General features: G+C 35.6%; 6 protein-coding genes across 6 annotated transcripts; 1 reads left to right on the top strand and 5 right to left on the bottom strand.

The window, feature by feature from the left end:
* Nucleotides 1–3,283: 3,283 nt before the first annotated feature.
* Nucleotides 3,284–7,564, bottom strand: LOC113736856 (endochitinase EP3-like). The gene is made up of 2 exons (XM_027264030.2): nucleotides 7,088–7,564; nucleotides 3,284–3,768 (listed from the first exon to the last, which is right to left on the bottom strand). Exons 1-2 carry the CDS (start codon nucleotides 7,494–7,496, stop codon nucleotides 3,356–3,358), a joined length of 822 nt encoding a protein of 273 aa, XP_027119831.1. The 5' UTR covers nucleotides 7,497–7,564; the 3' UTR covers nucleotides 3,284–3,355.
* A 5,966-nt stretch (nucleotides 7,565–13,530) lies between these two features.
* On the bottom strand, nucleotides 13,531–15,493 carry LOC113736852 (endochitinase EP3-like). The gene is made up of 2 exons (XM_027264027.2): nucleotides 15,041–15,493; nucleotides 13,531–14,110 (listed from the first exon to the last, which is right to left on the bottom strand). The coding sequence occupies exons 1-2, from the start codon at nucleotides 15,447–15,449 to the stop codon at nucleotides 13,698–13,700; spliced, it is 822 nt and encodes a 273-aa protein (XP_027119828.2). The 5' UTR covers nucleotides 15,450–15,493; the 3' UTR covers nucleotides 13,531–13,697.
* Nucleotides 15,494–20,563: 5,070 nt separating this feature from the next.
* On the bottom strand, nucleotides 20,564–24,960 carry LOC113737661 (endochitinase EP3-like; the record flags this gene model as incomplete). The annotated part of the gene is made up of 3 exons (XM_072083909.1): nucleotides 20,564–20,864; nucleotides 23,920–23,974; nucleotides 24,567–24,960. Coding segments are annotated over 3 exons (750 nt in total), but the record flags the coding sequence as incomplete, so codon positions are not given.
* A 2,387-nt stretch (nucleotides 24,961–27,347) lies between these two features.
* LOC113736851 (endochitinase EP3-like) lies at nucleotides 27,348–29,393 on the bottom strand. The gene is made up of 2 exons (XM_027264026.2): nucleotides 28,905–29,393; nucleotides 27,348–27,871 (listed from the first exon to the last, which is right to left on the bottom strand). Exons 1-2 carry the CDS (start codon nucleotides 29,311–29,313, stop codon nucleotides 27,459–27,461), a joined length of 822 nt encoding a protein of 273 aa, XP_027119827.1. The 5' UTR covers nucleotides 29,314–29,393; the 3' UTR covers nucleotides 27,348–27,458.
* A 7,233-nt stretch (nucleotides 29,394–36,626) lies between these two features.
* On the bottom strand, nucleotides 36,627–38,575 carry LOC113736853 (endochitinase EP3). The gene is made up of 2 exons (XM_027264028.2): nucleotides 38,124–38,575; nucleotides 36,627–37,191 (listed from the first exon to the last, which is right to left on the bottom strand). Exons 1-2 carry the CDS (start codon nucleotides 38,530–38,532, stop codon nucleotides 36,779–36,781), a joined length of 822 nt encoding a protein of 273 aa, XP_027119829.2. The 5' UTR covers nucleotides 38,533–38,575; the 3' UTR covers nucleotides 36,627–36,778.
* Nucleotides 38,576–51,686: 13,111 nt separating this feature from the next.
* On the top strand, nucleotides 51,687–53,663 carry LOC140038528 (uncharacterized). Its single transcript, XM_072083910.1, has 6 exons — nucleotides 51,687–51,753; nucleotides 51,840–52,492; nucleotides 52,535–52,709; nucleotides 52,896–53,097; nucleotides 53,184–53,275; nucleotides 53,401–53,663. Exons 1-6 carry the CDS (start codon nucleotides 51,687–51,689, stop codon nucleotides 53,661–53,663), a joined length of 1,452 nt encoding a protein of 483 aa, XP_071940011.1.
* The last annotated feature ends 18,426 nt before the right edge of the window (nucleotides 53,664–72,089 follow it).

Here is a 72,089-nt window from a genome sequence, read left to right on the forward strand (position 1 = left end):
TGTGTATGATGGGTGCAAATGCACGTAACCGTGGCTAGCCCAATGCTAGTCATGGTTGTCCCCTCGAGCTCTTGCAAGTTCAATGCTTGTGAGAGAGCGTAGATGTTGGCTAGTCCTACGCTAGCCCTTAGGAGCCCTTCGTGCGCTAGATCATGATTGTGTGATCACTTCATCTCATGCATATTTTTTATATTTAGGGCCTCTTTCACCATGTTGCATGACATCCCTCCTTATACGTATAACCCTTATCCCTAAATTCCCTATATATATACCCCTATGTATGATACATAACATTAGAATTGCATTTCATGCTAGAATTAGGTTTGGGATAGGGCATTTGCTTGATTAGATTAGGGAATGCCCCTTGGATGTGGAATACTGATGAGTTTGGCTTTCTAACCTTAGCACGCTCGTATTCCCTCTATTTAAAGGAAAAATTGAGTCACGAGCATTAGTCCCCCGTACCCGTCATGATGCATTCCTTTAAGACATGTATATTTCTATAATTATTTTATCCTTTTCCTCTCTTTAGAGTCTCATATTTCTGTATTATTCGTGACCTCTCCAAAGAGTCATTATTGGGCGTCACAATTAATGTGATTGGTACCATTCGAGCTTTGAAGAGAAATTTCGCCCCCCCCCGGTTGTCCCCCTAAGTCTAGGGTTTGCATTCATATAGCACATCCAAATGTGATAAATTCTTTGGTTAAAACAAGAAAATCTTTTGACTAAATCGCGCAACTAGCCTTGGTTAGGTCGAAGGGGTGTCTTGGATTTTTATCCTTGCCTTCCCCTTCGTCAAATGTGACTCCCGAACCTTTTTCATTGGTTTATGTAGATTTGGAGTCGTTTAAAAGGGATTTTTCCATTTTTCCTTTAAAATTTCATTTTAGATGACTTGATACACCTTAACTCTATGCCAAGTGGCGACTCCATTTTTCATTCAATAAACCCTTTTTAAACTATATTTTGGGTCAAATCGTCGCATTTTCATGTCCCATTTAGACCCATGTTTTCTTCATTTTCTTTGTAAATCAAAATTCATTTTTTGCAAATAAAAATTCACTTTTTAACCCATTTATTTTATTTATTTTTATTTTCAAAAAATGGGGCGCGACACCCCCGACTTGCTGACCGAGCAGCAAGACCCCCGTACAACTCAGCGAAGGGCGAAGATCTAATTCAAGGCATCTCAACAATAATCTTAGTATAGTTATGATCCTCAAATATCATACCTTGAGAAACATCACGGCTAAAATTGCCAATAGCATATTGAAACATAAAAGGGTAAATTCTGTAGTGTATTCAACTAATACAAGATAGGTATGGAAAGGTAAAGAATATGGCAAAAAAGCAGGCACGTTACAAAGCTGACATGTACGGAGGATGAAGGGAATATTTGTAAAAAAGCAAGTGTTACCTATAACAGGTGCGGGCGGTTTGGAAATGTTAATGGGCCCATCGACTGTGAGGCGTACTGCGAAAGCTGAAAATGTATTGAGGTGTCACGAAATTCACATAAGTATAATAGGCGTAGGAATAAAACACCGAAGAGGAAGCGTAAGCAGTGCTAAACACGGCCATGCAGGTGGTATTTAACATAAACTGATTTTTGTGAAAGTAAAAAACATATTTCCTATAACATACCTGTTCTTTATGATTTTTTGACATTACATCAACAAAATACTAGCTATTTATGGGCATTTTATTCTGAATCATTACATTTATGTAAAATACATAAATGTTTGTAACTAAAATTGAAAAAGTGTTACACTAATATTTTTATGAAAGGGAAACTAGTAGATTTGGTATTTAACAAATTTTACATATGTGAAAGTAAAAAAGATATTACCCATAACATACCAACTCTTTATGGGTTTTTTACATTACATCAACAAAATACCAGCTATTTATCGGTATTTTACTTTGAATCATTACATTTATGTAAAATACATAAATGTTTGTAACTAAAATTGAAAAAGTGTTACACTTATATTTTTACGAAAGAAAAACTGGTAGATTTTGTATTTAACAAATTTTAAATATGTGAAAGTAAAAAAGATTGTGCCCATAACATACCAGCTGTTTATGAGGTTTTTGCATTACATCAACAAAATACTAGCTATTTATGGGCATTTTACTCTGAATCATTACATTTATGTAAAAAACATAAATGTTTGTAACTAAAATTGAAAAATTGTTACACTTATATTTTTATGAAAGGAAAACTAGTAGATTTTGTATTTAACATAAATTAAATATGTTAAAGCAACATTACAGGTGGTTTTATTAGTTACTTAATTTGTTGACAAGAAACAATGTTTCTTTTGCAAAATTTGTTCATTAGATTTTTTCAAATAATTAGGGTATAAAGGTAAATTTTCATAATCTTTTGTTAGCAATAGGCCCCAATTTCCTCCTAAACAGTGACGAAGCCAAGATTTTTTCCTTGGGGGTGCCAAAATTATTTTAATATGTTATGTTCAAAATAATTTTATTCTATTTAAATATATGGCATCCTAAAATATCAAATATTAACTTTAATTATAATAGTATGTCTATTTAATAAATATGTAGCATAGTCATAACTAAAATTAAGACAAGAAATAACATTTGATTGAATATCTTATAACATCACAAACCACCTAAATTGCACATTATGAGAAGATGCTTCAATCTGTCACTTGTGCAAAAACAAATATATAACTATGCAATATAAATATAACTATTTTCAATTAAAAAGAAATAAAAATTATGTTAACATACATTGAATTTCATCCTCTTTTATTAAACGTAAATTGAGCTCTACGTTCTTTCATAAAACTAAATTCACATTTACACTTTGAAATCCCCTCAACTTTTCCTATCCTCATTCCGCTTAACTTCAACGCCCAACAGGTTTTCAAGTTCCAAGTCATAAAAGAACTTTACACGTGTCCATCCAACGCACTTTCCTTACCATTTGTGGCCACAATCACTTACTTCTCCTGTTCCCCCAACTTTCCACACATCTTCTTTGACTAGTAAACATATTGCAGCAACATCCACATAAAAAGTAAATGAAAGACGTGAGGAAACTTCAATGGAGAGGCATGTTGAGAGTGAAACACCAAAGTCGAAAGCTCGACAAATATGATCAAGGGATCAAAACTGGAACATGCCTATTTGTGAATACTCCAAGAAATCGAAACAAGACCAACAAAATCAATTATATGATTTCAAAACTTAACAACTTTCGCTTATAAAGAGCAAGGTAAACACCTTTTGGTAATTTTATTAATATCCAATCAGTTTTAAGCCTTTATATCTCAACATATTAATCCCTTCCGAGCACTTTCGGCTCTCCAGAAGTACCCTAGCATCTGAGATTCTGACCAGGATCAACACCCAGTTGCTGACAATATTGAATATAATACCCAACACGAGCACTAACAGTGTTTGGATTTGCACCGTCACATTCAAGCCGACCATTAATGGCACGAATTGTAGCCCCGAAACCCTGGCCGGAAATGATACGAGAATGACAATTGTTCATCCAAAACCACAAGGCAGTTTTGAATGAAATAACATTATCCCTGGCTACAAGTTCAGGTTGACTTAGTCCATTGAACCCAATACTTTGTCCTGCTGGTCCATAGTTGAAGTTCCATGATATTTGTAGTGGACCGCGGCCGTAATACCCCTTGCCTAGCACACATGGACACTGAGTGTTGTTCTTGTCACAGTAGTTTTTAGACGGGCCGTTTATCTCTTCTATATAGCACATATCTGCATGATATAGAGAAGTCGTATTAGTTATCATTCCGTCGAATTGCCAAAAAAGAAAAAATGGACGTTAGGTAAGACAAGGATTGTCGGATGATATGATAACGAAAAATGTAGAAAACAAATTTTATGAGTTCTAATAACAATTAATTGCAAAATTATAGAATTGAAAGGATTTAAGAATCACAAACAAAAATATTTATGTGGGAGAAAAGAGAATAAATAACTTAACTCAAAATGTCATTAATATTTCAAACAAAGAAGAAAATCTCACCACAATAAAAATCTAATCAATTTTCTATAGACTATTTTAGGCTCTCTTAAATTTTTAGAAAATACTCCACCTAATACTCTATTGATAATTTATCAAAATCGTTGAATAAGAAACAACATGATTAATTATGAAATAAAACTCCAATTACTAAATAATAAAATTACTAGAAATTGGCTTCAATAAAACTAATGATAATTAAATAGAAAAGTTTTGAAGCTTGGTTTATTTTGCCAAAAAAAGAAAAAGAAAAGAAGAGCCATCAATATTTTTGAATGGACCACAAGTGATTTAAAATTTACAAAGTTGTAAGTAATGATTTAAAATTTACAAAGTTGTAAGTAATCACATGCTTACTAAATTATAAAGTTGACTGCTACAACAAGGTAAAAAGAACGGAAAGTAATAATTTCTCGGGTTAATCGTACTTTATCCCCTTTAAGTATAGACCCTTTCTCACTTTACCCCCCAACGTTTGTTTTTCCTCAGTCTACCCCAAAAACTAACAGTCAACTCTAATGGACATAAATGGAATATTGAAAAGACAATAATATCCTTATGAAAATACTGAACAACCCAAAATACCCATAGATGCTAGTTTATGAAATGCAAGTTTCCAAAATTACCCTGGAATAATAGAGGGAAATTTCCCTCCATCTGGCACGGGACAAAAAAAAAAAAGACCAGCTCTTTATATACCCATTGTTGAATAAAAGACTAGCTCTTTATGGCTTTCGTCTATTATACTTACAAAGTACCCATTTTTCTTAAATACTAATTTATTTGTCGGATAACATAAAAATAAACCCGTTGTTGAATAAAAGAGTTCCACTTTTCAATGCTTTCGTTCATTATAAGAACAGAGTACCCATTTTTCTTAAACAAAAATTTAATTATCGGATATAATAAAAATTAACTCGTTGTTGAATAAAAAATCAACTCTTTATGGCTTTCCTCCATTACAACAACATAGTACCCAAGGTGCCTTAAATAGAAATTTATTTATTTGATAAAATAAAAATAAATCCATTATTGAATACAAGATCAGGTCTTTATGCCTTTCGTCCATTATACTCACAGAATACCCAAGGTACCTTAAATAGAAATTTATTTATCGGATAAAATAAATTAAAACCCATTATTGAATAAAAGACCAGCTCTTTATGACTTTCGTCCATTATACTCACAGAGTACCCATTTTCCTTAAATACTAATTTATTTGTCGAATAACATAAAAATAAACCCATTGTTGAATAAAAGAGCCCCACTTTTCAAAGCTTTTATCCATTATAAGAATAGAGTACCCATTTTTCTTAAACAAAAATTTAGTTATTAGATATAATAAAAATTAAGTCGTTGTTGAATAAAAAACAAGTTCTTTATGGCTTTCCTCCATTACAACAACATAGTACCCAAGGTGCCTTAAATAGAAATTTATTTATCGGATAAAATAAAAATAAAAAAAGACCAGTTCTTTATGCCTTTCGTCCATTATGCTCACACAGTACCCAAGGTGCCTTAAGTAGAAATTTACTTGTCGGTTAAAAATAAATTTAAACCCGTTATTGAATAAAATATCAGTTCTTTATGACTTTCATTCATTATACTCACACAGTGCTCATTTTCCTTAAATTCTAATTTATTTATCGGATAACATAAAAATAAACCCGTTGTTGAATAAAAGAGCCCCACATTTCACATTTACAGTTAGAATCCCCTCAACTTTTCCTATCCCCTTTCTGCTTAACTGCAACGCCCAACAAGTCTTCAGATTCCAGGTCACAAAAGACCTTTACACGTGCCCATCCAACACATTTTCCCTTTCGTTTGTGGCCACAATCACTTACACCTCCTGTTCCCCCACCTTTCCACACCTCTTCTTTGACTAATAAACATATCGCAGCAACATCCCTGTTTCTAAGGCTTCATAACTGCTTTTCAATTTTTTCATGCTCATTTGCCAATTTTTCATGCTCCCTTTGCAAGTACATTAGTTTCTCCTTTTGCTCCACCAGTCTAGATTGCAGCACTGCACTTACTTCTTTTGTTTTGCTACAAACTTCAGGATCTACCCATGAAAAGTGCCCACATGCATGTCGGTTCTAAATAAAAGAAAAAAAGTTGTTTAAACTCTTTCTAACTTATTCAGGTATAGAGCCAAATTAAAGACAATATTAACAAATTATTAATGAAAAATTCTTACATTGTAATTTGAGCAGCCGTAAAATCTTCTTCCCGGATTTTCAAGTGTCCAAAAGGTGCACAATGGTGCCTCTTTACCATATCCACACATTTTTTGGGGTGATCTTTCAACATTATTTGAAGCACTTTGTGACATTTTATGATGCTTTTGGTTGACAAAGAGAAATTTTAGGAACTTTGGAGAGAAATTTTAGGAACTTTGGAATATGCTAAAATGTATGAGAAAAATTGGCTGCAAAATACCACCTTTTGTAGAACCCAACCAACGGCTAAAACCAACTAACGGCTCTTTGAGGGAAAAAGTAGGCTAAAAGCATCAGACACCATTGAGGGGCATTTTTTTCAGCTAAAACCAACGGCCCTTTTCGTATGGCAATTAATGGTGCAATTGCTGACCGGGGGAGGGGGGTAAACTAAGGAAAAACAAACGTTGGGGGGTAAAATGAGAAACGGCTTATACTTAAAGGGGATAAAGTGCAATTAACCCTAATTTCTCTATCCAATTATAAGTGGCACCCATATTCATGATAAATTATTACAATAATAAGTATTTCTTGTTAAAGTTTTAGTTTTTGTAGAAAGTTCTTGGATAATATTGCAAAGAAAAATAGTCAAAACTTGGGTAGATCCGGTTTTCAAAAATCCAATAGACCAAAGTGTGCTCTACTATCTCACCAAATGGTGTGACACAATTTGGACTATTGAATTTTTGAACATGGAACTTACCCAAGTGTGAGTCCAGAAAAATAATCTATATGTTATTGTACCAACATTTAGAAAAGTTACTAAAAATATTTTATAGAAAGTTCCAAAGTAATTCTCTTTGGTAGAGTTGTGGAAAACACTTACGTCCAGTCTCATGAGTGACATGAGCAAAGAAAGCAGCAACCTCCCTTTTAGAATCATCAGCAGAACCAGCAGTTCCAAACTTAGAATACGACTTCTGAGCTTCAAGAAATGCCGATCGAGTATAGAACCCTTTTCCAGCACAACCCGAAGCAGCTTGGTTAGCAATCCCATTAAAGAAAGCGTCCGTGACAATACCAGCAACTGAAGCACCATTATTACCACCGCTGGGTGCAGCAGTGCAAGGGCCGGATTGGCAGCCGGGGCCACAGTAGTCGTTGCTGGTGCCGCAATAGCCGAATTTGCTGCAGCATAAGTTTGGTGCACAGCCACAGTTTTGACTTGAAATCAGCTGTGGGAAGGCTCCGATAAGAACCTTAATGGAGAAAATGATGGTTGGAAAATTCTTCATTTTTGTGCTTGAAGGAAGAGAAATGGATGTGGGCAGAAGCTGTTTGAGAAAAAAGGGTATATATAGGGAGGAGAACTGGAAAATGGATCAGCTTGTGTGAAGAAGGGAGAGCTGTTATTCTTGAAAAAATTTAAGTTGACTAATGAATGAAAACAGAAATCACGTTTGACTTTAATTCGTGCATTGACTTTGACAGTGTCAATAAGTGGGAATTTTTGTTCTTGGTTTCTAGAATGGTATTTGTGAAAGATTGATTTTGATCAATTGATATCAATAATTTTGGAATTGAATAATGTAGACTCACAAGTCACAACTATTGTGTGTATTTTATGACTTGAAGTTGTCTACAGCATTTAATTTAGTGCTCATTAATACATTAACTTGCCTGACTATGTTTTAGTCATACTTCACACTTGCATTAGAGTTCAAGCACTCAAAAGTATGAGACATCTCAATTTGTCAGTTACAATTCATGAAATAAAATAGTGTAGAACCTGTGTTAGAATAATTTTAGGTTAAATGGTAAAGAAAAGAAACACTTTTACATAGCAATATAAGTGGCAGTCAGTTTTGGAAAAGCTAAGAAAGGATTAAAGCCCTGTTTGATAACCTAATTTAATACATAAATTTAATGAATTCAAATCTTAATATATTCAGACCGTTTGATAACCAAAGATTAAAGGGTAAATTCCACTTTACCCCCCTGTGGTTTAGCATTTTTTCACATAACCCTCCTATGGTTTTAAAAGCTATACATAACCCCCTTATGGTTTGGATTAAAGTGTCAAAGTGACGGGAATGATCATTCATAACGGGGTCACCTAAAATGTCAAAAATACCCTTATGTAAAGTTGAAATTTATGTATTAACCAAGGGGGGTTATGTGTATATTTTGAAAATCATAAGGGGGTTATATGGTAAAGTATTAAACCATAAGGGGGTTATATGGTAAAATATAAAAATCATACGGGGTTAATGTGTCATATATTTATAAGGGTAATTTTGACATTTTTAGAAGTTCCGTTACGAGTGATTATTTCCGTTACTTTGATACTTTAATCCAAACCATGAGGGGGTTATGTATAGGTTTGGAAACCATAAAGGGGTTATGTAAAACAAGGGAAAACCACAGGGGGGTAAAATGTAATTTACCCAAGATTAAACATCTGAATTAATTAATTGTTATTGAATTTTCTAGGCAAAACTTATTCTCAAAATTAAATGATAAGTTATTCACTTATCATTGAATATGATATGCATTCAAATATATTAGATTTAATACTTAACAACTCAATAATTTAACGAATTCAAATTTCAAATTTCAAATTTTAGACTTCAATTTTCACACTTAACTTTTATCAAACGCATCCTAATTAGGCCACTTGCATATCATGAATGACAAAACTATGTGGCTTCTGCTAGTACACGTTACGATAGCATTCCACTTCACGTGTTTGTTGGGGATACTGGCATGTCCATTTGCATCATGTCCCATTTCATAACAAAATATTATATTTTAAATATATATGAAATATTTAATTTACATATGTTAATTTTTTAATACAATAATATAATGTACTTGTAAATCAAATAGTATCAAGTAAAATAACTACATAGAATGCTTTGAACTGCAGTGCCCCTGCTAGATTGAATCTTTAACAAATTGAATGCTTTTAACATTTTCATTCAGGATTTCAGTGCTATAATTTATAAACAGTATTTCCAAAAAAGAATTGTTAGTGAAGATATCAAATTGGTGCCCCTAGTAAGTAATTGTGTTCAGAAAACAACTAGAGTCAAAAGTCAAATTTTCGTTTCTTTGCTGTTCTTGTCTAAAGACAATTCTGCTGACAAAGAAGTTCGAAAGAAAATATGCTCACAATTTGGCAGGGCAAACCTCCTTGCTAAAAATTAAGATAAGAAAAAAAGTCAATTCATTTTCTCCTCATGTTTACTATTATCTTATTAAATTAAAGGAAACCACGCTTATAAATTATAATCACTTATATAAAAAATGCAACGGCAATTTTCTCCATTATTTGGGAAAAAGAGGAAGGGGGAAAAAGGAAGAAGCTTATTATGTTCTGTAGAAAAAGGAAAGAATTGAGAAATATAATAGGTTTCGGTGATATTACAACTTGTAGTAGCAACTTGGTTCTCTCTCTCCCCGTGCAAGTGTGGCTTAAGTCAATCACAGCTCACAGATGCCCATTGATGTCCATTGCTCTGTTTTTAAACTCAGACCGAACCGATCGAAGAACCGACCAGTTGGCCGGTTCGAGTTAATCCTAAAACTGGAAAATAAAAAACTCAGTCAAACCAAGTCAAAACTCGGATTTGACCGGGTTTTGAAGCGATTTGACCGGAAAAATGAACCCGATCTTTTTTTTTCTTTTTTTGAAAGGTCAGAATATTTTTAATATGATGTTTTGATCCTTAAGTTGTTAAAAATTATTAACATATATCAAATATTTCATACTTTATAAATGTTGTCTTAAAGTTTGGTGTTATTTTTCAATTAATTCCATAATTTTAATTCTAAACTTGTTAATGCTTATTAAATAATATAAATTGCTACTTGATTGCTCTAATTTATTTGTATTTTCTTATTAAATATATTTGAAACATCAAATATATATGAATATACCTTTATTAATATTAACATGTTATTAAGTATTTTACATATAATATTTTAATTTTAAATAAATTTTATTTATGACGTCATCCGGTTTAACCCCATTCGAGCTCAGTTGAACCCATTGACCCCTGACTCCTGACCCCTGAGCTCGACTGGGTCGATATCCGGTCCGGTTCTGAAAACATAGGTCCATTGTTGAATTAGTCTCCCTGAAAATTTCTAGCCATAAGAATTTTAACATTTTTTTTTAGTTTAAGTGAATTGTCTCAAAATGGGATCGCTCACTTCCATTTCCTCTCTTCATATCATCCAACTTATTCCTCCTCCAAATTTCAACTTGCTACTCCATTACATACTTCATGGATCTATATATATGTTCTCAGCAATGTGATGTCATACTTCTAGTTCTAGATACATTCAAAAGCCATGGATAGTCGATCATTTGGACAATTGTAGTTTAAACAACTAAGAATTAGTGCACTCAAGGATAAAATTCATTTTGAAATATCTAGTTCATTGAAAACATATGGTCCTTAATTTTTGTTTGGATTTTGACGATATACAAGTCTGAAATTCTAGAAAACAAAGAAAACTGCCATCCTTGAACAATTCTTTAGAGATTTTTTTTTCTTTTTATTTTTTGAGCAAATGAAACATCTTCCCGTTTATCATTGGAACATAAGCTTTACAAAGGAGCAAAATCTCTTACTACAACAAAAAATCTGTAGCGAGCTATTTTCCTTACTATGAGGAGCTTTAGGCCATAAGAGACAAGTCAGGTTGAACAATTTTAACCACTGCTGATTTAATAAAATTTGGAGTGAAGCCCTCCAACGTGTACAGGGTTTGTCTTTCCAAAAAAACAAAAACAAAAAACAAAACCGCTGCTGCAACTACTTCCATTATCAGCATTCTGTATACGAAAATCAACATTTAGTCTTTCCCAAATTTAGTATATTTTAGTGCAAAATTGAAAAAATTCTCTTGGCGCAAGTGGAAAATTGTAGATTTGCAATCAATTACAAGTTTTCCTAGAAAATAGATGCCCAGTGATCAACTATGGCGCTTCATAGTTCAGCTTTTCCATTCTCATACGTAGGAGTTAATCAGAATTTTCTATGACAAAAAAAAAAGGAAGAAGATTCATGAAGAAAAATAATCTATTGGCTGTACTTTATTTCGATTTAGACATCAATAGTGCAATGGCAAAAGGACTTTGTAGATGAACCTAGTTGATGTAATGAATTTATGATGATTTAATTAACTAACAACGCAATCAATTCGGTCTACTAAATGTCATACTCAAGAGGTCATCATCTTTGTCAAAGGGTCTATACATTCCATACATTAATAGTAAATGTTAGTGGATTTGTTACTATTGCTGACCATGTTAGCCACTGATTTCTATTAAATCATGTCTTTAGCTTCTTATAAGCTTCTCTATACCCTACCTAATCTCATACCATTTTACTTTCTTTTGGATTATGTGGAATGCCTACTTGACTGCCGGATGCAATGCCTATATTTTAATGATTCCGGTACATTTTCAAAATCTCCAATTTATTTTGTAAAGTATCGAAGTTCAGTTCACTAATTGGCCATAAAAACAGATCAATAGCAAAGTTGAAATATGCCACTTATCCTGAGACTTTGCAGAAAGTTTGGAATGTTAATGTTGTCCCTTGTAATCCGAATTATCCGATTATGTGAAACTGAAGTTGTTGAAGGGTGAGATGAGTTGTTCACTTGTATACAAGCTGTTTAATGGGGTTTTCAATAAAAACTTTATCATTTGCTCCAAAAAAAAAAAAAAAAGAAGAAGAAGGGTGAATTGAGGAAGCTGAATGCTAAGCAATATAGTTCTATTAGTGATAGAATAAACAGGTGTGTATGGCCAGTTATGTGAAGTGCAATCCTTTTCCTTCATTCACCTTTTGATATCTCTTTGCAATTTCAAGAACAATCTCCGAGTAGTTGTCTCAACTAGGAGGCGACCAGCTAGGATTTTTGTTTACTTTACGGGCCAAAGATAAGAATGAGATCTTCTGGCCTAGCCACGTCTTCTTCTTCTTGGTTTTTTTTTTGAATTCTTCTTATAGATCTTTCAGGTGAGTAAGCAACCTTTTGGGGAAATAATGTGGTATATTTGGACATTGGGATAATTTAACAAATCTCCTCTGAGTTTTATAACAAATTCATCATAGTTCCCCTCAAATTATGACATGACGCTGGTAAATACTGAATTTTACCTCTATGTTTACCATTGACACTTTCTATACAAAGCGATACAAATTATATATAAGAGATTTGTGAAAATGTTATACTTCCGAGCTATAACTCATAAACAAAGGCATTCGTAAAACCCTTTTGATTCAAATATATAGATATACTCAACTATACACTTAACAATTTAATGTGTGCTAAAGTAAGTAGAATAGGCTTTTGAAAAAGTACTCAAAAGTATGCCACTTCCATCATTACCTTCTAGCACGCATTGTGCAAACTCTTTTCAAATAGAAAAAAGGGAATGGAAAGGAGATACAAAAAAGGGTTCCAAATTCTTTAAAATATGGCAAGGGTAAGCATGGAAGTAACATATATATAACATGAAACAAACATGTTAAGGAAACCTTAAATCAAGAGAGGTAACAGTAAGTTTGAAAACTTTGGTGCAGCTAAATGAAGTAAAAAACCTAAAACAAGGTTGATGGAATTATCCTTTGTAAACTTTATGTGTCCGTGGCCAAGTGAAAAAATACTGTTCAAAATTCTTATTTCTATCGGAACCATTTCGAGGAACTCCAATTTGGATGTCAATACTAAAAGAAATTTTCCCTATGGTACAACTGATTTTGAAATTCACTAATTATTTATATTTTTTTTTCGGAGATGACAACTGTTATATAACCTAATTTATCCTACACTAAGGGAGAGGGGCCAAACCTAAAGAGGCCCAGGGTATATCGGAAGCAAATGCATTGAATATAGGAAGCTGAAAACCAAACAAGACTTTATTATTGGTCGTATCCAAGTGTCATCATGTTTTGTTTATTCAAGTGTCATAATGTTATTGATAGTATAATTGGGTTGCATGATTATGGTTGAAAGTGTGGAATATGCGATTAAACTCCGTGTTAGGAGTACTGGTTTTGCTGTGGGTTTTTTCGTTTTCTTTGTCAGCTGCATGGGGGCTTTAGAGCATAAGCCTTTGTTTTGTTTCGAAACATCACTACCAAAATTGCCAATAGCATATCGAAACATGAACACAAAATGAAAGATGTGAGGAATCTTTAATGAAGATATGCCTTGAGATTTAAACACCAAAGACAAAAGCTCGAAAAATATTATCAACGGATCAAAATAAGAACATGCGTGTTGGTAAAACACTCCAACAAGTTAAGTCGAACCAAGATCAACATAATCAATTATTTGATTTCAAGAGTCATAACTTTTGCTTGTAAAGAACAAATAAAGTTAAACAATTTATTGCTTTTCCCCCCAATCAGCTGTGTACCTCAACATTATTTCACGTCAAAAACTTGTTTTTCCTCGGATTAAATACCCTAGCATCTGAGGTTATCACCAGTCTCGACACCCAATTGCCTACAATATTCAGTATAATACTCAACTCGAGCACTAACTGTGTTTGGATTTGCACCATCACATTCAAGCTGACCATTAATGGCACGAATTGTAGCCCCAAAACCCTGGCCAGAAGTGATAAGATCATGACAATGGTTCATCCAATACCACAAGCCAGTTTTGAATGAAATAACATTATTTGTAGCTACAGTTTCAGGTTGGCTGAGTCCATTGAATCCAATGCTTTCACCTGCTGGTCCATAGTTAAAGTTCCATGATAACTGTATTGGACCCCTGCCGTAATATCCCTTGCCTGGCACACATGGATACTGAGTGTTGCTCTCATCACAGTAATCTCTGGAGGGGCCGTCTATCTCTTCTATGTAGCACAAATCTGCGCAATATAAAGAAATTTTGTCACTCAATTGCAATGATTGATAAAGGGTTAATATCAAAGAAAATCAGCAGGTCTGGAATTTTTTGTAAATTTTTAGATTTGATTGTTTTACTGATGAATTCAATTGGTGAGAAAAGACTTTATCCCATTTTGTAAAAATTGGATTGGACAGACTTAAAGTAAACACTCTTTTTATGAGGTAAAATTTTAGAATGATTTGACATTATAGGGTTATACGATAGATAAATAAAAATTGGCAATAGCAAGATTAAGAAGGGACCAACAGTGATATAAAAATTACAAAGGTATCATGGACGTCTAAAATATATTTCGCTAATAAATTTGAACTAATTTACGGCCAAATTTAGGTGAAATAGTTAATTCTACTTGGTAAATTGGAAGTTCGGAAATGTGTATCTGTCAGTTGTCATACTCATGAGCGAGCCAATCTTAACTTAAAAAAAAAAAAAGAAAAAAAAAGGAAAAGAAAAAAGGAATCCAAAAGATAAAAGTAGAAAAGGCATGAATTTTAAAACGTAACCGTAATACCTTGTACCCGAAACAAATATGTGCAATACTTATTAAGCTAAGCAAAGCCACATGATCAACTCTTAGATGCAGCAAAATATACAACCACCTTAAGCTTGGAATGTAAAGGCAGAAAAACTTGCTTATGTAGATATAAAAGTGACCACTACAAGAAAAGTAAAAAGAATATGGAGATAATAATCCTTCTGTTGATCATGATAAATTATTTAACAGTAATAAATCTTTCATATCCAAGTTTTATTTTTTGAAGAAAAAATTCTTGGATAATAGTGCACAGGAGATTCCAAGATATACTATCTAGAAATTCACAGGAGCTACTAAAAAAGTAGAAAATATCTTCAAAATTTAATTTCCAAGCTAGTGTTATTCAAAACTTACGTCCAGTCTCGTGAGTGACATGAGCAAAGAAAGCAGCAATCTCTCTTTTAGAATCATCAACAGAACCAACGGTTCCAAACTGGGGATACGAATTCAGAGCTTCAAGAAAAGCTGATCGAGTATAGAACCCTTTTCCAGCACAGCTTGAAGCAGCTTGATCAGCAATCCCATTAAAGAAAGCGTCCGTCACAATATCAGCAACTGAAACGCCACTATTACCACTGCTCGGAGCAGCAGTGCAAGGGCCGGATTGACAGCCAGAGCCACAGTAGTCGTTGCCGGTACCGCAATAGCCGAATTTGCTGCAGCACAAGTCTGGTGCACAGCCGCAGTTTTGGCTTGAAATCAGCTGTGGAAAGGCTCCTGCAAGAACTACAATGGAGAAAATGATGGTTGGAAAACTCTTCATTTTTGGATTTGATAAAGGAGAGAAGCTTGTGGGCAGAAGTTGTATCAGAAAAAAGGGTATATATAGGGAAGAGAACTGAAAACTGATCAGCTTGTGTGAAGCATGCACAGCTGTTATTGTTGAAAATATTAAATTTGAGCAATTAAAGAAAACAGAACAGAAGACGAAAGCGTGAATGGTTGACATCTATCGAGTGTATTGACTTTGACATTGTCAATGAAGCGGAAACTTTCTTTCTTGGTTTCTAGAATGGGAAAGGTCAAAAAGAAAGATTTTGGCCAATTCGTATGAACAATTGTGAGAATAAGGCATGTAGACTCACAAGTCCCCACTATAATGTGTGCAAAAATATAATTTGAAGTTGCCTAAATCATTTAATTTCATGCTTGTTATTGAGTTTATTTGCCTAACTGTGTTTTAGTAATACTTCAAAATTGTGTTTGAGTTAGAACGGAAAAAAATATGAGACATACTTATTTTTTTAATTGCAATTCCAGAAATAAAATCTTATAAAACATGTATTAGAAAAATTTTGAGGGTAAATGATATGAAAAAAAAAAAAAAGAAATAGTTCTATAAATTGACATAAGTGTTCATCGGCTTTTGGAAAAATTAAGAAAGAATAAAGCAGCCGACATATATATCATGCATAACAACATTATGTGGCTTTTGTTAGTACACGCTATGACCATATATGTTTCATTTGAGATGCTTGTCGGACGTGTTGAATTGTTGGCAATGAAATGCTCCAAAATGTCAGCACTATAGTTTATAAATAGTATTAGGTCATACTGAATTATCGACATATCGTTACATGCAGAGTCGTGAAAATATACAAGTCTTTCCCTATCATTAATTAGTTGGTCAAATGACAATTTTAGAGTGGCTGCTGACTATGTCAAGAAACATCTTGCAGTAAATTGGGCGAGTTAATGTACTTTTCTTTTTCTAAATATTTGCACTTAAACTCTCAAATCGACCATAGTTTTAACTAATTTTGCTCTGGCTTTATTCTTGATTCGCAAAATTCAGAAAAACCAAAACAAACCCTTGTTACTGAAGATATCAAAATGGTAACCCAACTAAGTAATTGATTTTGAAAAACATTCTGAACCAAATTTCAAGTTTTGGTTTCTTTGCTCTTTTTCTACTGAAAGGCAACTTCCCCGGGCCAAGAAATTTATGATGCTTAAGTTTTCTATCCTCTTATGATCAAGTCAAACCATGCTTATAATCAATTACATAAAAAATTACGGGCAATTTCGTCATTATTTGGGAGGAGGAGGAATATTAAGCAAAAAAAAGTTCTATTAAGAAAACGATGAAGCATATTATTTTCCAGGAATAAAAAAGAACGAGCAGAGAAATACATTAGTTTGGATGACATTACAACATTTAGCAACATGATTAGGGATGCAATGGGATGGGTGCCAATTGGGAATCAATGGGATGGGAGAAAATGCAGGAGGGGATGGAGGCATTGGAGAATATTTCTCCTCCAACATTAAATGGATACCTCCATCCCATCCCCTAAAACCACTTGTTGCTATTCCTAAACAGGATGCTACTTATATCCTCTCTCTATGAGCATGTGTGGCTAGTGAGGAATGCAGGATTTTGATTTTGGCGGGGGGAGGGTGGGGCAAATTGACAATCAAGAAACAACAGAAAAAAAAAAACCTTAGCAAGTAAAGCACACAAACTTAAAATGAAAGTTTAATATACGATAAATAAAATATAAATATTTTTAATAATAAAATACACTGTATAAATAAAATGATAGAGCAATAATTGGGCACCATAAGTGCTGTTATTTGGTCATAATGTTGGCTACTTATCATGCAAAGTAGTGCAGCTTTGCTCATATTTGATATTTGTGTAAATTATAGGCGGTTGGTGTTGAAGGTGATCTCTCAAGGCAAATTTTCAGAAGACTTTTTATTTCAGCGCGTACCCACGCTAGAAACCACAAAGAGACTCCTCAAAGGTGGACGCTGCTGGAAGTGCGTTAAAACAAAAAGGCAATAATTTCCAGCGAATTGGGTAACAACCAATAAGGAGGAAAATTAGGGGCACTAGTCTACAAAGCCGGACCCCGCGAGACTAGTAGACAAAGTGGGGAATTAGGAAGTCTTCAAAGCGGCTATTTTCTCGTGGGCTGCAGAGGTGAAAAGGACAAGTAGTTTGAGTCTTGCAGAGAGCCTTTGAGTTCTCTTACGTTTTGTCTTGCAGCGGCCACTCGGGGGAGGATTGAAAAAGCCAGATTCACGTGGGATTAGGAGATTAGCTTTAGTTTCTTGTATCCCTGGGTAGACGATCTGCTCTCTGTTTTGCTTTTGACGACTTTCTTTAGACCTTTTTCTTTACTTTTCTCCAGCACGAACACGAAACCAAAAAAGAAGCAAGACTTTTCGTTTGTCTCGTCGTTATTTCATCTTTCCCAACTTTTTGGTAATTAAGTGGATGGAATCAATCAAATCACGCGAGATTGATGTGATGAGGAGCGGTTAGGTTTCTCTGCTACCCAAAGGTCAACGCGATGGCGCAGTCCATAACATCTGTGAGATCTAATCGAACTTTCACTATTTCTCCCAATCCATTACTATTCGTGTGTTTCCTAGATTAACTGTGTATGGTTATTTTATTAATTGAGTATCAACAGCCGGATATTTAATTTAATCTAATAGCCTACTGTCGCGTTAACTAAATTGAATCCGTAATTGTTCGTTTAGTTGATAATTAGTGACAACCATCATAATTGGCTTTATGTTTGGGAAACGTAAGATCTAATTTAAATAAACCCTCTTAGCGTATTTATTGGTTAGGGTTGGATTTTTCTAGCGTTAATGCAACTCAATAATTAAATTCCTACGGTCGTAACTAGGGTTATTTTCTGATTAGAGAAGCAGTCAACGGTCGTACCTTGGTTATCGAAAAAGTAAGAAAAAACTGGCAGTCAGAATTTGTTGATAGCTATAACCAACCTAGTGACGAATGAGTGAAATATTTTTGCATCGATGATCATTTAATTGGACCGTGCCTGAAAAGTTGATCCTTTGGGTAGAATTTTGTTAATTACTTTTTTTAGTGAATTGTACTTGGCGAGTTAGCTTTTGAATTTTGTTTATTTTATTTTAATTTTCATTCCATTAAATATCCCCCAATTTTGTTTTATTGACTTGGAAAGAAACAACTTCTTACCCGTTACTTGTGGAATCGACCCTACTTGCCATTTTCAGAAACAACTTCTTAAATTTTAATCCTTATGAAACCCAGCTTCTCTCTCAATTTTCAGAGGTTTCTTTTCCTTCATTATGTCAAAGTTGCTATTATAATAACTGTAATTAGACAGCTAAACCTATCATTCCAATTATACCCTTGGTCCGTCGTGGGAAATACATAAAATGTGGTGGCGCTACCCAATAAATCCCACATTGAACCAGATAAAATTGTTTAAGGACTAAATTGGTAAAAAAAATCGTAAATGATGAAATTGATTTAAGTGAAAAAGTTCAAGGACCAAATTGATGATTTTTCCGTATTATTATTATTATTATTAGTCTGAGATGCCGAACAAGTTGTGGAGACTTATTTCACCTTTACAAGGTCATTGGAGGGCTTGACGAGGTGCGATGTGGTAAGGAAAGGCACAAAAAACTCTTTTTTCTTTATTAAAAAACATACAAATTGCACTAATAATGGCTGAAAATGCATCCAACATGCAATAGTGAAAAATCATTAGATGCAAGATATATAAAAGTTAGCAAAAATTATCTTATTACCTCTGATATATTCCAAATTCAGATAAATCATCTGCCCCCAATGAATATATGTGCATATCATCATTGTCAATAAATATTTATGCATATCATTGCCGTTAGATTTTATATTGAAGTGGTTCAAGCTCCAAATCTAGTTTTAGACTTGAGAAAATAAGTTAAGAAATTCAAGATTTGACATACAAATCTGAAAAGCTCTCAAATCTAACAAAACAAGATATAAAATTATCTAAATAAAACTCTCACTAGGATATCTTAGTAGAGAAGAAAATTCTCACTAGAAAGTCTCACTATAATTTATTCGACATAAAAAAAAAGAGAAGTCAAACAGAGGGAGGAAGGCATTCCTCCATGGAGGACAAAATAATTGTCTTGAAGGTTTTGTAGAGAGATGGTGGAGAAACTTCTTTTGTTTTATCCGTTGGATATCTTTCTAATTGTTAGTTAACGAACAATAAACTCTAAATGAAACTACTAAATTTGCAACCGAAGACATTTTTGTTCTTGTATTTTAGTATCGTAATCGTCACCCAATCAGAGCCGCCCATGACGGCTTCATTAAATATATAATTTGGGAGAACCAAGATTTGAGGCCAAATTTCGGCAATCTTCAAGGCACTTTATTGTTTTCTCACAAATTTTGTTTATTTATTGTAAAAGATTAACTTCAAAGTGTCCTCAAATTTCTTCCCTATTTTCTCTCAAACTTTACCCGTGAAAATTGTTTGTCTTCATCTCATTGATTGTCTCCCCCAGTGCATACAAATGTATTATGGGCATTTTGGTGAAAGAAAGGCATAAACCACAACTAAATTTTGCCAATAGCATATGAAAATATGAAGAAGAATAATAATAAATGAAAGATCTGTCTAACAGGTGTCCATAGAGCGTCATTAAAATATATCTCAGGCGTCATGCTTTTGGAAATGTAAAATTAATTAGAAAAAATAAATAAATACAAGAGACAGTAGATAAAATTAAATAAGAAAAATATATAAATGCAAGAAAGGTTAATAATTGTTAATAGATGTATATACATGATAGATTAGATGAACGTTAAATATGTTAACGAGTGCCTTATTAGCAACCGTTAAAAAAAATCCATAAATGAAAGATGTGATCACCAAATCATTGACAAAGAAATGTGTTGAAAATGAAACAAGAAAGTCAAACATGATAAGGGATCAAAAATAGAATTTAATAATTGCAGATACTCCAAGAAGTTGAGTTGAAATCAGTTATCCGATTTCCAATTCACAACTTATGCTGTCAAAGAACTACAAAGGTACTCAACTTCTGCAAATTTTTATTAGTTTCGAAGCTCTTACAAGTACCCTAGCACCTGAGATCAACACCCAACTGGTCACAATATTCAGTATAATACTCAACACGAGCACTAACAGCGTCCGGATTTGCACCATCACATTCAAGCTGTCCGTTAACGGCACGAATTGTAGCCCCAAAACCCTGACCAGAAATGATAAGATCATGACAATTGTTCATCCAGAACCACAAGGCAGTTTTGAATGAAATAACATTAACTGTGGCCACAGTTTCAGGTTCATTTAGTCCATTGAACCCTATGCTTCCCCCTGCTGGTCCATAGTTAAAGTTCCATGATATTTGTAATGGACCCCTGCCGTAATATCCCTTGCCATGCACACATGGGTACTGAGTGTTGCTCTCATGTGACAGCCCCACCTCCACCTGAGGCGAACCAAAGGGTTCGGCGGACTGCCTGCCCAGCTCTCGCCGGAACTCAGTCGTTCCTCAAGCAAATCCGGAATGCAACAAAAGGAATAACATACAACAATCCAAAACTTAAGCGAAACTTATATACATTGCTATCTCAAAAGGAAGTACAACCATCAAATGTACAAAGGTTCTCACTTCACCATACAACCAGCCCGTGCCAAGCACTAGGGCGAGAACCATTACAAAACCAAGAGCTAGACCAAGCTAGTCTATTCCAAGCTCTCATCCTTGCGTGCCTTCCCCTGTTAAGGAAAACAAAACTAAAGGGATGAGCTAAAAGCTCAGTGAGGTTCTGAACATATGATCAAGCCATAAATCAAACAATAAGTCAAGAAACATTTACAATAGAAAGTGATAATGACACATACAATAAAAGGATACGTTCGTTCGTTCGTTCGTTCGTTCGTTTGTTCTCCGGTCATTTCCCTTCTTCCTTCAATCTTTTGAAATGCATTTTTCTTTTGTAAATAAAACCCTCATTCGTTCTTTTGTTTCATTCACCCCCCTCCTGGACGTTGGCCAGGCTCCACCAACCTCCACCAACCTACAAGGTAATACTCGAGTATACCAACGCTCACACCCAGGGTCACCATATCGCCCGACCGAATCCGCTTCTGGACCGAGTCCGCTTCTGGCTCGAGTCGATCGGTAACGAAGGGCAGGGCCCAATTCAGCCAAAAGGCTTACATCATGCACAACTAATGTATCAATCATTAGATCGTTGAAAATTTCACATTTCTTTAGGACGAGTGCGATAAAGTACACACTCGCTTAGAAAACTCGTTTTGGAAATCATTGAAAGCACTTAACACGTTATCAAACAATAATACAAGTCATGAAGGCAAGAAAATACAACAAACAAGGAACACTCACCTAGTTATGCAAAATAACGTGCAAAATATCCTTCCGGATATGACCCTTAGTCACCGAGAAAACCTAAAATTAAACGAGAGAGAATATTACAGTTCATCGAGCAAACAAGTAAGTGAAATCAAAGAAAAACCGGCAAATGATAAGTAAAACATATAAAGACGCCTTTATAGTGAAAAGGGGATATTTGGATCGGAGGACAGAAATAACTAGGGTTTCATAAACCAAACGCAAAATGAACTCAAACGGGTTATAAAATGTCCTGCGGAAAACACTTGGACCAAAGACAACTCGGACTCCAATGAGATAGGCTAAAATATTGTTTTTGGAATCGTTTAGATAGTTCAAAATCAACTCATACCCAAGCAGCTAGTATAGACTAAACGTCATGATATAAAATGGAAAACCGGTCATGGTATTGGCCAAACAAAAGTATACAAGTTCAAATAGAAACTTAGCCCTCAAGCGAAAATTTGGGCAGCACGCCCTTTGTATTTACCTATTTCCCAGCCATTTATGGCTTCATTATTTCCTCAATCAATCCCAAAGTCATGCACAATATAAACTCATTATAATCAAGCTAATGACATGTGCGGAAATGAAGTTTAGTTTGGAAAACAAAAGACAGTTTTAACGTTACTGAGCGGAACAGACGTAACAGGAGCTACACTTATCGGATTGAGGTGTAATGTACACCGTTTCGAAGCTAGGAGAAAGGGGTACAATGTTGAAGAAGGCCACTCAGTCCAGTTTGCAATGTATCTAGGTCAAATTTACCAAAATATCCCCAGGTTTTCCAATTCGAAGTTTACTGTGGCAGTCCTGATTCATTCAGTCATCTCTCAGCATATACAACTCCAATTCAAGTGATTCCAAAGCCATTTAAAAGCTAAGATACAAGGATATAAGTCTTAAGAAGACATTGACAACCAAATCAGTAGTATTCCTGGTCAAAACAACCAATTACAGAAGCTGATTAGCATGTTCGGGTAGAAACAGGGCAGCAGGGGTATTTCAGTCTTTTCATAGGCAACATTGCTCCGATTGGCCTGAAATTTTTCAGACAACTATAAAACATCATTATCTACAACTTTCATGTTTTAACCTAAGGCTAATTCGGCCTCTAACTAGGTCCAACAGTGCCGGGAAGAATAGTGAGAAATTGGAACCCTAACCTGGAAATTTCGGTTCAAAGCAGAAATTTTCCGCAAATAGCTACAATTTACACACTAAGGCTTCATTCTAAACCATTCCCAACCATCATACATGGCCACACAATATTCATCATATTAAAACAGAAAAATCATGAATAAATGTAAAACTTCACCAATTTCTATCAAAAATCATGAAACAACACCTAAAGTTATCTCTTTAACTCACATAAGGTACCAATTGAGCATTAATAGGATCAAAGGGAAGGTTCCTTGGTCACATACCTTGCAAACCCAAGAAAAGATCCAATTTAACACCTTGGCCTTCCAAACCACTTCACAACCAACCTTAACACCACTAAACTAAGAGGTTTTATGGAGTAATTTGAATATTAAACGGTTGGAATGAAAGATTGAGCAAGTTTAGAAGTAAGAAAGTGGAGAGATTTTTCTTCTTTTCTCAAGAAAGAGGGCCGGCCAAGAAGCTTTCAATTTTGGATGAATTTTGGGCAATTTTTTGATTTATTTGGTAAAGTAATGAATAGTGGTCAAAATGTAAGAATAAATCTCCAAGTGACACTTGTCACTTCAATTAATACATGGTTATCCTTTTGTCCTCTCACACCAATCCATTTAGTAGCCTCTAGTTATCTCTTAGCACCTAGTAAATTAATCTCAGTATCCCAAACTTAACCTAATTGGTCGAATTTCACCGAACTTTCCGCACTAGCGGGTCCCACGTCAATACTACACTTCAAATTTAACGTACACTAACTTATATCAAGAAAATAATTTGAAAACTATATTCACTTATAAAAATGTATAGAAAATTAATATATTGAAGAAAAGTATAAATTTATAGACAGGAAATAAAATAATGTCTAGAAAACATATAAAATTTTTCCGGGTTCTCACATCTCATCACAGTAATCTTTGGAGGGGCCGTCTATCTCTTCTATGTAGCACAAATCTGCGCAATGTAGAGAAGTCTGTATCAATTATCACTGTATTCAATTGCATATATGAAAGCCATTGATACATCATGGATTTTAGATGTTTTTACTATTAAAAAAAATATAATCTAAATACAAAAATAAATGAGAAAATAAAAAAATTGATTATTTAAAATCAGAATCTATAGTCAGTTATAATAATCAATCAAGAACAACCCCAAAACAATGTCATCAATAATTAAGAAGGGACCATATGTTATAAAGATATTGTAAAGTTACATGTAATCACAGACTAAATAAATAACCAATACAACAAAGTAGAAAAGAAAAAGGAAAACAATAACCCCTCTGCCCAGTTATAAGAGACACACCCTCATGATAAATTTCTTTTTTTTTTTAGGTGGGTCATTTTAAGTTATTTGACTTTAGTAAGTATTTCATATTAATGTCGTTATCTTTGAAGAAAGCTCATGGACAACAGTGCACAGGACAACATCCTATGTAGAACTGTACAAAGATTTAGTAAATAGGATCTCAGACTTAGAAAAGTTACTAAAAATTTCAAAAAAAAAAAACTAAATCTCCTTGGTGGAGTTGTTCAAAGCTTACGTCCAGTCTCATGAGTCACATGAGCAATGAAGGCAGCAATCTCCCTTTTAGAATCATCAACTGAACCAACTGTTCCAAACTCAGAATACGAATTCAGAGCTTCAAGAAATGCCGATGCAGTATAGAACCCTTTTCCAGCACAGCTTGAAGCAGCTTGATCAGAAGTCCCGCTCAAGAAAGCGTCTGTCACAACATCAGCAACTGAAACACCATTATTACCACCATCTGATGCAGCGGTGCAAGGGCCGAACTGGCAGCCTTTGCCACAATAGTCGTCGCTGGTGCCACAATAGCCCCACTGGCTGCAGCATAAATCTGGTTCAGAGTCACAGTTTTGGCTTGAAATCAGCGGGGAAAAGGACCCTACAAGAACCAATGTTTTCAGGACCGACCGCGGCACCAATCCGGTCCAGTATCAAACCCGGAAGCTAGTGGAAAACTGCTGGAAACCGTGTGAATCGCTAAAAACTTGAAACAATAACCTCACATTCAAAACAATAACAAGAATGGAGGCTATTGGGATTCGAACTCTAGTCTTGATGACCATAATAAGGTATGCTTACCACTAAACCACAACTGAAGGACAAGCTTTTGTTATGTAGAATTTTACTTAACTTAACAAAAAAACTAAAATCAGATTAAATAAAAAAAACCCTAAAAGACCAAGCTTCACCAATTAGATTAAATTAAAAAAATCCCTAAAATTTTTGGCTTTTTTCTTAGTTTCACCAATTAGATTTATATTTTTTGTAATAAACTTTTAAATTTTTTCAGGTTCAATTGATGAAATTGTGAAGGGGATGCTGTTGCCTTGTTATGCCAATGATGGAAGTTTGTTATTCGAATTGTTTGCCTTGAATATGAGTTGAACTTTTTATGGACTTTTTTAGAATTGTGAAAGAATGTTAACATTTATTTTATTTATTTTTGTGTTTTTGTTTGTGATAATTGATGAACATTTGGACTATATCTATTTATGTTTGTAATGAATTTATGACAACTTGGAGTGAATTATGATATTTTAGTTATATTTATCATTCCAGGTTTCATGTATAACTTTTAAAAAATTTATTATTATCTCAACTTAAATTTAGATTTAACTTTTAAGTTATATTGGTGAATGTATTTTAGGGACTTAAGTTATTAATAACCATGTTAGATTGTACATTAGCCGTCAAGTTCCAGTGTAGACTATAAAGTGAAGACCTGTGAAGTACAAAAAAAAAAAAAACTGTTGAACCGTTGAACCTGTCGGTCGGACCGTGAACCGGCCCCCTCTCCGATTCGCTGGCCGGTCCGAGATTAAAAACATTGACAAGAACTGCAATGGAGAAAACCATGATCAGAAAATTCTTCATTTTTGTACTTGAAAAGGGAGGAAAGGATGTGGACAGAAATTGTTTGAGTAAGAAGGATATTTATGACATAGAGAACTGGAAAAGTGATCAGCTTGTGTGAAGTATGGAGAACTGCTATTGTTGGAAATCTTGAAGTTGAGCACTGAATGGAATGGATATAAAAAGCAATATTAGTGCTTGACTTTCAATTAACCGATTGACTTTGGCACTGTCAAAAAGTAGCAACCTTCTTCTTGGCATTCGGAATGGGAATTGTGGAAAAGAAAAATTTTGGCCAATTGATATCAACAATTGTGACTACAAGTCACAAGTCACAAATATAATGCGTGCAAAAAAGATAACTTGATGTTGTCTGTATCATCTGATGTTAATGACGCCAAACTCTGTTGTAGTCCTATTTCAGTCTCGTGTTTGAGTTAGAACACAGATGATATTTGTACCATTCTAGATCCACGGGCTGCCCTGCTACACATACTTTTCATTTGGCTTAAAAAAAAACATTTTAAAGGGTGTAAGCTTTACAATTAAAGCACGATCTTTACCGTATCATGCAAAGTATTGGACATATAAAATTTTATCAAACTGTTGTAGTGAAAAGAACTCAAATGATCCAATTTTATCCAGTTGATAAATATAGAATCCTAAATAAAATGCATAGTCCTTTTTTTTTCCTTTAGAGTTCTTATTGCATACTATACGAATTAATTGGTAAAATTTTGGTAGCGTATAGGAAATGATACCAATATAAAAACTACATTTACTACTCGAGGGCTTATTATGCTGCCCAATTTTTTGGTCTCTACCATGAGCTGAAAAAAAAAAATCTTTTCGACGCATAAGTTTCCCCAAATTCTCATAGACTTTACAAATGAAAGTTATTTGTTTCTCGTCGTTCATTGTCTCACCATGCGTGTGCAGATGAATTATTGATTGGCCTTTTGGTGGCAGAAAGATAAAACAGAATTGAACCAAAGACATTATAATTCCCTAATTAGTCTCTTCAGCCAGTTGAATTAGATCTTATTCAAAGTCTTCAGTACTTCGGATAATAGCGCTCTATGTTCCTTAGTCTCTTATGCTTCGGCTTACTCGCAATATTAATTGCCTTAACATTGGTGCATTTAGACCCTTGCATATGGTAATTCATAATCTTAGTATAGTTATGATCCTCAAATATCATACCTTGAGAAACATCACGGCTAAAATTGCCAATAGCATATTGAAACATGAAAAGTAAATGAAAGACGTGAGGAAACTTCAATGGAGAGACATGTTGAGAGTGAAACACCAAACCAAAGTCGAAAGCCCGACAAATATGATCAAGGGATCAAAACTGGAACATGCCTATTTGTAAATACTCCAAGAAATCGAAACAAGACCAACAAAATCAATTATATGATTTCAAAACTTAAACAACTTTCGCTTGTAAAGAGCAAGAAAGGTAAACACCTTTTGCTAATTTTTATTAATTTCCAATCAGTTTTAAGCCTTTATAGCTCAACATACCGAGCACTTTCGGCTCTCCAGAAGTACCCTAGCATCTGAGATTCTGACCAGGATCGACACCCAGTTGGCGACAATATTGAGTATAATACCCAACACGAGCACTAACAGTGTTTGGATTTTTACCGTCACATTCAAGCTGACCATTAATGGCACGAATTGTAGCCCCGAAACCCTGGCCGGAAATGATACGAGAATGACAATTGTTCATCCAAAACCACAAGGCAGTTTTGAACGAAATAACGTTATCTCTGGCTACAAGTTCAGGTTGACTTAGTCCATTGAACCCAATGCTTTGTCCTGCTGGTCCATAGTTGTAGTTCCATGATATTTGTAGTGGACCGCGGCCGTAATACCCCTTGCCTGGCACACATGGATACTGAGTGTTGCTCTTGTCACAGTAGTTTCTGGACGGGCCGTTTATCTCTTCTATATAGCACAGATCTGCATGATATAGAGAAGTCGTATTAGTTACCATTCTGTCGAATTGATAAAAAGAAAAAATGGATGTCAGGTAAGACAAGGATTGTCGGATGATATGATAATGAAAAGTGTAGAAAACAAATTTTATGAGTTCTAATAACAATTAATTGCAAAATTATAGAATTGAAAGGATTTAAGAATCACAAACAAATATATTTATGTGGACGAAAAGAGAATAAATAACTTAACTCAAAACGTCATTAACATTTTAAACAAAGAAGAAAGTCTTACCACAATAAAAATTTAATAAATTTTCTATAGACTATTTTAGGCTCTCCTAAATTTTTAGAAAATACTCCACCTAATACTCTATTGATAATTTATCAGAATCGTTGAATAAGAAACAACACGATTAATTATGAAATAAAACTCCAATTACTAAATAATAAAATTACTAGAACTTGGCTTCAATAAAACTAATGATAATTAAATAGAAAATTTTTGAAGCTTGGTTTATTTTGCCAAAAAAAGAAAAAGAAAAGAAGAGCCATCAATATTTTTGAATGGACCACAAGTGATTTAAAATTTACAAAGTTGTAAGTACTGATTTAAAATTTACAAAGTTGTAAGTAATCACATGCTTACTAAATTATAAAGTTGACTACTACAACAAAGTAAAATGAACGGAAAGTAATAATTTCTCTATCCAATTATAAGTGGCACCCATATTCATGATAAATTATTACAATAATAAGTATTTCTTGTCAAAGTTTTAGTTTTTGAAGAAAGTTCTTGGATAATATTGCAAAGAAAAATAGTCAAAACTTGGTAGATCCGGTTTTCAAAAATCCAATAGACCAAAGTGTGCTATACTATCTTACCAAGTGGTTTGACACTATTTGGACTATTGAATTTTTGAAAATGGACTTACCCAAGTGTGAGTCCAGAAAAATAATCTATATATTACTGTACCAACATTTAGAATAGTTACTAAAAATATTTTATAGAAAGTTCCAAAGTAATTCTCTTTGGTAGAGTTGTTGAAAACACTTACGTCCAGTCTCATGAGTGACATGAGCAAAGAAAGCAGCAACCTCCCTTTTAGAATCATCAGCAGAACCAGAAGTTCCAAACTTAGAATACGACTTCTGAGCTTCAAGAAATGCCGATCGAGTATAGAACCCTTTTCCAGCACAACCCGAAGCAGCTTGATTAGCAATCCCATTAAAGAAAGCGTCTGTGACAATACCAGCAACTGAAGCACCATTATTACCACCGCTGGGTGCAGAAGTGCAAGGGCCGGATTGGCAGCCGGGGCCACAGTAGTCGTTGCTGTTGCCGCAATAGCCGAATTTGCTGCAGCATAAGTTTGGTGCACAGCCACAGTTTTGACTTGAAATCAGCTGTGGGAAGGCTCCGACAAGAACCATAATGGAGAAAATGATGGTTGGAAAATTCTTCATTTTTGTGCTTGAAGGAAGAGAAATGGATGTGGGCAGAAGCTGTTTGAGAAAAAAGGGTACATATAGGGAGGAGAACTGGAAAATGGATCAGCTTGTGTGAAGAAGGGAGAGCTGTTATTGTTGAAAAAATTTAAGTTGAGTAATGAATGAAAACAGAAATCACGTTTGACTTTAATTCGTGCATTGACTTTGACAGTGTCAATAAGTGGGAATTTTTGTTCTTGGTTTCTAGAATGGTATTTGTGAAAGATTGATTTTGATCAATTGATATAAATAATTTTGGAATTGAATAATGTAGACTCACAAGTCACAACTATTGTGTGTATTTTTATGACTTGAAGTTGTCTACAGCATTTAATTTAGTGCTCATTAATACATTAACTTGCCTAACTATGTTTTAGTCATACTTCACACTTGCATTTGAGTTTAAGCACTCAACAATATGAGACATATCAATTTGTCAGTTACAATTCATGAAATAAAATAGTGTAGAACCTGTATTAGAATAATTTTAGGTTAAATGGTAAAGAAAAGAAACACTTTCACATAGCAATATAAGTGGTAGTCAGTTTTGGAAAAGCTAAGAAAGGATTAAAGCCCTGTTTGATAACCTAATTCAACACTTAAATTTAATGAATTCAAATTTTAATATATTCACATCGTTTGATAACCAAAGATTGAACATCTGAATTAATTAATTGTCACTGATTTTTCTAGGTAAAACTTATTCCCAAAATTAAGTGATAAGTTATTCACTTATCACTAAATGTGATATGCATTCAAATATATTAGATTTAATACTTAACAACTCAATAATTTAACGAATTCAAATTTCAATTTTCAAATTTTAGACTTCAATTTTCACGCTTAACTTTTGTCAAACGCATCCTAATCAGGCCACTTGCATATCATGAATGACAAAACTATGTGGCTTTTGCTAGTACACGTTACGATAGAATTCCACTTCACGTGTTTGTTGGGGATACTGGCATGTCCATTTGCATCATGTCCCATTTCATAACAAAATATTATATTCTAAATATATATGAAATATTTAATTTCTATATGTTAATTTTTTAATACAATAATATAATGTACTTGTAAATCAAATAGTATCAAGTAAAATAACTACATAAAACCAGATAAAAATATAACTGCAGTGCCCCTGTTAGATTGAATCTTTAACAAATTGAATGCTTTGAACTTTTTTCATTCAGGATTTTAGTGCTATAATTTATAAACAGTATTTCCAAAAAAGAATTGTTAGTGAAGGTATCAAATTGGTGCCCCTAGTAAGTAATTGTGTTCAGAAAACAACTAGAGTCAAAAGTCAAATTTTCGTTTCTTTCCTGTTCTTGTCTAAAGACAATTCTGCAGACAAAGAAGTTGGAAAAAAAAATATGCTCACAATTTGGCAGGGCAAACCTCCTTGCCTAAAAATTAAGATAAGAAAAAAAATCAGTTCATTTTCTCCTCATGTTCACTATTATCTTATTAAATTAAAGGAAACCACGCTTATAAATTATAATCACTTGCATCAAAATCCAACGGCAATTTTCTCCATTTTTTGGAAAGAAGAGGAAGGGGGAAAAAGGAAGAAGCTTCCGTAGAAAAGGAAAGAATTGAGAAATGTGATAGGTACTCTGTCTCCCTCTCGGCAAGTGCGGCTTAAGCCAAGCACAGCTCACAGAAGTCCATTGTTGAATTAGTCTCCCTGAAAATTTCTAGCCATAAAAATTTTAACTTTTCCTTTTAGTATAAATGGAAGATCTCGAAGTGGGGACCTCTTATTTACATTTTCTCTCCTCATATCATTCAACTCATTTTTTCCCCGAATTTCAACTTGCTACTCCATAACTTAGCTTCATGGATCTATATTTATGTTCTCAGAAATGTGATGTCATACTTCTAGATACATTCAAAAGCGATGAATAGTCGATCATTTGGACAATTGTAGTTTAAAGAACTAAGAATTAGTGCAAATATCTAGTTCATTGAAAACGTATGGCCCTTAATTTTTGTATTTTGACGATATACAAGTCTGAAATTCTAGAAAACAAAGAAAACTGCCATCCTTGAACAATTCTTTAGAGATTTTTTGTTCTTTTTATTTTTTGAGCAAATGAAACATCTTCCCGTTTATCATTGGAACATAAGCTTTACAAAGGAGCAAAACCTCTTACTACAACAAAAAATCTGGAGCGAGCTATACCCATTATACAATACTATGCATGTGAAAACAAACAAAACAGACAGAATTCAACCAAGATCAATCTAGCAAACGTCCGTGATCTATCCCCCATTCTAACAACAACTCCCAATTTTCCTTACTACCAGGAGCTTTAGCCCATAAGAGACAAGTCAAGTTGAACAATTTTAACCACTGCCGATTTAATAAAATTTGGAGTGAAACCCTCCAACGTGTACAGGGTTTGTCTTTCCAAAAAAACAAAAAACAAAAAACAAAACCGCTGCTGCAACTACTTCCATTATCAGTATTCTGTATACGAAAATCAACATTTAGTCTTTCCCAAATTTAGTATATTTTAGTGCATAATTGAAAAAAATTCTCTTGGCACAAGTGGAAAATTATAGATTTGAAATCAATTACAAATTTTCCTAGAAAATAGATGCCCAGTGATCAACTATGGCGCTTCGTAGTTCAGCTTTTCCAGTCTCATACGTAGAAGTTGGTCCTAATAGTGCATTAATATTTCATAGTTAATCAGAATTTTCTATGACAAAAAAAAGAAGAAGATTCATGAAGAAAAATAATCTATTGGCTGTAATTTATTTCGATTTAGACATCAATATTGCAATGGCAAAAGGACTTTGTAGATGAACCTAGTTGATGTAATGAATTTATGATGATTTAATTAACTAAAAAGGCAATCAATTCGGTCTACTAAATGTCATACTCAAGAGGTCATCATCTTTGTCAAAGGGTCTATACATTCCATACATTAGTAGTAACATTTAGTGGATTTGTTACTATTGCTGACCATGTTAGCCACTGATTTCTATTAAATCATGTCTTTAGCTTCTTATAAGCTTCTCTATACCCTACCTAATCTCATACCATTTTACTTTCTTTTGGATTATGTGGAATGCCTACTTGACTGCCGGATGCAATGTCTATATTTTAATGATTCCAGTACATTTTCAAAATCTTCAATTGGCTTTTAAAGTATCGAAGTTCAGTTCACTAATTGGCCATAAAGACAGATCAATAGCAAAGTTGAAATATGCCACTTATCCTGAGACTTTGTAGAAAGTTTGGAATGTTAATGTTATGCGAAGTGCAATCGTTCTCCTTCATTCACCTTTTGATATTACTTTACGGGCCAAATATAAGAATGAGATTTCTTGGGCTGGCCACGTCTTCTTCTTCTTCGGTTTTTTTTTCCATTCTTCTTATAGATCTTTCAGGCGAATAAGCATTCTTTGGGCAAATAATGTAGTATATTTGGACATTGGGATAATTTAACAAATCTCCTTTGAGTTTTATAACAAATTCATCATAGTTCCCCCTCAAATTATTACATTACACTTATGTCTATTAGCTATTGATTTCCAAGGTAAATGCTGAATTTTACCTCTACGTTTACCATTGACACTTTCTATACAAAGCGATACAAATTATGTATAAGAGATTTGTGAAAGTGTTATACTTCCGAGCTGTAACTCATAAACAAAGGCATTCGTAAAACCCTTTTGATTCAAATATATAGATTTTTTTTTATCCAACGCCAAAATTATATTGCCCAATAAAAATAAAAAGAAAACCTTTTTTTTTTGGTTAAACCAAACTATTATTAATGCAGCCCCAAAAAAGTACAAAGTTCGGGACCAACCCTTCCCCAGGAGTACAAGCTCACACACCCTGCGACACCTCTAATTAATCCCTACTGCCGGCATCTACGAAAATTTGGATACCCCCACGCATCTAATATATAGATATACTCACCTATACACTTAACAATTTAATGTATGCTAAAGTGAGTAGAATAGGGTTTTGAAAAAGTACTCAAAAGTATGCTACTTCCATCATTACCTTCTAGCACGCATTGTGCAAACTCTTTTCAACTAGAAAAAAGGGAACGGAGAGGAGATACAAAAAAGGGTTACAAATTCTTTAAAATATAGCAAGGGTAAGCATGCAAGTAACATGTAACATGAAACATGTAACATGAAACAAATATGTTAAGGAAACCTTAAAACAAGAGAGGTGACAAGTTGTCGAAGCCTGTACAATAATAAACTTAAACCTAATTGCCAGTTAAAGTAACCAAAAACCAATTTCAAGTACTGGAGCAGGGACTCTAGGTATGCAATGGGTTATTTGATTCACCCTACTCCCGAAGAAATTGTTTGATCCGATATACCCGAATGGGATGGTTTTTTCACAAATAATTATGAATTTGTAGACAGGGCAAGTAGGATCGTATCCTCAGGGACTGGGTATATTTGTCTCTTAAGAAATCCAAAGTAACACAGGGGGTGATTTTGTAGGAACGACGACAATCAAAGAAATTCAAATAAGAAAATAAAAATAAATAACTAACTAGAAATTAAATGACAATTCACTAAACTTAGAGTAATAATAATTAAAGGTCTAAAACAATTAAAACAAGAAAACAATTAAAAATAAAATAAAATAGGCAACTAAAAATCAAATGGCAATTCACTAAAATCAAGATAATGATAATTAAAGATCTAGCCAAGAAATAACTTCAACAATGGTTCACCTAATTGATCATCGATTCACAAGCAATTCCAATTATTTATTAATAAATAGGTTAAAACTGCCAAACAGGTGATGACGGTCAACCCCTCCTTAGTGTGTCGGTGACTAAGGTATGCCCGTTAATCATTACTCTAATTGAGAAATAATCATAGGTATGCCTGTAAGATGTAATTCCCCAATTACCTTACGTATTATAGGAGCCCTATTCTAACCAAATAACGCACTACCAAGGTTATTTCAGATTAGCCAGCGTATCCCCCTGACACGAATCTAATCGTGCAAGTGTCACTATTTCAAGGCAATTAAACAATTACGGATTTAAATGTCCCAATTGACAATAAATTACTAAATTAACTAGTTATCCGGATCCAAGACAATCAATTAATTAAATAATCATAAATACTGTAATCAAGGGATATGCGAATACCAATAAATAAAAGAAAAAGATAAAATTAAATCGATATTACAATTTTAGTCAAACCAAAACCTCCGTTGTTCCTTGACTAGAACGGAGAAATTAGTTCATGTTTGATGCGAAAAAATCCACACAAAATTGTAAAGAAAGCAGCGGCCATTGTCCTTTGAGATTGGAGAAATTCAATTCGATCGAATCAGGAAGGCAAGCGAGATACAGGAAATTATCAATTGGGTTTCACTTGTCTCGTACATACGAAGAGGAAATCCACTAATAAGCTAACAAGGAAAAGTCAAACAGAGGAGCTGAAGAGAATGATTCAATCTTCTTCTCATGGCCTCTGGCCTACAATAATTAAAACCTATGTTTTCAGAACCGGACCGGATAGCGACTCGGCCGAGGTCAGGGGTCAGGGGTCAATGGGTTCGACCGGGGGTCGATAGGGGTCGAACCGGATGACGTCATAAATAAAAATTATTTTAAAATTAAAATGTTATATATATAATATCTAATAATATATTGATATTAATAAAGGCATATTCATATATATTTGATGTTTCAAATATATTTAACAAGAAAATACAAAGAAATTAGAACAATCAAGTAGCAATTTATATTATTTAATAAATATTAACAAGTTTAGAATTAAAATTATGAATTTAATTGAAAAATAACATCAAATTTTAGGACAATATTTATAAAGTATCAAATATTTGAGGTATATCAATAAGTTTTAACAATTTAGGGGGTCAAAACATAATATTAAAAAGTTTGAATTTTTTTTTTAAAAAAATACTGTTGAACCGGAAAAACCGATTTTTTCCCGGTCAAACCCGGTCAAACCCGGTTTTTGACCGGCTTTGACCGGGTTTTAAATTTCCGGTTTTCTAATGTGACTCGGACCGGCTACCTGGCCGGTTCCCGGTTCAACCGGTTCGACCGGCCGGTCCGGTCCGAGTTTGAAAACAGAGATTAAAACTAAGCAAAAAAGCTCACAAACAAAAAGTCAAAGAGCAAAAGCTCTCCAAAAAGATAGTGTCCTCCTCCTGCAATTCTCATTCCTTCTTTTTTTTTTAAGTAGCCTATGCTACTGTGCGGCGGCTCCAGAGTGTCCCAGGCCTGCGTCCGCTGCCCTCTTCCGCAAATTACCAAAGTGGGCACCAATTTTCCTTTGCCAACAATACCCCTCAAATAAGCTCTTTGGCTTGGACCCCTTTTCTGTCAAATTGGCATCTCTTATTATATTTTCGTTCTACTCCCTGAAATATATGTCCAATACTAAAACTGAGTAGAATTCAGCAATTAATCCACATCGAGTCAGGTAATAGGAAAAATTAATAATAGAATAAATGATAAAATTATACCCTATCAAGAGGTAACAGTAAGTTTGAAAACTTTGGTGCAGCTAAATGAAGTCAAAAACCTACAACAAGGTTGATGGAATTATCCCTTGTAAACTCTATGTGTCCTTCACCAAGTAAAAAATACTGTTCAAAATTCTTATTTCTATCGGAACCATTTCGAAGAACTCCAATTCGGATGTCAATACTAAAAGAAATTTTCCCTATGGTACGACTGATTTTGAAATTCACTAATTATTTGTATAATTGTATCATATATGTGCTTTTATGTATTGTGTAATGATTCACATCAAATTCATGAGAAATTTCGCATCCCTCTCATAAAAGTTAGCAAATGCATTGTATATAGGAAGCTGAAAACCAAACAAGACTTTATTATTAGGTTATCAGTATTATTGGTCGTATCCAAGTGTCATCATGTTTTGTTTATTCAAGTGTCATAATGTTATTGATAGTATAATTGGGTTGCATGATTATGGTTGAAAGTGTAGAATATGCGATTAAACTCCGTGTTAGGAGTACTGGTTTTGCTGTGGGTTTTTTCGTTTTCTTTGTCACCTGCATGGGGGCTTTAGAGCATAAGCCTTTGTTTTGTTTCGAAACATCACTGCCAAAATTGCCAATAGCATATCGAAACATGAACACAAAATGAAAGATGTGAGGAAACTTTAATGAAGATATGCCTTGAGATTTAAACACCAAAGACAAAAGCTCGAAAAATATGATCAAGGGATCAAAATAAGAACATGCGTGTTGGTAAAACACTCCAACAAGTTAAGTCGAACCAAGATCAACATAATCAATCATTTGATTTCAAGAGTCATAACTTTTGCTTGTAAAGAACAAATAAAGTTAAACAATTTATTGCTTTTTCCCCCCAATCAGCTGTGTACCTCAACATTATTTCACGTCAAAAACTTGTTTTTCCTCGGATTAAATACCCTAGCATCTGAGGTTATCACCAGTCTCGACACCCAATTGTCTACAATATTCAGTATAATACTCAACTCGAGCACTAACTGTGTTTGGATTTGCACCATCACATTCAAGCCGACCATTAATGGCACGAATTGTAGCCCCAAAACCCTGGCCAGAAGTGATAAGATCATGACAATGGTTCATCCAATACCACAAGCCAGTTTTGAATGAAATAACATTATTTGTAGCTACAGTTTCAGGTTGGCTGAGTCCATTGAATCCAATGCTTTCACCTGCTGGTCCATAGTTAAAGTTCCATGATAACTGTATTGGACCCCTGCCGTAATATCCCTTGCCTGGCACGCATGGATACTGAGTGTTGCTCTCATCACAGTAATCTCTGGAGGGGCCGTCTATCTCTTCTATGTAGCACAAATCTGCGCAATATAAAGAAATTTTGTCACTCAATTGAAATGATTGATAAAGGGTTAGAATCAAAGAAAATCAGCAGGTCTGGAATTTATTGTAAATTTTTAGATTTGATTGTTTTACTGATGAATTCAATTGGTGAGAAAGACTTTATCCCATTCTGTAAAAATTGGATTGGACAGACTTAAAGTAAACACTTTTTTTCTGAGGTAAAATTTTAGAATGATTTAACATTATAGGATTATACGATAGTCAAATAAAAATTGGCAATAGCAAGATTAAGAAGGGACTAACAGTGATATAATAATTACAAAGGTATCATGGACGTCTAAAATATATTTCGCTAATAAATTTGAACTAATTTACGGCCAAATTTAGGTGAAATAGTTAATTCTACTTGGTAAATTGGAAGTTCGGAAATGTGTATCTGTCAGTTGTCATACTCATGAGCGAGCCAATCTTAACTTAAAAAAAAAAAAAAAGGAAAAGAAAAGGAAAAGAAAAAAGGAATCCAAAAGATAAAAGTAGAAAAGGCATGAATTTTAAAACGTAACCGTAATACCTTGTACCCGAAACAAATATGTGCAATACTTATTAAGCTAAGCAAAGCCACATGATCTACTCTTAGATGCAGCAAAATATACAACCACCTTAAGCTTGGAATGTAAAGGCAGAAAAACTTGCTTATGTAGATATAAAAGTGACCACTACAAGAAAAGTAAAAAGAATATGGAGATACTAATCCTTCTGTTCATCATGATAAATTATTTAACAGTAATAAATCTTTCATATTCAAGTTTTATTTTTTGAAGAAAAAATTCTTGGATAATAGTGCACAGGAGATTCCAAGATATACTATCTAGAAATTCACAGGAGCTACTAAAAAAGTAGAAAATATCTTCAAAATTTAATTTCCAAGCTAGTGTTATTCAAAACTTACGTCGAGTCTCATGAGTGACATGAGCAAAGAAAGCAGCAATCTCCCTTTTAGAATCATCAACAGAACCAACGGTTCCAAACTGGGGATACGAATTCAGAGCTTCAAGAAAAGCTGATCGAGTATAGAACCCTTTTCCAGCACAGCTTGAAGCAGCTTGATCAGCAATCCCATTAAAGAAAGCGTCCGTCACAATATCAGCAACTGAAACGCCACTATTACCACTGCTCGGAGCAGCAGTGCAAGGGCCGGATTGACAGCCAGAGCCACAGTAGTCGTTGCCGGTACCGCAATAGCCGAATTTGCTGCAGCACAAGTCTGGTGCACAGCCGCAGTTTTGGCTTGAAATCAGCTGTGGAAAGGCTCCTGCAAGAACTACAATGGAGAAAATGATGGTTGGAAAACTCTTCATTTTTGGATTTGATAAAGGAGAGAAGCTTGTGGGCAGAAGTTGTATCAGAAAAAAGGGTATATATAGGGAAGAGAACTGAAAGCTGATCAGCTTGTGTGAAGCATGCACAGCTGTTATTGTTGAAAATATTGAATTTGAGCAATTAAAGAAAACAGAACAGAAGACGAAAGCGTGAATGGTTGACTTCGATCGAGTGTATTGACTTTGACATTGTCAATGAAGCGGAAACTTTCTTTCTTGGCTTCTAGAATGGGAAAGGTCAAAAAGAAAGATTTTGGCCAATTCGTATGAACAATTGTGAGAATAAGGCATGTAGACTCACAAGTCCCCACTATAATGTGTGCAAAAATATAATTTGAAGTTGCCTAAATCATTTAATTTCATGCTTGTTATTGAGTTTATTTGCCTAACTGTGTTTTAGTAAAACTTCAAAATTGTGTTTGAATTAGAACAGAAAAATACGAGACATACTTATTTATTTAATTGCAATTCCAGAAATAAAATCGTATACAACATGTATTAGAATAATTTATAGGGTAAATGATAAAGAAAAGAAATACTTCTACAAATTGACGTAAGTGGTCATCAGCATTTCGAGAAGTTCAGAAAGAATCAAGTGGCCGATATAATATATATATATATATATATGTGTGTGTGTGTGTGGCTTTTGTTATGACTATATGTATGTTTCATTTGACATGTTTGTTGGACGCGTTGAATTGTTAGCAATGAAATGCTCCAAAATGTTTTCATGCAAGATTTCAGCACTATAGTTTATAAGCAGTATTAGGTCATAGTGAATTATCGACAAATCGTCACATGCAGAGTCGTGAAAATATGCAAGTCTTTCCCTATCATTAATTAGTTGGTTAAATGACAATTTCTAGAATGGCTGACCATGTCAAGAAACATCTCGCAGTAAATTGCGCGAGTTAATATGGTCCTCTCGTTTTACACAGGATGTACTTTTCTTTTTCTAAATATTTCCCCTTAAACTCTCAAATTGATCATAGTGTTAACTAATTTTGCTCTGGTTTTATTCTTGGTTCGCAAAATTCAGAAAAACCAAAACCAACCCTTGTTACTGAAGATATCAAAATGGTACCCCAACTAAGTAATTGATTTCGAAAAACACTCTGAACCAAATTTCAAGTTTTGGTTTCTTTGCTCTTTTTCTACTGAAAGGCAACTTCCCCGGGCCAAGAACTTGATACAAATAGTATGATGCTTAAGTTTTCTATGCTCTTATGAACAAGTCAAACTATGCTTATAAACAATTACATCAAAAATTACGGGCAATTTCGGCATTATTTGGGAGGAGGAGGAATATTAAGCAAAACAAAAAAAGTTCTTTTAAGAAAACGATGAAGCATATTATTTTCCAGGAATAAAAAAGAAAGAGCAGAAAAATACATTAGTTTGGATGACATTAGAACATTTAGCAACAGGATTAGGGATGCAATGGGAAGAGTGCCAACTGGGAATCAACAGGATGGGAAAAAATGCAGGGCGGGGTAGGGGGATTGGAGAATTTTTCTCCCCCAACTTTAAATGGATGCCCCCATCCCATCCCCTAAACCCCTTGTTGCTATTCCTAAACAGGATGTTACTTATATCCTCTCTCTATGAGCATGTGTGCATAGTGACGAATGCAGGATTTTGATTTTGGCGGGGGGAGCGTGGGGCAAACTGACAATCAAGAAACAAAAAAAAAAAAAAAGCAAAAAAAAAAAACCATAGTAAATAAAGCACACAAACTTAAAATGAAAGTTTAATATACGATAACTAACAAATAAAAATTTTTATTAATAAAAGACACCATATAAATAAAACACCAAATTAGACTCTCTACACTTTATTTCCTCTCAATGCGAAGCATACAAGACGAAGAAGTTTCCTTAGAATGAAAGGCCTCTTCTCTATGGGAGAATCATTTTCACTTCAAAAAGAATCAATTATTTTGGAGGCGTTCTTATTTTGTTTGTTTTATGACCTGAAATATTTCATAATTTGACTATAAAAGGTAAAATTAACTCATGGGCCAAAATCATACAAAATTTAACTAAATTCTATAAATCACATTAAGGCTATGCAAAATTAAGATTAAGGTTCTAAGATAAAAATTAGCATAAGACTAATTGATAAATTAATAACCATTGGGAAATTCTAAATGACAAAACTAAAATAAATATAAGTTCCACTTCCTCAAATCTCCAAATTCTACCGATTTCATCCTTGAAAATCACCACAAATCACTCCTAAACATCTTGTGAGTAACATACAAGCATCAAACATCATCAAAAACAACAACTTTGGTAGATTTAACTCAAGACTCTTAGGGTTCTAGATCTTCACTTCTTTCAATTTGGAGTTAATTTGAGCTAAACTATCTGCTCTAGTAAATCATCTCTTTCTCATCCATGGCAGCCCTTCAGCCGTCGGCTGAGGGGCAAGCATTTTCTCCTACAACAAAAAAATCTTTCTCTCAGCTCTTCTCACAGCCGGCAACATCTCCAATTCAACTTCGACAGGCGTCTGTTTATAAGGGTGAAGCTGCGGTTGTTTTTTCCAGAGTAGATGTGGACAGACTTGCGGCGCCATTCAGATGGACTTTGGTTGGCAAATTCTCTCACGGACGACCTTCTTTGGAAGATATTCGAAAGTTTTTTGCGTCTTTGAACTTGAAAGATCAAGTTTCCATTGGATTGTTGGATTATAGGCATGTCCTTATTAAATGCTCAGCTGAAGTAGACTTTAACAGAGTTTGGTCGAGAGGAACTTGGCAATTGGGCAAATATCCAATGCGTGTGTTTCGATGGACCAGGGAATTTCATGTGCATAAAGAATCATCTCTAGTACCGGTTTGGGTAAATCTTCCAGCTCTACCTATTCATTATTTTGATAAACATTCTTTGTTTTCAATTCTGTCTCCAGTAGGAAGACCATTGTACTTAGATTCGGCCATGGCTGCTGGGACTCGTCCTAGTGTAGCCAGGATATGTGTAGAGATAGATGTAGCAAAAATTGTTGTGCCAAGGGTGTGGGTTGCTGTTGAAGGTGAATCAGGTTTCTGGCAACGTATTGTCACCATGGTTCGAAGTCTCGGCCGAGACCGAGACGACTCGGCCTGTGCAATAATAAAACCTGCTCAAACTAAAAGTAATTTCTGTAGATAGCGGTAAGCAGGGTCGAATCCACAGGGACTGGGAGTAATTGTTTCTTTTCAAATTCACAGTGACAAAGGGGGGTGTTTTTGTGTAGAAGGTGACAATAAAAGAAGTTCAAATAAAATCTAAGAAACTACTAAAAATTAAATAACAAATTACTAAAATCAAATGAATGATAATTAAGGATCTAGCCAAGGAATAACTTCAGCAATGGTTCACCTAATTGATCATCGATAAGCAAAGGCAATTCCAATTATTTACTAATAAATAGGTTATAACTGCCAAATAAGCGATGACAGTCAACCCCTCCTTACTGTGTCGATGATTAAGGTACGCCCGTTAATCACTGCTCTAATTGAGAAATAATCCTAGGTACGCCCATAGAATTTAATTCCTCAATTGCCTTACGTATTAGAGGAGCCCTATTCTAACCAAATAACGCACTACCAGGGTTATTTTAGATTAGCCCGCGTATTCCCCTGACACAAACCCAATCATGCCAGTTATCACTATTTTGAGACAATTAAACAATTACGGATTTAACACCTCAATTGACAATAGATTATTAAATTAACTAATTATCCGGATCCAAGACAATCAATTAATTAAACAACCATAAGCACTGCAATCAGGGAATATGCAAATACCAATAAATAAGAGAAAAAGATAAAATTAAATCGATCTCACAAGTTTTAGGCAATCCAAAGCATCCATTGTCCCTTGACTAGAGTGAAGAAATTTAGCTCATGTTTGATGAACAAAATCCGCGAGAAATTGGAGCGACACTAGCGGCCATTGGCCTCGTTCGTGAGAAATCAATTTATTCGATTGAATAAGGAGAAACCAGCAACCACAAACAATGATTCAATTCCTCGTAAGGCTCCTGACATGCACAGGAGAACTCCACTATCAAAAGCTAAAGAGGAAAAGTTCCTACTAGAAGACGAAAAGATGGAAAAGTCAAACAAAGCTAGGCTAAACTAAACAATGGAGAAACTAAGAGGGAAGCCAGCTCCCTGCTGTGCGGCGGCTCCCCCAGGGGGAAGAAGACTTTTCCTGCGTTCCTTTTTTCTTCTTTTTATACTGTCTTCCGTGAATTACCAAATAGGACTTGTATCTCCTTGTTCCAAAAATACCCTGGATGCCTGCTACTTGAACTCTTTCCTGATAACTGTCAAATCGGCACTTATTATGGTATTTTCGTTCTACTCCCTGAAATATATGTAAAATACTAAAAGTGAGTAGAATCTAACAATTAATCCAGATTGGGTCAGGTAATAGGAGAAATTAATAATAAAATAAATCATAAAATCGCAACCTATCAATTTCCCCCACACCTAAACCATGCTTGTCCTCAAGCATGAGAACAGCAAACAAGTACTAATATTTGACAATGGCTATTGCTCTATCCAACAAATTGCCAAGATACCAAGAAAAATATATATCAAGCATGGGTGATCAAGATCCAAGAAACATCACTTCGGTTAGCTTCTAAACCACAAACTCCTCTAATTTCAGGTTAACTAATCTAAGAAAAAGGAATGACGCATAACATTTATCAGCAAATGGTCCAACTATTAACCAAAATCTCAACATTAAATCCATAATTCGGCAAGCTGACTTTTATTACACACTAACACAACCTTCACTTTTTTTTCACATTCTTTTTTTTGTTCTCTCTTTTTTTTTTGATTCTTTTTTTTCAATAGTAACAAAAGACTTAGTCGCTAGCCATTTGAGCCTTTTGACGCGAACTCCAACATTGGCCAGATGAAGGAGCCCGGTTACTCAGCTTCTATCGCCACGTGACCACGTATTCATAGCAATTACTACTTTTTGACGCGAGAATCGACACTTTTAGGTGCAGATCCCCGGTTACTCAGTAGTAACTAACAGCGGAGTACAGTCAAGTTTATTATAGCTAAAAATCACAAGAACTCACTATAACACAAGAACCAAAAGAAAACTTGCATCAGCTAGCCTCATTTTCAAACATGGAGAACTAAAATTAATAACCGGACCAATTCACATGAAAATGCCAATAATCATTCCCTATGCCTAGGAAAGTTAACCAAAAATTATAAGAGTAAAACAATCATCGATATTCACCAAAGAGATGTTTTTGAATTCAACCACATTAACTTGATACCCTTTTATTATTAAAATTGGCAATAGTAGAAATAGAGGCAATAATCCAACATCAAACCTTGGCATGCACTTACGAGCCAATCACTAAAAAGAAAAAAAAAATGAACGAGAGGTGGACAAATAACAAACTAAAAATAAAGAACTAGTATAGCTGTCCCCCCCATACCTAGATCCTACATTGTCCCCAATGGAGGGATTAAAGCAATTAAAACGAAGAGGGCAACGAAACTTCCCTCACGAGTGGCGAAAGGGTAGGCGGGAATGGTGCACGGAAACTGATGTGATAGAAGTACGCGGCCAAGGTCTGAGACATCTCAACTCAATTCAACCAGCAAGTGCAGAACTCTGTCACCCAAAATCTCAACCAAGTCTCCAATAATGTGCTAAATCCAGCAATATCAGTTCAGGACTTCAGTAATAGCAGCGCAGTCACAAGCCCTTGGTAGTCAATCAGATCTCTAACCAAATAGAGTTAACAAGTACTCGCACCCTTACCATTGGTGCAAATCGCAATTCAAAATCAATGAGAGTTCTATAGCAGAGCAGATCAGTAGTAAAGCAATAGCCCCAAGTATTAATCTAGTCACAATAAAGATTCTAAACCTCTAAAGAAGAGCAACAGGCGACTAGAATTCTAATGAATAGAGCAAGTAGAGGAACCGTAGGTGGGAACCCAGTCCACCGAAGTCAATAAACAAACCCAGGAAACAAATAAGTCCGCAAATGAGTCAACACATTGCACAAATGATCAGACCAAAATCACAGACACTGCTCCTCCAAATCAGCAAAAACGAAAATTAACACCCAAAATCAGTCAAATTCAAGGAAAACAGATTTAAACTATGACACGAAACCAACAAACAACTAAAAGAAACAATTGGGTTGCCTCCCAATGAGCGCCTTTCTTTAATGTTTTTGGCTAGACATTATCATGTTTTGTTCATGGAGGATAAAATCGTGTGGCTCGTCTTAATGCTTCATCCTCTATATAGTCCTGATAACCCTCGTAAATAGAATAATCCTTGAGCATACGAGCTACGGGCTTCCATGGACTAGTGAATGGCGCTAAACGAGTCGATGATAATTTGCATTCTCCATTCACTCCTCCCTCACTTGCATTTATTGGTACAAGATATCTTGCCATCGCCACTCTTAATTTATTCCTGTCATGAAATTCAAAATTGTCTGGTATAATAAAGTCAATTTCATTAACAGGAATTGAAGAGTAAGAGTCAGGAGAATAGTGATGAAGGAGTGGAGGGGATTTCACCGCATTTGGAGATTGTTCACTGGATTCATTCACTTGAATGAGTTGCGGTTGGGGTTCCATTTCTTCCTTTTTGGCTTCTTTTTCAACTGCATCTGTAGATTTCTCATTTTGACACTCTTGCAACTCCTCATCACCAGTCAAGCAAATTGCACTCTCATTTTCTTCTAGATCAACAATGGTTTTCGAGGGCAATTCTTCTATTGGAGAAGCCAATCGATTCATTCTGGATGTCAATAGACATAGTTGATCTGCCAGGTCGCGAAGGCTCGCTTGTGCCTCCTGATGAAATCGATTTGTATTAGCAATTAGTAATTTCATCATTTCTTCAAGAGACATACCTGACACGGAGGATGATTGCTGAGACTCTTGCTGTTGAAAATTCATTGGCCCCGTCGCATAATCAAAATTGGAATTATCCCACCATTCTTGATCATACCCGTTTGAATAAGGGTCATACTGCGTTTGATATTGGGGTGGAAAATCTCCAAAAGTATCAAGTGGAGAACTTAGATTATCTTGAAATACGGGGCATGTGTCAGTTGAATAACTTGAGTCAAAATAAGTTCCACAATTTGCAACAGCCCATTGATCATTAGGAAAAACATGAGTCTCATAACCCCATTCAGGAACAAAGTCCAGTCTATCATCAAAATATGGAATGTTAGCAGCCATAAAAAAAATAAAAAAAAATAAGAGAAAAATAAATTAAAAAAAAATGAAAACAAAATAAACTCAAAAAGAAAAAAATTAATCTGGCACCAGTCCCCGGCAACGGCGCCAAAAATTGACAGGGTGTCAGCCTGTGCAATAATAAAACCTGCTCAAACTAAAAGTAATTTCTGTAGATAGCGGTAAGTAGGGTCGAATCCACAGGGATTGGGAGTAATTGTTTCTTTTCAAATTCACAGTGACAAAGGGGGGGTTTTTGTGTAGAAGGTGACAATAAAAGAAGTTCAAATAAAATCTAAGAAACGACTAAAAATTAAATAACAAATTACTAAAATCAAATGAATGATAATTAAGGATCTAGCCAAGGAATAACTTCAGCAATGGTTCACCTAATTGATCATCGATAAGCAAAGGCAATTCCAATTATTTACTAATAAATAGGTTATAACTGTCAAACAAGCGATGACAATCAACCACTCCTTACTGTGTCGATGATTAAGGTACGCCCGTTAATCACTGCTCTAATTGAGAAATAATCCTAGGTACGCCCATAAAATTTAATTTCTCAATTGCCTTACGTATTAGAGGAGCCCTATTCTAACCAAATAACGCACTACCAGGGTTATTTTAGATTAGGCCGCGTATTCCCCTGACACAAACCCAATCATGCCAGTTATCACTATTTTGAGACAATTAAACAATTACGGATTTAACACCTCAATTGACAATAGATTATTAAATTAACTAATTATCCGGATCCAAGACAATCAATTAATTAAACAACCATAAGCACTGCAATCAGGGAATATGCAAATACCAATAAATAAGAGAAAAAGATAAAATTAAATCGATCTCACAAGTTTTAGGCAATCCAAAGCATCCATTGTCCCTTGACTAGAGTGAAGAAATTTAGCTCATGTTTGATGAACAAAATCCGCGAGAAATTGGAGCGACACTAGCGGCCATTGGCCTCGTTCGTGAGAAATCAATTTATTCGATTGAATAAGGAGAAACCAGCAACCACAAACAATGATTCAATTCCTCGTAAGGCTCCTGACATGCACAGGAGAACTCCACTATCAAAAGCTAAAGAGGAAAAGCTCCTACCAGAAGACGAAAAGATGGAAAAGTCAAACAAAGCTAGGCTAAACTAAACAATGGAGAAACTAAGAGGGAAGCCAGCTCCCTGCTGTGCGGCGGCTCCCCCAGGGGGAAGAAGACTTTTCCTGCGTTCCTTTTTTCTTTTTTATATACTGTCTTCCGTGAATTACCAAATAGGACTTGTATCTCCTTGTTCCAAAAATACCCTGGATGCCTACTACTTGGACTCTTTCCTGATAACTGTCAAATCGGCACTTATTATGGTATTTTCGTTCTACTCCCTGAAATATATGTAAAATACTAAAAGTGAGTAGAATCTAACAATTAATCCAGATTGGGTCAGGTAATAGGAGAAATTAATAATAAAATAAATGATAAAATCGTAACCTATCAGACTCGTCCTAGTGTAGCCAGGATATGTGTAGAGATAGATGTAGCAAAAATTGTTGTGCCAAGGGTGTGGGTTGCTGTTGAAGGTGAATCAGGTTTCTGGCAACGTATTGTCACCATGGTTCGAAGTCTCGGCCGAGACTGAGACGGCTCGGCCGAGTCGTCACCGTCTCGGCCCCTACCGATACGATACCGTGACGAAACGATACCGAAATACTTGACTCGCCGAGAAATCGGCCGAGTCGTCACCGCGACGGATTGACTCAGCCGAGTCACACCGAGTCACTCCGAGTTATCCCGAGTCACGACGAGAAATCAACCGAGTCACACCGCGACGGATTGACTTGGCCGTTTCTTTTGCTATTTTTTAATTATTTTTATTTAGCATAATTTTTTATATTATTAACAATTTTTAGAATATTAAATACTTTAAAATTTGCGTCTCACCGAGACCGTGACCGATATGCCGAGACCGATGTGGAACGTTCCGGGCCGCGACCGCGACCGCGACCGTGACTTGGAACCATGATTGTCACAGAGAATATTCCTCCATATTGTTCTTTTTGCTCAAGGCTAGGACATCATCATGAGGAGTGCAAGAAGAAGTTAAATAAGGATGAATCTCGGCTCAAATTTAAACAAACCATGAATACGCAGCAAGATCTACACTTACATGGAAATCAAATGGTTAATCATCAACCTGAGACTAATCCAGCTGCTATGGCAAACGATATGGTGGCGGAAGTGGTTGCTGATATTGCGAAAGATACAGCTGCGAATGCGACTGCTGCTACTGGGAGCGAAAATGCAGTACATATTTCTGATTCTCATGAAGTACGAACTACTGCTACGGTTCAAAAAAGGAAAAATATTTTAGCAGCAAAAGCCACTATTGCTGGGTCTGCCGTGCAAGTGGAGAAAGGGGAAGTAAATGTTCTGCAACATTGTGCTATTCATGATGATCATGCGGTTGAAGCAACCCATAACCAAACCGCTGATGCTAACGAAAAAACAGAAACAAGTAACATGATGAGTTTGACATTGCATAGGGGACAAAGAGAAATGGACTATCAACTGGACAATCAACATGGTCTTCAAATTGAAGGGTCCCAATCCTACATTGCGAAGCCTTTTAACACCGAACCAGCGCATGTGGACAGTCATCAAAATGAAGGGTCCCATTTCCCCATTGAAAAGCCTCTTAACACCGAACCAGAGCATTTGACCGACAATGGTTTAAACTGTAAAGATAATCTGACCCACAACAATGTGAGGGGTGAACATCAATTGCTAGCCGACAATGTCAATGCTGATCATGAGCTGATGGCCGACAATACTGTTTTGGAGAATCTCTATGTTGAATTGCGAGGGGGAAAGGAATCTACACAACAAGAGGTTTTGGAGCAGTCTGCTGGTGACGTGGAGAAACAGGAGAACCGTGTTGAGGAGGGACTATTGGATGGCGGGTTTGCATCCCTTTCAGAGGGCGAGGCTGACGATGACGATAGATTTTATGGTGGGATGACACAGGAGCGCATGGGCTCCTCTGGGGTTGTAGATATTTTTAACCTTGACCCAATTATTCAACAGGTTAGTGACAAGCTCTAGCATGGGGAAGAGTTCCAGTTGGTTAAGTATGGCAAGAAGAGAGGAAAGCTACCTCAAATTCCGTCGGATCGGTCGCTGCGATCGAAAGCAAAGGCAACCTCGAACTCTTTCTCTGCTGTAACTCAATGATTAAGTTCCTTTTCTGGAATATCAGGGGTGTGTCCCGTGCCCCAAATTTTCGTAGATTGAGATTTTTAGTTAATCATCATGTGATTCAATTGGTTGCTATCTGTGAACCGAAAGTCCAAGCAGTGGATATTCATTCGATTAGGATGCGTCTTCACATGGATCAAGCCATCTGTAATAGTAGGGGGGATATTTGGGTTCTTTATAAATCCTCTATCTTGTGTAGCATGGTTGGAGAATCGAGTCAACACATGTCACTACAACTTAGCTCTTTGTTATTTGAGAGACCTATCACCTTCTCAATTACTCATGCAAAGTGCACAGACACTGAACGGCTAGAATTGTGGTCTAGTCTCCTAGTGGACAACCCGGATCAATCCCCTTGGTTGATTGTGGGGGATTTCAACATCATCGTGTCGGCGGAGGAGAAAAGGGGAGGGTTGCCTTTTAGACCAGTAGAGGGTGGGGATTTTTTAGATTTTATGTCTCAGGCAGGGGTTTTTGATGTGGGGTACTCGGGCTCTTGCTTCACATGGTGCAATAACAGGCATGGACGGGCGCGTATCTGGAAGCGGTTAGATAGGTTGCTAATGAATCAAGTTGCTTCTAGTTTCGCTCTGGATTTTAACGTTCGCCATTTGTCGAGGGATCCTTCAGATCATGCGCCATTATTATTATCGGCTACGACAAAGCTAGACAACAAGCCGAGGCCATTCCGATTCTTAAATTTTTGGGCATCTAAGCCTAGGTTTTTGGATGTGGTTCGATGCAACTGGAACGTGGCTTTCTCGGGGCCTCCATTAATGGTCCTCGCTGCTAAGCTTCGAAGTGTCAAGACGGTGTTACGTGCCTAGTCTCGGGAGGTTTTCGGAGATATCTTTGGCTCGGTACGGGTGGCAGAGGACATGGCCCTCAATGCTGAGTTGAGCTATGACACTGATCCATCGAAAGACAAGCTTGTAGCATTACAGGAGGCTCGGGCTCATCTTCGGAGGTCGCAGGGGGTGGAGCATATGTTTTGGCAACAAAAATCAAGGGTCAAATGGTTGAAGGATGGAGATCGAAATTCGAGATATTTCCATGCAGTGATGGCAGAGCGCCACCAACGGTCGGTAATCCATCGGATTAAATCATCCGCTGGGGATTGGCTGGAGTCTGCGGATGACATTGAGAGCGAAGCCGAATCCTTTTTTAAACGGTTATTTACGGTAGAGTCCCATAGTGCATCCTTTAATGCTCTTGACGTTTACCGAAATTGCTGACGGACCAGGATAATGAGATGCTAGACGAGATCCCATATAAGGAAGAAGTTAAGTCGGTGATTTTTGCTATGGATGGTGGGAGTGCGGCTGGGCCGGATGGGTTCTCGGGTAAGTTTTTTGCGTGTGCATGGGACATTGTGGCAGAGGATGTCCACGCGGCTGTGGTAAGTTTCTTCTGTGGAGAGGTGCTGCCTAGGAGTATATCTTCCACTTCAATAGTGCTGATTCCGAAGGTCCAGTCTCCTCAGGATTTTACCCAATTCCGTCCGATTAGCTTGTGTAACTTTATCAATAAGGTGATATCCAAGGTCTTGTCGGACAGATTAGCAAGGATCTTGCCGAAGATTATTTCTCCTCAGCAGAGTGGCTTTGTGAAAGGAAGGCATATCTCTGATAATTTTCTGTTGGCTCAGGAGCTTATATCTGGAATTCGTCGCTCTAATAAGGGAGGGAATGTGGTGTTAAAGTTGGACATGGCCAAGGCTTACGACCGCGTTTCATGGGTTTTCTTGTTACAAGTACTGCGTCGATTTGGTTTCACGGAGAGGTGGATTGATATGATTTGGCGGTTAATCTCCAATGTTTGGTTTTCGGTTCTGGTCAACGGCTCTCCTTGTGGCTTTTCCAATCAACTCGGGGGCTCCGACAAGGTGACCCCATTTCACCGGCTCTTTTTGTTATTGGGGCAGATTTCATGTCTAGGTTGCTGAACTCTTTGGTTGGCCAACGTGGATTCCTGCCGTTTAAGGTTCCTTCCAGATGTCCTGCCATTACACATCTAGCTTTTGCAGATGACGTAATTATTTTTTGTAGCAGGATTAAGAGTATTTTGCGGCATGTTATGAGGGTATTGGGGAAGTATTGTAGTATGTCTGGGCAGCAGGTAAATTGTCAGAAGAGTTGCTTTGTTACTCATGATAAGTTGAGCCCTGCTCGTCGACGTGTGGTGTCACAAGTTTCTGGTTTTCAGGCCAAGTCCCTCCCACTTAAGTATCTTGGATGTACTCTCTATTTCGGAAGACGGAGATGTAGCTACTTCTTTGACATCTGCTCCTCAGTTGCAAAGCGGGTTCTATCGTGGAAGGAAAAGTTATTGTCGCCTGGTGGGCGTTTGGTTTTAATCAGGAGTGTTTTGTCGTCGTTGCCTCTACACATCCTTGCTGTCACGGTTCCTCCAAAGGGTGTGCTTCATACCCTTGAGAAGGTTTTTGCAAATTTCCTTTGGGGAAGGTCTGAGGGGGGTAATCGCTACCATTGGATTAGATGGGAGACTATGTGCAAACCGCTTGATGAAGGGGGGGGTCGGCGTGCGGTCCCTGGCGGATGTGTTGGAGACATTTTCAGTGAAGCTATGGTGGTCCCTCAGGCAATGTTTATCCCTCTGGGCAGAATTTATGCACGCTAAATACCTCCATGGCGGTCATGCGTGTGAAGCGGAACTTCAGCGCTTTCAATCTCCCACCTGGAGGAGGCTGGTCAGGTGCCAGGCTCTGGCAGATTCCCATATCCAGTGGGTGTTGCAGAATGGAATGGTGGACTTTTGACATGAGAATTGGATGGGTGCAGGGTCGTTGTGTCAACAGGTTGAGAATTTTGGTGATCACGCCGTAGCGGACTTCGTGTTGAATGGGAGCTGGAACATTTCGATGCTTCATCAATGGCTACCTGATAGTATTGTTTCTAGGATTATGCAAATACGCCCTCCTGATATTTTTTCTACACGCCCAGATAGGATGGTGTGGGACTTGGAGACAACTGGTTCCTTCTCCTTCTCATCTACATATAATTTGGTCCGACAGGATTCCAACATTTCCATCTTCTCCTCTAATATTTGGTTGTCAGCTTTGCCTGTAAAAATCTCTTTTTTTATGATTAGAATGTTATCGGGCCGCCTGCCTGTGATGGAATCGCTGCAGAGGCGGGGTGTCTGCGGTCCATCTCGTTGTTCTTGCTGTGTCAACCCAGCGGTGGAGTCAGTTGATCATGTCTTTTGTGCTGGAGATGTCCCACGGTGGGTATGGAATTCTTTTCAGGTCGAGGCAGGAGACTTTGTACATGTCTCAACGGTAAAACATGCAGTCATTCAATGGTGGATGCGCCCGGCTAAGAACAAGTTGATGAAATTGTTGTATCAGATATTGCCTTCGCTTATTTGTTGGCATCTTTGGAAGGCTAGGAACGTGGCGGTGTGGGAAGGAAAGGTGTTGTCAGCGATACAGGTACATGGCTTCATTCTTTAGGATCTCTGTGATATTCTTCAGGTGCACTTTAAGGATATGGGGGTGGGACGTTATTCGTGGCATCGACTACACATTTCGCTGATGGGGTGGAAGAAGGAAATGAGGGTCACATTAGTCAGGTGCCTGCCTCCGGCTTCTACCCTCCTAAAACTGAACACCGATGGGTGCTCCTTGGGGAATCCGGGGAGGAGTGGAGGTGGTGGGATTTTGTGAGATAGCGCAGGAATTTTCAGGCTTGGTTTTACGGGTTATTGGGGAGAGACGACGAGCCTACATTCGGAATTGAAGGCCTTGTTATTTGGGATTAAGCTGTGTGTCACGCGAGGCTTTTGTTGCTTGCACCTGGAGTCTGATTCCATGCTTTTAGTCCAAATGGTCACAGGGGTTGGTAGATGCCCATGGGCCTTGCAGCGAGAGCTGGACGAGTTGCTTGCCTTTCGGAATGCTTTTCATGTTGTCTCCCATTGTTATCGCCAAGCGAATGTGCCAGCAGATCGGCTTTCTAAGATTGGGACAGATACCGGCTCTACTGTTATCTACAACTCGTTTGTGCAATTGCCGCGTTTGGTTCGAGGAGACCTTAGGTTGGATAGGCTTGGCTATCCTAACTTCCGTGCTTCTTGAGCGCCGGCGTGCTTGTGTTTAGTGATGTTTCCGTGTACTGGTTCAGGAAAAAGGGGGGAAAGGTGAGTTCTCTTCAACACAGAAAAATGGACTTTGAAGAGTTCTGTGCAGCTGCAATAAATGTGCACCATCTTGAAGGCATGGAAAGCTGGGAGCAACTTTTTGGGAACTCATAAAAAGGACTGGATACGGCATTCTGATGGAAAACTCAGTTTCTTGGGATTTGTGAGGCTTTTGCATGGAGTTCCCCATGAACATTTCAGAAGGCTTGAAACCACCAACTACTCAGATTGATCCCTCAATGCTTCTCTTAATCAACAGATTAGCAGCGTCTCAAAGGATTACAGATTTGACTGTTAATATAGCACGTAAAAGGCAAGAAGTATCTGTTAATTGCAGTCGCAGGGGCGCTTTGAGTGCTGTAGCTGAAATTTGTCAGTTCAAAGCCATTTCAGCTTATTCTCGCAGTAGTATGCTCCTGCTCATTGTTTTCCTTGTATCTCTCCCTCCAGCGTTAAAATTTTAGAGGATCTTACAATTGATGATAGATATTAAAATTGTATTTAGGACTAGAAAATAGCTTAAAGCTGCAATAAGTTTTGCGGCTTTAGGTGTGTCCCTTGTGGAGTAAATTCTTAAATTGTGATGAAAAAAAAAAGATTTGCTTTATTTTGAGATACTTTTTAACTTAAGGAAACTAGAGTTAATTTATTTTAGGACACTCTTTTTAAGGAGAAATTAAAAGAAATTAATAATCTAACTAATGATAAATATGTTTTTTTTTTTGGAGGGGGATTGATAAATTTTTAATCTGAAACAAAACTCTATATTTGTTGTTTTGGGGGAGGGGGGGACTGCCCCCACAATAGATCTTTTGTTTCATTCTCTGTATTATTTTCTATCCCACTTTTTATTATATCATTATTTTTTCTTTATAAACATCATATTTTATTTTCTTTATTTATTTAAGATCTAATAACTATTAACTAAGTAAAAAATAAATACAAAATCTCAAAAAATAATATATAATAGAAAATTAGAAAATAAAGCAAAAAAATTATTAAAAAAATCTCATTTTTCATGCATTTTGATTTTTTGAGTTTGTTAAATTTTGTATATTTGACAGGTGCCGAACCTGTGCAATAATAAATAAAACCTAACTACCACCTGAAGCAGTCAATAATCAATTTTAGTACTAGAGCAGGGACTCTAGGTGTGCAATGGGTTACTTGATTCACCCTGTTCCCGAAGAGTTTGCTTAATCCGATATACTTGAATTAATTATTTAACTGAATTCACTAGCTAGTAGACAGTGGTAAGCATGGTCATCTCCTCAGGGACTAGCGAGAAATTTGTTTCTTTTCAAGTAAAGATTAAAGGGGGGTTTTTGGGATTCAATGCCAACTAAACAAATCAAATGCAGAAAATAATTAATTAAAAGAAATAATTAGAGAAACTCTAGATAAGAATACACTTCAGAAATGGTTCATGCAACTGATCATCGATTCAAATATAATTCCAACATTTATTAATAGATTAGTTATAGTTGTCATGCACGCGATAAATAACCAACCTTTCCTTAATTTCTCGATAGTTAAGGTACGACCGTTAGCTATTTCTCTAACCCAAAAACAACCCTAAGTACGACCATAGGATTTAATTTCTAGATTGCATTAATAATTAGAAAGGCCCAATCCTAACAAACAAACACGCTACGAGGGTTTGTTTAAACTAGATCATATGTTCCCCTGACATAAACCCAATTACGCCAGTTGCTGCGGAGATAGAGATAACGAGCAATTACGGATTCAATTACTCCTATTTAGCAAAATAGCCTATATGAATAATTAATTATTGCGCACTAACCAATCATACACAAGGCTATAGCAATTAAAAGCAGGGAACATATAAATATCAATAAATGAAGGAAGTAATTAAAAATGATTTAGATCTCATAGTAATTATTAAACCAATTCGTCAATTGTCCCTTGACTAGAATTAGGGATTTAGTTCTCCATAATTAGAGTACAGGCCATGCGGCAAAGCTGGAAGAAGCCGTCGATTCCTTAATCAAAGCAAACGGAAGAAATTGGCCCTCGTTCGCTTCGGTCAACCGAAGAAAGAAAAGAAAACAATTGATTGTGGTTGCTTTCAATTGACTTCCAAAGCTAATCGTACAGAGAGCATGCACTTTCAATTTCCTTCGGTCAAAGCAAGAATGAAAAGCATTTCCAAAGGTCCACAATTGCGGCTCCTCTTTGCTTTCTTTCTTTCCTCACAAAACACAACATACGAGAGATTATTTTGCTTGGTTTCTTCAAATCAATTCACACAAGATAGAAAAGCCAAAGTACAAAGTCAACAATTGCGGCCTTCTTGTCTCTTCCCCCTTACAAAGCCACGGCCAGCCCCCTTCAAAAACAAAAAGAACGAAAAAGAAGAAGAACCTAAGCCAGCGAAAGGTTTATTTTTCTTCCCCTTTGCCAAGCCGCCCTCCTAGAGTCTAATACTCCCTACTTTCTGTTTTTGGTCCGGAATTTAAGGAGGGGATTTCCCCTTATCGGAAATTGGTACTTGAAAATTAAAACAAGACTCTCTAAAAATAAAATAAAATAATATCTATTATAATTTAGTTTCTTCAGCTTCTCCAGCGGACCCACTATTTGAAGTGGCTCACGTGCGACGAATCTTCTAAATTTCAATTTCAAGCCCTTTTTAGTACCAATTCCTGCAGTTAGCACCAAAACAAAATATCAGTAGTAGAATCCACCCCATTAATGAAAATATTTAGTCAAATAATTGTACAATAATGCCCAAAATACCCCACTAAAATGCACCCTATCAGTATTACTCAGTTAATAGTTATTGGATCCTAAGGAAATTAAAAAAAAAACTAAAATATGATATTTATGAAGGAAAAATAACAATATATTAAAAAGTGAGACGGAGAGTAGCATAAGATGTGAAACAGAAAATCCATTGCAAGCTGCCCTGCCGGCCCTCTCTTATGTCTGTCATTGTGTGGCTAGAAACAAGTACCTGTTGCTGAATTACTCTCTCCCTTCTAAGAATTTCAAAGTTTTTTTTTCTTGTCAATCGATGACTTCTACACTTATTCTACTCCTACTCCTACTTCTCTACTCCTTTTCTAACCTATCTAAGGGTTGGTCTAACAGGACCAAAAATCCTATTCCTAGTTCTATTTTCACTCCCATTCTAACCTATTTAAGGAAGTGTCTAGCTGGATCAGGGGGCCTAGAGAGAGTAGTCCCCACCTCTAGACCAACGTTTGGATTTGGAGGAAACCACATACTAGTCACAATTGCTAGAAAATAAGATTTGAATTCTTGATCTTTTACTCGAAGGCCTTTATGGTGGCCAACATCCCAATAGGACATTGGTTACATGACATCATACTTCTAGTACATGAGAATACATTAAAAATCAATCGCTTTCACAGTTCCACTTCAGACAATTAAGAATTACTATCCATTAGATAAAACTCGTTTTAACCTTCAAATATCTTATTGCAAGTAAGCCTTCTAAAATATGCTCACGATTACTATTTTTTTAGCATTTTCACTATATATAAGTCTAGAATTGTATGATGAAAAGAATTTCCATCCATCAATAACTACTTAAGACTTTATTGAGCCCAATGACTAGCTTCTGATATATTTTTGAAAGTGTACACTTTACGTCGTTAAACCACCATTTTCAAGTAAAATTACAGACCTATTAAGCAACAGTTAAAAAATTATAGATTGCACAATACTAAATTCACAAAAAAAATGAAAATTACTAAACGAGGATAAATATTTAGTTGGGAGGTGGAGCTAGAAACAAAATTCAGTATGGGTAAACATACTGTTAAATTATACTACTTTCAATGTATAAAAAAAGTTACAATAACATTTTCAAATGAATTTCTTGTGTGTTGGGAGCACATCAATGATGGAGCCAAGGGGGGGCTGAGGGGGAACATGCCCCCCCCCCAGCCCATGTTTTGAAAAGTTTAATTCATAGTGTGTAAATATATATATAAAACAATGTTGGCCCCCCTTAATTTTTTACAATTTTAATTTATATTATGAGACTTTATATATATAGCCACCTTTGAATTAATTTTCTTCTTCAAAAAAATTATTTATTTTTTACTAATTACTTAACTTTCAAAAAATTAAACATATAATTTGATGATCCATAGTAAATTGATCCAATATGATATATTATAATAAAAAGCCCCAATTCACAATATCAATGGGCTAAAACAAAAATAATTATTTTATTGGCCCATATGCAAATATACAACTTAACCCAATTGAATGATTGTCTAACTGTGTTCATAGAAAAGAAAATTGCTGAAAAATTTAGCATTGATTCAATCATAGATGAATTTAGTTCTATGAAAGAATGTAAAGTTCAATTTACTTTTAAGAAAAAAAGGTTGAAATTTTAAGGTATATTAACATAACTTTTATCTTGTTTTAATTGAAAATAGATATATTTATACTGCATAGTTATATGCTTTTTTTTTTTTTTTTGCACATGTGACATATTGGAGTATCTTTTCATAATGTGCATCTTGGGTGGTTTGTAATGTTATAAGATATTTAATCCAATGTTATTTCTTGTCTTAATTTTCGTTATGACTGTATTGCATATTTATGAAATAGACATACACTTATAATTAAAGTTAATATTGGATATTTTTAGATATTATATATTTAAATAGTTGAAATTTATTTTGAACATAACATGTTAAGATAATTTTGTTAGAAAATTCCCCCCCCCCCCAGCGAAGAAAAAAAATCCTAGCTCCATCACTGGAGCACAGAGAAAGAAGGAAAAGAGGAATAAACATAAAGTTGAGTTTTTGTTAGTTATTTTTTATTTATTTGTAAGAGGTGAAATGAGTTGTTTTTTATTTTTAATCTATTGAAATGGTGAGGACAAAGTGATAAACAAAGGATAATATTAGATACATATTTTATTAGAACATAGTGGGGAAAATATTATCTAACAACGACGACATGAATTGTATATAAGTTATATGCTTTTGGTGGGTCAGTGGAGGTTATTGTCCCCGTTGTATCTTCTCCCAGAATCAGTATATTCTAGTACATGATTCTAGTTATATGTAAGTGATTTATATTACTAATTTTTTGTTACAATTTTTAGAGAATAGTTGGTTGATTCTTAAAAATCGAGCGAAGTCAACAACTAATGCGCTTCATAGTTAATAGAAGTTTCCAAGTAGGGCACCAAGTAATATTTTCATAATTGATTAGCTTGGTTTTCAAGTTCATATAAAAAGATATCCATGAAGACCTCCCCACCCAAGGGAAGACTGTAAGTTACGAAAACGTTTACTTTACTCTCAACAAAATGTTGAGTATACTTTATTTTACTTTCGACATCATGCAATGATAAAATGATTTTGTATAGGGACCTAGTTAATTCAATAAGCTTTATGATGGTTTAATTGACTAACAGAGGAATTTACTCAGCCTACTAACTCTGGTACTCAAGTAATCATCACCTTTTCATGTAATTAAAGATCCGCACATTCCATATTGAAGTAAATGATAATGGATTTATTACTTTGGTTGACCAAGTCAAGCCAAAAACTTTTATCAAATCATGGTTTGAGCGACTTATAAGTTTCTTGATATCCCAACTAACCTCATAGGAGGGTTACTTTATTTCTTTTTGGTTACTTTCTAATGCCTAGTTGCCTGTCGGATAAAATATTGCCTTCACGGATTGATTCCAAAACTTGCTCAAAAACATCTATTTATTTTTTAAAATATTGCTTATACTATATTTTGAACCATTCAATTGCAAAACACAAACAATTTTTCTTATGGTGCCTTCTTGTCGTTGAAACTAGGAAGCTAACCAAACAGTTGAAGCAAAGTGATAAACAATTAATAGCAAACTATATTGGATCTTCGAAAGGAAAATTGAGGCCTCATCTATGAATTTAACATTTTCCGTTGTGATGACATTCGAAATTGATTGTGAGAACATTTTACAAACGCTAAAAGAGTATCTCATTTAATTGTGGAAAGGAATTTTTTTTGTCATATGCATAGATAATGGAAATGACAAAATAGCAGCACTGTCCTTGCCATTAGGAAGCACTCAAAAGTTACGTATTAAATGAGAGTTTAACATACAAGCAATGAAACACTTTTGTATTTGCGATAATAATGATAAAAATTAAGATTCTATAGTCATTTTCAAGTATTTTACTTCAGAATCATAATCAATTCAACGTTGGATGACAAAATAAGTATTCTGAATTCTTAAATTATAATAATTTTAAGGGATAATTTCAGAAACCTCCCTTGAGGTTTCTTACAATTGCAAATACCTCCCTTCAAGTTTATTAAATTACACCTACCTCCATTGCTTTTTTTATTTATATAAAAATATAGGCCCAAAAGGCTATATTTTTCTCAAAAGTCCTAAACTACCCTTTTGTACAAAAATAAAACAAAAATTATTTTGCCAATTTCTTTCTTTCATATTTTAGCTAAACCCACTATACTAACAAACTAGTCTAACAAATAATGTAATTCCAAATTCTAAACCCAAGCAATTCCATCATCATAGTCATAAAATTGTTTCTCCCAAAGCGTGCATTCAATTCTGAAGATTCTTTCCATTCTTCAAAAATATTCTCACCATATGGTTCCATATGGTCAAATTTACAATCAACTGCCCTTATGTTTGCATAATCTTCAACATAGGATACCATGATTTGGTTCCATATAAGTGGCTTAACTTCTACTACATGAGCCACGTTATGGCCTTGAAGAAAATCCTTAGGGGAGATTTAGGCATAAATGGGATTAATCAAGTTTAAGAAAAGGAGAGGTATCATTGTGACTATAGAGATTTTCAAGAAATTCATTTTGCCAAAAATCAAAATTCTATAACATGCCACAGTTTTTCACAGTGGGGAACGTCATGCAAGTTGTTCTTATTGCGGAACGTCATGCAAGTTGTTCTTATTGCATGCAAGTGTTTTTTGGAGTAAATCGATTTTAGACTGCATCGTATGAAATACATGGAGATGAGCTTTTAGAAATATTTTCTATGAAGTGTTCCGCAATAATTTTTGTTAATTATCTACCGTTGGCTATTCTAATAGATTAGCATCAAAATTATAAAAGTCTACGCTTGAAATTGATTGTGTCATTAATTAGGCAAAATTTTGGGTACCCAAAACTTCTATACATATAGAAAACAGTTTAGAACAGTACTAAGATTCCACTACGTTTTTTTTCTATAAACTAGAGTGCTTTCTATCATTGGTTATCAGTTTTAACAGCATTGATTTGGTTTAGTTACGATTACACTATAATGTCTTAGGGAAACAATTATCTGTTCACAAAAAGATATTAAAGTGCTACAATTAACGAACTCTTTAATAGGCTTTGTTGATTAATTCTAGAATTAGATGATTGTAAAAAACAATTAGACTATTAACATCGAACTTTTATTTTTTTTCTTCTAAGAACAATAGGAAGGAATAGCCTTACATTCTTTGACAAAAAGAAAGAAAGTAAAAATCCCTAGCTACATTATTTGAGTTCTCAAGTACTACTGATTATGGATGGAGAAAGATTGCTCAAAATTATAAAAGTTTTATCAAATCATGGTTTTAGTGACTTACAAGTTTCTTGATATCCCAACTAATCTCATAGAAGGGTTACTTTATTTCTTTTTGGTTACTTTCTAATGCCTAGTTGCCTGTCGTTGAAACTAGGAAGCTAACCAAACATTTGAAGCAAAGTGATAAACAATTAATAGCAAACTATATTGGATCTTCGAAAGGAAAATTGAGGCCTCATCTATGAATTTAACATTTTCCATTGTGATGACATTCGAAATTGATTGTGAGAAGATTTTACAAACGCTAAAAGAGTATCTCCACTTAATTGTGGAAAGGAATTTGATTTGTCAAATGCACAGATAATGGAAATGACAAAATAGCAGCACTATCCTTGTCATTAGGAAGCACTCAAAAGTTACGTATTAAATGGGAGTCTAACATACAAGCAATGAAACACTATTGTATTTGATAAAAATAAAGATTCTATAGTCTTTTTCAAGTATTATGGTTCAGAATCATAATCAATTCAACGTTGGATGACACATTAAGTATTCTGAATTCTTAAATTATAATAATGTTAAATATTTAAAATAGAAGCTGATATCATTATTAAGAAATACACATTGAAGGAATAGTTCTCTAAGCGATAAATTTTCCAAAAGTAAAAGAATGAATGATCAAAGTTTTCCATCTTTGCCGGATGACTCGTCTGTTTCCATTTTACTTTCCCAGCGGATAGCATTTAATAGCCTTGTGCCTTGTCTCATTTTAATCCTAAAATAAGTGATCATGGGCTTCTTTGAGAGTGGGCTTGGTCTAAATATTGAACGCTCAAACTGGGTGTTACAAAGACGAGACTTCTTTTGTTGGAGGCGGCTTTCACTAGAGAGCGTGGGACTGATTCAGAGTTCTTTTTCTTCTTTTTTTTTTTTTTGTAGGAAAAGGGAGACTGATTCAGACTTCTTGCTATCATAAACCTACCTTGGAGAGGAATTCGGCGAAGGAGGTGGGTCAACAGATTATTGGTTCAATCAATGGATGAGTACTTGAATTGGTGGATCACTAAATATATTTAAATATTATGTCTCATAATTTTTTCATATAGGGTATCTGGTTTAAACTACAATGAACTATACCAAGCAAATGGTTATTTAGGGTGTGTTTAATAAAATTGAAATTTGAAATTAAAATCTGAAATGTGAATCTATTAAGTTATTAAATGGTTAAGTGCTAAATCTGATACATTTGTGTATATATATATATATATATATATATATATATATCACATTAAGTAATAAGTGAATAGTTTATCACTTATTTTTAGGAATAAATTTTGCCTAGAAAATTCATTGCTAATTAATTAATTCAGATGTTCAATTTTTGAATATGTTAAGATCTGAATCCATTAAGTTAAAGTGTTGAATTGGATTATCAAACAGGGCTTTAGTCTAATTCATTATAGAATGATTAATTATTATAAAAATCTATAAAATCAAAATTTAATTAGTAATCCACCAAATTTCAAGTGCAAATATTTACCTATATTTAGTGTAATTATTTAGTTTATTTATGAATTTTAAGTGCAAGAGGTTATTAGGAACAATATTTGCCTTTAAATGAATTGTATACTATGTTATTTTTGAAATCCATTTCATAACTTATAGAGTTTGAGAAATAATAAATTTTATTAAAATATCCCAAGTAATTTTTATTTTAGAGAAATTATGAAAATAAAGAAACAATTGACTAACATACAATATAAGACAGGTGAATAACTAGCATGTCAGCTGTTCACCTAGCGGTAAGTACTCGTTGTTTATATGCATGAAGTTTTGAGTTTGAACCATTAAAAAAACACAATCTTGTCTGATTTTTCGAATAGCAACTAATGTTCTACCTGATTCAATAGGTCGAATTTTCGATTTAATTCGGTTGATTTGTTGACAAGTCAACGAGACTTGTTCACATTCAATCCAATTAGAGACCCAATCCTATTTACTAATCAGGCTTAATAACTATGCTTGCTGTGTTTCCTAGGTTTGCAAGATTGAATTCAAGGTTAACTGTATTCATCTCCTTTTTGGTTTAACCAAATTACAAAAATCTTTTATATTGTTTGACCATATTAAGAGTACAGGCAAAGCCCTTGACCAAATTACAAAAATCTACCATATTGTCTGACCAAATTAAGAGTACAGGCAAAGCCCTTGATGGCAAAACATTTATCAAATGCGCCCTTATATCAATAGCTGTTAAAATTGATGCTTACATTAACAAAAACCACATATTTGAAAGCCCCAAAATAACCTTTTACACCTTGAGTTAATTACACTAATCTCCCTTGAATTTTGTCCAAACTATTTTCATCTCTCGTGAGGGTTGTACAAATGACAAGTAAAGCCTATTATTGTCCAAATCAATTCAAAGCTATAAATAACCCAATACTTTTCAAATACTCCATAGTCAACTTAATTAGTTGCAACAAACTTCTAAAACAATTCTCAAAATACCGATTAGTTACTACCTTTTTTTTTTTACCATTTTTTCTCCTCGTAGGTTATAGTTACTCTACCCAAAAACTTGAATTCGAATTTCGCACATTGTTGGGCCTTGCATGATATCAAATATCAACAGTATTTTCGGCAATTGATTCTTTAGTCACAACTGCTATATACAAAATTGATACTTTTCTCCATGTTAGTATGCAAATTGCCAAAATCCATTTTTCAAATAAAATACACTATAAACTTAAATCCACCTTAGCACTAAAATTTAAGGTTTCTATATAAACGATATTTTGGAATTCATTAGTTAAAGTCCAAGAAAATATTATCTAGAAATTTTAGAATAAAAGCTTAACATTATAAGATTGATAAAAAGAAAGTTCCTTCTAAGCTAAGTCAATCCTTGTTGATGGTTCATGATTTTGGACGAAATTGCTTCAAATGCGAGACCTGGCAAGATGATATATTCAGGCAGTAGTAGGCAATGGGCGCACTGTACATATGTGGCAGGATTCATGGCATCCACATGGACCTCTGTTACAATACTATGGGTATAATATTGTTAAACAATTTAGGGGGTGCTTGGTTGGAGGGTATAGGAATCAAGAATTGGATTGAATCCCAAAATTGTTGCTTGGCTAATGGGTATGGGTTTTGAAATCTTGGAATGAATCATGAAAATCTAGCCACTCTCAGTACCCAACTAGATTGGAGGGTTTTGATGAATCCCACATTTGATTCCAAAATCTTTTTAAAAAAACAAAAACCCGTGCAAGGGGCACACAGCCTGCACCATAGAACACAGGTGCCAATCCAACACAGGTGCCGATCCAATGCACCAAGGTATGATGGAGTGCCTAAAGCACTGGCAACAGATAAGAAAGCTGTGAACATGGCACCAATATGAGCAGCCCCACTGGCAAAGAAGTAGTGAGAATAGAAGTAGAGAAGAACAAGAATGCCAAAAGAAACCTGCCAAGATAGACCCAATCCACTGACAAACTGCAAGAAAGCATATAAATTAACAACCCATAAATGTTGGATGCAATTGAAGGAAGGTCAGTTTCCTGACAATGGTGGGGATTTGACAAAATCAAATCCAAATCTGCTTCCTCGTTGCGTCAATGGACTGTTGCTTCTGAAACTGCATTATCTTTACCAAAAATTGAATATTGATACTAATTGGTGGTGGTTAGGTGCTGGTTTAATGGGTGTTGTCATGGTTGGGTGCTGGTTCAATGGGATTGACGGGGTTTTGATATACGTACAAGTTCAAAAATCCGATTTACACCTATTTCACTGCAAGTATATAGGTCAACTAGTAGTTTAGGGTATATATCGGGTCGATCCCACGAAAAAGATTGAACAATTACCGGTACTACTAAAGTTTCTCTATTATTTAGACTATCAATGAATTGTAAGAAATGAAACCTACTGAACTTATGCAAAATAACAAATGAAAGCTCCTTAGGTTATGGAATCCCTAATTACTCATACAAGTGCCATTTTTGGATTATTGAAAACTACTATCTTGGCTTTTTTTTCGGAAACGATAGATGAATTTTACAGCAAACCAAACTTTATAATATTTGAGCAATGGCTCAACCACCTATACAAAGTGTACGATGGCACTAAGAAGAGACAAAAATTCTCTCTTCATCCATAACTATGCTTAGAGCATAACGACTAATGCTTTTACATAGAGACATATTACTATTTTTTCCTACTTCAAAAAAGCACATTTGAAACAGATTAGCTAGAGCAAGTATATTTTCCACTAACATGACTATGTTCGGATTGTCTCCTTTCCCACTTTTCAGCATGGCAATAAGATGTTTATTGACGTTTCTGACTTTAATCCTGTGCCAACGAAGCTAGCTTACTTTGATGAGTGCCAGTCTCACTGCTCCAGCTTCATCTTGGATGTTCAGTAGCGAGGTTCTGTCCACTAGCGCCCAGTCAGCTGTGATTCTTGTTCCATTCAGCTTGGCCACAATGCCAATCCCCATCTTGTGTCCCTCGGATGCTTTCTGTGTTGCGATGTGAAGTTCCATCAAGTCCCTTGTCTCCATTCCTTCCTCCCTTTGCCTTGCATTTGCTGCATCTGTTTCTGATGTACTCCGAGCTTCCTTTACTGTACTAGCTTCCTCAAACTCCATCCACTCAGTACTCGCCTTTTGCACTACTCTTATTTCATCCTTCTCTTTCCCTTCAAATTCCAGTTCATTCCTATCTTTCCATAGTTGCCAAAGTATGTTAGCAGTCAAAGCTATATGTTGTTTGCCTTCCTTCCTACTCCTAGCTTGAGTTAAAGCTGCCCACCACTGCTTAAAACAGCTTGTTTGAGTCTGGATACCGTCCCATTGAACTGGTGCAAGCTTCCATACCTTCTGAGCCTGTGAACAATGAAACATAATGTGTTCCACCGTTTCTATCTTGTCTCCACATCTTAAGCAGCATGGTGAGCCTTGTTTCGTTCTCCTGAATATTGTTTCCCTTGCTGTTAATGTGTTAGTAATACACCTCCAAATGAATAGCTTAATCTTATGCTTGATATTCAGTCCCCAAAGAGTTTTCTAAATTTGTGTGTTGGAGTCATCATAACTAGAACCTGAATCCCCCTTTTACTCCTTTTTCCTTCCTCCTCTCTTTCTTCAACAGAATTTGATAGCAAGATTTAACTGAGTACTCTCCGTGCTTACAGTGTATCCAAAAATGCTGGTCTCCAGTCCTCGAAAGGCTAATAGGTATCTTTAAAATGTTCCCAGCATCCTCTCTGTTGAATCTTCTGAAGATGACACTCCTGTTCCACCTAAAGTTTGAGATCAACTGTTCAACTTTCTGCTCATCGTCATTGTCTGGAATCTTAGTTGCTGGCTATCTATTTGGATTGTTTGGTATCCAGTGATCCTTCCATATTTTTATGGTTTTCCCCAACCCAACTCTCTTCCAAATGCCCCCTTCAACTGTATCTCTCGTTGACATTATGTTTTGCCAAAACCATGAGGAATTTTTGGGGATCTCACAGTTCAGTATATTTGCCTTGGGATAATATTTGGCCTTCAATATTTTACTGACCAAAAGATTAGGGAAATGTATCAGCCTCTTAAGCTGCTTGCCCAATAATGCTTTGTTGAAGCATTGCAAATTCCTGAACCCTAAGCCTCCATCCTGTTTTACCTTCATTATTTTGTTCCAAGAACACCAGTGTACCTTGTTTTTTCCTTCTAATTCACCCCACCAATAGTTAACCATCAACCGTGTGATTTCCTTGCAGAGACTAACTGGCAACTTAAAGCAAGACATAGCATAAGTTGGCATAGCCATTGTTACAGCTTTAAGCATCACCTCCTTGCCTGCTGCACTCAAAAACGTGTTCTTCCAACTATTTAGTCTAGTCCTGATGCTGTCCTTTATAAATCCAAAGAGCTGACTTTTTGTCCTTGTAACCACCATAGGAAGTCCCAAGTATTTCCCTTGATTAACGGTTCTAACACCTGGTAGTGGTTCACAGGCTTCCACCTTATCGTTCTCCTTAGTGTTGTTGCTGAAGTATATAGAGGATTTGTCCAGATTGATTACCTGGCCTGACCCTCTTTCATATTGACCCAGAATTTGTCTTAGCTGCCTTGTTTCCTCTTTCACTGCTTTGCAAAATACTAGTGTATCATCAGCAAAGAAAAGATGTGTGATAGCTGGCCCTTGTCTGCTAATCCTTAGCCCACTTAGTAGTCCCTGCCTTGCTGCTTTGCTAAGCATATTCGAGAGACCTTCAAAGCATAATAGGAACAAGTAAGGTGACAATGGGTCACCTTGCCTAATACCTCGAGATGGTAGCATATACTCCTTATTCTCTCCATTTATATTGAAGGAATAAGACACTGAAGTAATACACTCCATTATCCACTCCTCCCATAGCTTGCAAAATCCCATTTTTTCCATCAGAGCTCTCAGATAACCCCACTCCACCTTATCACAAGCTTTGGACATGTCCAGCTTAATAGCAGTATATCCATCCTTGCCTTGCCTCTTGTTTTTAAGAAATGTAGGCATTCATGTGATATAATTATGTTATCCAAAATCTGTCTGTTAGGAATGAAGGCAGATTGGGTTTTGCTAATACAATGTTCAAGGACAGGTTTCAGTCTGTTGGCAAGGATGTTGGAGATGACTTTGTCTAGAACATTGCAGAGGCTAATTGGCCAGTAGTGTTTCAAGTCAGTAGGTAGTTCTACCTTAGGGATGAGAGAAATGGTGGTATAGTTTAAGGATTTAAACATATGACCAGACTAAAAGAAAGACTTGATAGCTTTTACCACCTCATCCTTAATGGTAGGCCAGAAATGTTGGAAAAAGAGTGGTGTCATCCCATCAGGCCCTGGTGCCTTGTTGGGATTCATAGAAAAGATTGCTATCTTGATTTCGTTATCCTCCATAGGTCTAGTCAAATTACCGTTCAGGTGGTCAGTAATAGTACTAGGCAAGCCATCCAAAATTTCCTCCAAACACTCTATCTTAGTGGAGTTAAAGAGATGCTTATAATAATTAGCAACCTCAGCTATAATCTCTTCATCAGTTGCAGTCCAAGAGCCATCCTCTCGCTGCAAGTGTCCTATTTTATTTCTTTTCCTCCTCCCTTTCACCACTACATGGAAGTATTTAGTATTTTTGTCTCCTTCCCGAAGCCAGCTAAGTCTAGATTTCTGGCTCCAATGTTGCTCTTCATCTTTTTAAGCTCCCACCAATTGAATTTTCAAAGCTGCAACTCTCCCTATCTTGGCTAACTATGGTGTAATTTCCTTATGCATATGAATCCTACTTTCGTAGTGAATCAATTATACACATAACTAATCCATACCTATTCTCATGGTTATGAAATTAGTTACAAGTTCATTTTTTCAATGAAATTACATGAAATTAATCACCAAAACCACATAGGTGAACCTCTACTCTCGTGAGTGTACTTCCTATGTTTAGCACTTCTTGAACCAGTGTTAAATCTCAATTTTCATTGCAGAAACAACACCTTAGATAATCACAATTAATGGTACCAGATTAATCATGATTTAAAGAGCTAAAATGCTAAATAACTTGCTTAAATCATAGCAATCAAATAGCCAAAGAATAAACACTAACAATCATAGAAAGTTCAACCAAACCCAAGACGTAAACTTTTAAAGACACATAAACACAAAATCCAGAACTTGCATATTAACCAAATTTAAGAATCAAATACAAAATATAAAGAGTTGAAGAAGAGATAACCCATGTCACTTGAGCTTCAACTCCTCCTTCTTCATCTCCATCTTCATCCTAATCTAGCTAATATACAAGAAGGATGAACTAACTTGTTAAACTATCCTACACTAAGGAAATGGAAGAACTACATTTCTGCAGACTCCAAGCTTCTCTCGTATCTCCCTCCTCCAATCTTGCAAGTTTTTTTGGCTATTTCAAGACAAAGGTGGTCAAGGAATGAGGTTTTCACCTCCCTTTTACAGCTGCAAAGTGGTTCTCACATGTCTAGCATTAGTTGTGACTTTTTGGAGTTGAAAGTAAGTTGTCCGCATAGAGAACAGCCTTTTCTGACCACAATCCGGCCATAAATCCGGCCAAGTTCCTGCCGGATTGCTACAGTGACTTTTTGTGCAATTTCTGTTCAATTTCCAGCTCTACTCCAATTTTACCTCAATTTTAACTGAACTTTTCTTGATAATAGAAGCTGATTTAGCTCTTGACCAAAACATAAAACTTATAGCCCTTTGAGTTAGCTTTTCAATGCATCAAGAATCACCTCATTTGGATTTGTGTAGGCTGAGAAATAACCAAAATAGCCTTGACTGCTCAGTGTCCTGTTTCAGCTTCAAGCAATAGAAATTAGCTACTGTAATTCGGCTTTTTGACCTAGAAAACCTTCAAACTGGATTTCGATGTCTTCACCAAAGTTGTAGGTCTATCTCTTATTTTCAAATTAGTTCAAGAATCATTTCAATCCGATCACTGTAGCTCAAGTTATAGCCGAAATACGAAAATGTGTCAAAACTATCAAAATGCACAAAATACAAGTAAAAAGTGATAAAAACCTCATTTAATCTCTTAAGAACATTTTCCACCAAATCTAGTCAAAATGATTTATTTTCTTCCAATAATATAACCAAAGTGACTAAATATAACATAAAATGTCATTCAATTATTACATAAATTAGTCACTTATCAGGGATTATGGTGGATGTGTATGCGGGATAAGCATTCGAACGAGAAAGAAAAAAGATATGAAAAGAATAAAGAAATTAAAGGTAAAAAATTGATTATTAAATTTGATATCCATTCCTTACCAATATTTACCAAGCACCCCCATTTGTAATCATATCTTTGTCCAAAACCCATACCAAGTTTTTTTGTATGATTCCAATTACAATTCCAATTCCTAAGCTTGAACCAAGCGCCCAATTAATAGTTTTGAGAATGCAAGACTGGCTTCAATTATGAACACAAGTGCTTGGTGTTGGCCACATGGCAGAAGAAGAACCTCTCAAGCAGAGGATTTCATCCATAATCTTCCCTCTGCTTGTGTACCTCTTCCCAGGGAAGATGATACCATCTGATGGTTATGAGATAAAACTGGAATGTTACTACAAAGTCTACTATTGCTTCATTGAGAGAACATTGTATGAATGTTGAGTGGCATAAACTGGTGTGGTTTAAACAACATATTCCTAGACATGCAATTATCACTTGGCTTGTTTGTAAAAATAGTTTGGCTACAAAAGATAGGTTATTTAAATGGGGTATGCCAGCTTATGTTTGGAGTAGGATACAACAGTGCTGTTTGCTTTATGGAGGCGTATTGGTTGGTCCGAAGAATTAGCATCGTGGATTGGTTTTCTGTAGAATGATGAATTTGTTAGCTCAATCAAAAGATTGGCTTTTGGGGTTTTTATTTAGGGAGAATTGTAATTTTGGTCCCCAATTTATAGTGCATGTGCGAAATTATCCCCAATTTATTTCGAAAATCAATTTTGGTTCTCAATCTATTCAATTTTGCGCTAAAGTGGACAATTGACTGAATCTTTTCAATTTCAATCGAAACTAAATCACGTGAGATCACGTGCCAGCACCTAAAACCCCTTTTTCAATTTTTTAATTTCTAAACCACGTTTTTTAATATTTTTAGCTTTATTAAACAAAGACATGCAAAGGTTAATCTCACAATCCAAATTACTCCTCTTGTTGGCTGCTGCCTCCAAACCCCCAAAACCCACAGCACGAGTAAGAAGCTCAGCTTGGCCTCCAAGTCCAAGTCTCGTTCCTGCCTCCATTAGTAATAGAGATAATCTGCAATCAATGCCAGAGACGGACCCAGTTCAACTCTCCTGCACAAACAACAGGAGCAGCAGCAGCAGTACTACTTCATAAGCAAGCAAGCAAGCAGCCGAGAGAGAAGAGCGGATGATAATAATTGGAAATCAATGGGATTATACGGACCAAATGATCAAAGGGGTTATACTAGTAAGTATATTCTTTCCCTATTAGCCATTCTTCACCGTTGAACTGGAATGAGCATTCAATTGAACCACTAGTATATTATTGGTAGGTCATGCTTACGGCTAGAACTGACACTTCATCGGTGACTATAGAATGGGCCTTGTCTCTTTTGCTCAACCACCCGAGGTGCTAGAGAAACCTCGAGCTAAATTAGATGCTCAAGAAGGGACTGATCGATTGGTTGACGAACATGATCTATCCAATATTCCTTATTTTCATAACATTATTTTAAAAACACTTCAGTTATACCCAGCAGCACCAATACTAGTGTCACATGAGTCGTCCTATGACTATAAAATTGGGGGATACAATATTCCGTGAGGCACAATTTTGCTAGTTAATGCATGGGCAGTTCACAGTGACCCAAACGTATGAGATGATCCAACAAGCTTCAAGCCAGAGAGATTCGAAGGCTTGCAAGTTCAGCCATCAAAGCTGATTCCATTTGGGATGGGAAGGAGATATTGCCCTGGTTCTGGCCTAGCACAGGGGGTGGTGGGTTTGGCCTTGGGATCTCTAATTTGGAGTTTTGATTGGAAAAGAATTGGCGAGGAGGAAATTGATCTGACTGAAGGGATAGGAGTGTCCATGCCAAAAGCCAAACCACTAGAAAAAACGTGTTTTAGAAATAAAAAATTGAAAAAGGGGTTTTGGGTGCCGGCACGTGATCTCACGTGACTTAGTTCCGATTGAAATTGAAAAGATTCCGTCAATTGTCTACTTTAGCACAAAATTGAATAAATTGGGGACCAAAATTGATTTTCGAAATAGATTGGGGATAATTCCGCGCATATACTGTAGATTGGGGACCAAAATTACAATTCTCCCTTTTATTTATTTCCTTTGGCATGAGCGCAAGCAAAGGCAGTTCAACAGTAAGGTGTCGAATGCTGATTATGTGATACAGCAGATAATTACTACTGTTAGGCAAACTACAATAGGTTGGCGAAGGGTGCAAATGACACATAGCAGCTGGGAGTTTGGCATTGGCTGGAATTTTGATTAGCAGATTTTTTTCTTAGATTAATATTTCGTAGTTATAAAATTTGTTTTCATTATAGTATGGTGTCTTGTTCCGTTAAGCTTGTATAGGGCAGCTTTTCTTGTTGTTGGAGCCATTCCTTGCTTGTCTAATGAAAAGAGTTATTTTGCCTAAAAATATATATTATTCTTCTTTCTTTTTCTTACCTGTTCAACCCTCCTGACACCCTCCTCATCCCTGAGTGCCAGGTTATACTATTCAATTAGTCTAGATAAATTTTATTTTTTGAAATTA

The sequence above is a fragment of the Coffea arabica genome, chromosome 3e (genome assembly GCF_036785885.1).
Source record: "Coffea arabica cultivar ET-39 chromosome 3e, Coffea Arabica ET-39 HiFi, whole genome shotgun sequence".
Taxonomy (NCBI): domain Eukaryota; kingdom Viridiplantae; phylum Streptophyta; class Magnoliopsida; order Gentianales; family Rubiaceae; genus Coffea; species Coffea arabica.

What these genes read in the sequence shown, in the direction of transcription:
- LOC113736853 (XM_027264028.2), bottom strand. Translation starts at nt 38,532, where the DNA reads ATGAAGAGTTTTCCAACCATCATTTTCTCCATTGTAGTTCTTGCAGGA. An exon ending in TGTCACTCATGAGACTCGAC is followed by an intron (nt 37,192 to 38,123) that starts GTAAGTTTTGAA and finishes TATATTGCGCAG; the next exon opens with ATTTGTGCTACATAGAAGAG.
- LOC113736851 (XM_027264026.2), bottom strand. Translation starts at nt 29,313, where the DNA reads ATGAAGAATTTTCCAACCATCATTTTCTCCATTATGGTTCTTGTCGGA. An exon ending in TGTCACTCATGAGACTGGAC is followed by an intron (nt 27,872 to 28,904) that starts GTAAGTGTTTTC and finishes TATATCATGCAG; the next exon opens with ATCTGTGCTATATAGAAGAG.
- LOC113736852 (XM_027264027.2), bottom strand. Translation starts at nt 15,449, where the DNA reads ATGAAGAGTTTTCCAACCATCATTTTCTCCATTGTAGTTCTTGCAGGA. An exon ending in TGTCACTCACGAGACTGGAC is followed by an intron (nt 14,111 to 15,040) that starts GTAAGTTTTGAA and finishes TATATTGCGCAG; the next exon opens with ATTTGTGCTACATAGAAGAG.
- LOC140038528 (XM_072083910.1), top strand. Translation starts at nt 51,687, where the DNA reads ATGGCGGTCATGCGTGTGAAGCGGAACTTCAGCGCTTTCAATCTCCCA. An exon ending in GAATCCGGGGAGGAGTGGAG is followed by an intron (nt 52,710 to 52,895) that starts GTGGTGGGATTT and finishes AAATGGTCACAG; the next exon opens with GGGTTGGTAGATGCCCATGG. An exon ending in AAATGTGCACCATCTTGAAG is followed by an intron (nt 53,276 to 53,400) that starts GCATGGAAAGCT and finishes TGAACATTTCAG; the next exon opens with AAGGCTTGAAACCACCAACT.
- LOC113736856 (XM_027264030.2), bottom strand. Translation starts at nt 7,496, where the DNA reads ATGAAGAATTTTCCAACCATCATTTTCTCCATTAAGGTTCTTATCGGA. An exon ending in TGTCACTCATGAGACTGGAC is followed by an intron (nt 3,769 to 7,087) that starts GTAAGTGTTTTC and finishes TATATCATGCAG; the next exon opens with ATATGTGCTATATAGAAGAG.